The sequence below is a fragment of the Brachionichthys hirsutus genome, chromosome 7 (genome assembly GCF_040956055.1).
Source record: "Brachionichthys hirsutus isolate HB-005 chromosome 7, CSIRO-AGI_Bhir_v1, whole genome shotgun sequence".
Taxonomy (NCBI): Eukaryota; Metazoa; Chordata; class Actinopteri; order Lophiiformes; family Brachionichthyidae; genus Brachionichthys; species Brachionichthys hirsutus.
The window spans coordinates 8,858,257-8,919,204 of NC_090903.1; the positions used below are offsets into that span (position 1 = coordinate 8,858,257).

The 60,948-nt window shown below is 42.6% G+C and overlaps 1 protein-coding gene across 1 annotated transcript; it reads left to right on the top strand.

The window, feature by feature from the left end:
- The first annotated feature begins 25,366 nt into the window (after positions 1-25,366).
- On the top strand, positions 25,367-49,226 carry pax2a (paired box 2a). Its single transcript, XM_068741768.1, has 12 exons — positions 25,367-25,409; positions 26,888-27,053; positions 28,106-28,303; positions 31,261-31,346; positions 31,519-31,638; positions 32,581-32,625; positions 38,922-39,097; positions 41,059-41,179; positions 46,117-46,323; positions 47,476-47,577; positions 48,897-48,983; positions 49,153-49,226. Exons 1-12 carry the CDS (start codon positions 25,367-25,369, stop codon positions 49,224-49,226), a joined length of 1,425 nt encoding a protein of 474 aa, XP_068597869.1.
- Positions 49,227-60,948: the final 11,722 nt, after the last annotated feature.

Here is a 60,948-nt window from a genome sequence, read left to right on the forward strand (position 1 = left end):
CTGAAGAATATTCAGAGTTTTAGAGGAAAGTCAACGGGAAACCAGAAACTTCTAAGATCAAAGAAAGAAAATTGAGAAAACAAATCTCCATAAATTTACAATAAAAACAAATCATAGTTTGTAACATTGATATAGTTTCAAGCAGATGTATTGTCATCAATAAATGTGTCAACATTTAAAAGCAATGTAGCAGATAATGAATGAGTGATTGACTGATCTATCAACAAAAATATAATAATTGTATGGGAATGTCAGGTATGAATTACTTAATGTTTATTTTTGATATTGACAAACACTAAATAATAGGGAATATATTACCTAAGTACAGACAAAATATCTCTATCCAGGAATGTGAGTCACGCATTTCAAAACTCTGAGGTTGAGAGAGATTATTCAAGCTAAACATATCTTTATGAAATTTAAGGACAGTTTTAACAGATAAAATCATCTGTACAGCACATAAACAGTTAATAAACACAGCTTATTTAAAATACAGAATGACTAATAACTCAAATTAACTGTATTTTTCATCATTACATTTGTCCCTCTGTTACATTGTGTTGTCAATATTAAAGGAGGGGTCGGTTTGTTCATTAATAAACACTGTCACTGACAATAATGAACTTAAAAATAGCTGGTTTTCAATCACATAACAAACCAATACATTTTTTGCATTTATGTATTTCGATTGCCAGTTACAATTATCCCATAGTTCCGAGAAAGGAGTTTGGCACACTGCAAAAGTTTACGTGACAAAGTTAAATTCACAGGAGCTGCTCGAGAAAGCCGCGGGCCGCTTCTATGCAACACATCTGATAGTAGATATTTCAAAAGTTTCCACGACAGACTGCCGCATTGTTGCTGAGGCAGTCTGTTTATCAGTTCAATCTGTTAATAACCCCCCCCCCCCCCCTCTTTTATCATCATAAATAATATTGATTTATTAGCAAGTCAAAATCAGTGAGGATAATCCATGTAGAATACATCACTGTCAGGAGAACTGTTGAATACTGCGTTTACACCAGGAGCTTTGTAATTACAGACATCTGAACATATTCAGTGGAACTGAGGAGGAACACGAGAGTTTTAAGAAAAGTCCTAAAAAAAGTTGGCAGAGAGGGCCGTCCAGTGACCAGTAGGTCAACTGTTCGAATCCCGGCTCTGATTGTCCACATGTTGAAGTGTCGTTGGGCGAGACACTGAACCTCAACTTGCTCCCAGCGGGTCTGGCAACGGCTTGCATGGCAGCAGTCGCCCACTGGAGTGTGAATGGGTGAATGTGAGGCCAAATTGTAAAGCGCTATACTGTATAAGTGCTGTCCAATTACCATTCATCCACCATGTGGTTCTATTGTAAGGAAATGTTTTTGTTTCATCACAAAATTAAACTATATATTTGTAAGCACTAAATACTTCTGTCTTCCGTATATTGAGCATGCATGGGAAAGGAGTTTTCTCTAACCCTTGTTTTATTATATCAGGCAACTATTCTGTTAATTGAATCTCCATTTACAATATTCACGTATCATTTTGGCCCCCATCATCCTGCTAGTTCAGAGCTGGACAGCTCTAACCAGCTGTTTCCATGAACGAATTGCCTCACACGTCGCACTGCGGGCTCTCTGCCAGAATTAAAGATGCTTTTGCAACTAAAATGTCTGAGTCACAATGTTTAGAGTCTAAAATAGAGCGATTGTGTTGTAATAGGTCTGAGCTCAGTAATCTCCCCAGGCTCCAGAAAGCATGTTTTACTGCTGCAAGAAGTCATGACACACTCGTATCATCCTTTATGAAGCTAACAACCAGCCCTCTAAAACACAAGCCCATCAGAGCCGATCCCATCAGGATGACGTGGGGCAGAGATGAAATTGAGCTCTTTAACTCCCTGTACCGTAACAAGCTAATGCAGGACAGCGACTCACTCATTGCCTGCTATTACAGAAGGCACTGGAGGCCTAACACGAGCGCTGTGACAGATATGATTGTAAGAGGCATGAATATGCAAACTGAGCCTCGCACAAGAGTGCGGCTTCAAGTTTTACTATCAAACGTGGTGTTGAGGAACAAGGAAGATTGATGTCTTGCATCTGCTGCTATTAACGTATTAATAGGGCCGTCGAAAACATTACAAATAGCATTGTATTTAATCTATATTGATACACTAGCTCAGGTAATTCATTAAAAGCCTTTAAAACTCCTTAATTCTTTTCTTTACACGCTGGGCTGGTTTTCAACCGTCTGCTCCCTTACGAGTCCCCCCCCCTCCCCCGCCCCATGAGTGTGGTCATGATCAGCTGAAAAAATCTTTGCTATTCACAGTCAGGAAAAGAAGTTGAGTTCATCTGGGGAAACTCATGTTCTGAGCAGTAAAAAGAAATATATGCATATTTACAAAAAACATCTTTAATATGAAACCGAACTAGGATTTAAAGTTAATACAGTGAAACAACACAAATTGACACGGTCAGAAGTCACTTCAGTCCCCGTTAAAACTCCATTCTGCCCCGTGAAACACCAGGAGGCTGCACCAGGAGCTCCAGTCACGTTGTCCGCCGATCAAAATCAGCTGTGCCTACTAGTAAAGGTCAAATGTGACTGTAAAAAATAGGATCATTCAGCTATTTACTGTTTGAATTTGGGTCAAAAAATGTCTACGTGAGTGACAAAATTACCCAAATCTGAGGTAGCTTGTCTCACTTGATGCATTTAAAGCTACATAAAATGACTTAATGCATCCTGCTAAAAATGTGTTATCACAACTTACAATCAGTATCGATGAATGTTTTTGCTACTTTTGCACATTTCTCAATTAATTATAATCTTCTTTAAACCTGTGATTTTTTTGTGCTGATGTGCAGTTTAGATGGTCTGCATTCAGACCATTTCTCAAAACCTGTAAGTAAAAAGCAAAAATCATTTGATTTGATGCGTAAAACACCATCAACCGATCCCAGAAGGATATGTTATTGATGGAGATAGGTTGGCATGCATTTGCTTTGTTCATGCCAATATGATCAATATTTCCTGTCTTGCTCGGAGAGGTCTGGCTGGACCGTGATTGGCTGTGGTAATTAGCTCATCATCGAGTCAGCTGCCTCATAGCCTCATTGCAGTTATAGGTGCCAGATGATGATTATTTGTGGCCAGTTAAGGTTACGATGGGCAGTAATTCACTGTTAGTTACTTTACTCCCCACCAGTGTACATCGTAAATGAACCTTGTCACACAACCAAAAACCTATTTCAAAAATCACATCTAATAGCTGATAACAAACACCAAACCTGAATACAACTATATGCTGACACAGAGAGAATAGTTACAATTATATAGTCCCCCAAATTCAACTTTTGCCAACATCTGTAGCCACAGAATTCAGAGATTTCTAACACGGCCGTCTGATCAATCTGGTGAACATAAATTAATGTAAAATCTTTCATTATTTTACATATAGGCTATATATGGTGAATGTGTCTCCAGGTCTGCAAAGTAAAGCCAATGTGGAATTGCCTACATTTGTTCTAATAGCCTGCAGGAGGATCTTTGATTGAACAAAGAAATCTGATAGTATATAGGTTTATGAGAAAATTACCTCACTTTGTACTTGATTTATTATCTCAGTAAACATCTTCTTATGAGTTTATGGTCGCAATTGCTAGTTTGAAGTAAATTATAGTCCCATTTAGAGCACAATAGACAATAAAGCAGGGTATGCTTTAGGGCATGGCTACTTTTCATTAGCAAGTCTCTAACGCAGCAACCTGTCAATCAACAGCTGTGTGTGGGACACACTGATGCTGCTGAATCACAACCTGCAAGACTCTCGCCAAAAGAAATGGGCGTCCAGAGAGAAGACATGTTTCCTTCTGGGGTTAAATGTCTCAAGGTTTTGGTCCATGTTGAGAGGCAGAAACCAGGTAACGATCTTCACGTTGCACATTGATTCAGCTTTGAAATTACAAGTACTGTACTACGAAATACATATTAAATCATTAAGGGATAAGAGAGACTGTATAGTTAGAAGATAGGACATTTAATCTCTCTGTAATCATGATGGGCGTTGATGTGAAATGAACTTTAGCCATTCTCCTTGACCAGTTTGCGGTGGTCAACGGTCCACATCCAGGAAACCAGATTGGATTTATTGCTGCTGGGTCAAAGGTAACAAGCGCATGTGATATAAGGGCGGCGATGGACGCCATTATCTTGTGATGTACTTTGAGCCATTATGGGCAATCGCATGGAATAGATTGATACAATATAGGCATTACTTTAATATTAAGCATATATATCTTAACTGGACAATTCCTATAGGCAAACAGGAAGTGGTTGATCATAGCCACTCAGCAGACAACTTTCATCAGAAACACGAAATCTTTCTTCCCCTGTCCCGTCATGAATTTCATAACTTCTCTTCTTATTCAACATTACATGTAATAATCAGAGAACAAGCAAAAAAAAAAAACATTTTCACACAGAGGTTTCACTTGGCAGAGGTAGAAATATCTTCATCTCATAGGCAGGTTCCTGCGAGTTCCTTGGAGGAATGAGACGAGGTTATGAGGGGTCATGTAGAACAGCTCAGCATGACAGCAAATCAGAAGCAGGCATGGATGGAATCTCACAAACCAAAAGGAAACAAGCAGATGACCATAAACCCAAACCTCTGTGGAGAAGCTCCATATTCTCGGAGCTTTATATAGCGCCAGTCCTCGCTGCATGAATAGAACTGTTAGAATACATAATATAGACATAATAAAGAACATAATATCTCTCTAAGTTTGTTCAAGTTTGTCTGCGCAGGAGCTCTTTTTCAGGAAAATAAGGCGGCTTACATATATATTTTCAAGTGTTTTGGTAATAGATTTTTAATGTTCATTCATCTACGCCCTGAAGGCTTGACTCTTTGACATTTGAAATAATTGTTGTTCGAAGTATCATCACCAGGGGAGGGTTGTGAATAGTGTAGGACCGATTTGAGTAAATGACTGTGTCAGCCTGTTTATTTCTAACATGATTGCCTCGGGCGCTGCCGCAGGACAGCTATTAGAGGGTCTGGTCATAAAGAGATTGAAGGAAAAGCCCAGAAATCACCCAAAAGTTAGCACTTAATGTGACAACTTATCAGACAAGAGCTCCCCACAGAGAATGTGGAAATGAAAGAGAGTGAAGAAGGAAGGGAAAAGGACATCGCAGCCCACAGACAAAATTACCAGATAATATAATAGTGTTATAATCACAATTATCTGAAGTGGCTGCAGTGTCAAAGATCACGTGGCTATTCAGGGTCGAGCATTGTCTCGTATGTTTTAGCATATTGCACAAAGATGTCCAATCCATGTCCGCCTGAGGGGAGGCGGGGAGGAGAGGACATCCAGCCCAATATTTAATTAGATGACTCTAATGCCTCTCGCCTGTGGCAAGGCCTCAAATGCAAGTGTTAATCTTTGTGAGCTGCTAAATAAACACTGCAGGTCCCACGGGGTCTGAGAGGACACATCATTTGCAAGATGTGAACACAACAGGAAGAGCCTGATAGAGTCGGGGGCCTCAGACCAACAGGGAGAAGTCAGGCTGGGTGCGATAAACACAAAGGTTCTCGTGGTTTTGCTCATTGTAGTCGTCATTTAAAGATGTAATCAAAATGTGCTTTTCACTGATTAAATATAAACCTCCCTCATCACTGCATACATGTATTCACATCCATTGGTAAAGAAAAAATGAGGGAAAAAGCACTAAAATGGGAGAATTGCTTTCTTTTTTTTAATTTAAAATCTTACTAAATGTGGACACATTTTAAGACATTTTCTTTTCAAAAATTATCAAAAATGCCTCTGATACATCAAAGAAAAAGAAAACCTAATCATCGGCGCAGGAAGATCAGAAAAGCTTCCTCCTCGCATCCCGCATCCCGCATCTCCACGACAACACAGAACCTGACTGAAGAATGCTTGTAATCTCTTTTTGCGGGGTCGGACCCCGCGGCTCAGGCCGGCTGTGGAGTGGATGGTCCTATTGTTGCCTAAATCCTCAAAGGAGAGGAGGAAGGAGGCGGAAAGAAAGAACTGGGAGGAAAAGTGTTCTGGAAGCTGTTAAATGTGGAGCGGGGATGGACAGATTAATGTTGTGGATCTGTAGGCACAGAGCAGGTAGCATCTTGCTTTAATCCCGCTCATATCCAAGGAAAACTGTGTTGCGTTTGTTTATTTCAAGTGGCGAGAGGGTGATTATTTGTCAAATATTTGGTTCTTGTTTGTTGCAGCGATCAATAAGAAGCTTATGTGAAACGGAAGTGACTGCCTTCTTTGTCATTTCCCTGCACATGATGAGATGGAGATGGAGAGTGTCTGTGCAGAGATAGAAAGCAGGGGGGGGGGGGGGGGGGGGGCTCAAGGTTTTTGGAGATTATGCTAAATCGGGGACAGTTAAAAGAGGGGGCGGAGCAGAAGGCCAGACAAAGACCGAAGAGGATGCTGCCACTGGCATTTAAATGGGCAAGAGAGTGAGGAATGGAGAAAGCAGAGGGGGGAAATAAGAGAGGGAAGAAGCATAGAGTTTCCCCGGAATGGCAGACACTTTTTTCTGACTCCTCAAACAGATGCTGAGGCAGATGGTGGTGAATTAACAGAAGATGGGAGAAGAAGAAATGAGAAATCCTTAAACGGGCCCATGGAGGGCAGGCATTAAAACATTCTGTATGTTTCTCTGTGTGTGTGTGTGTGTGTGTGTGTGTGTGTGTGTGTGTTCGAGATTACAGGTCCAGGACAGAGGCTGTTAAACAGTATCTCAGCTGGGAGGACTAAAGAGGATGGGTGGAGGATTCCCAGTCAGAAATAGAGCTCACGATAATAATCACAGGCGTGAAATTACAATGCTGATATTTGTTGCACCCCAGGGTGCGGTGTGGTCGGGCTACCGCAGCTCGGAGGGCCCACACATCACGAGAGGCCTGCACCGGCTGACGGTCATCAATGATTAGAGGAGCGGACCCTCGCCCACTCCTCTGGCCTTTCATTCAGCGCAGTCGCAACTCCCAGCATTAACGTTTTTAGTGAGCAAACATTTCCTTTTCAGTTCTATGTTAGCAATGCTACATTTACGTTTCTTATCGGCTCTCTCTCGGTTTGTTGAATGAAATATGCTATTGAAGGTGTAAAGTTTACTTTACAGCAACTCCAAACCGTAAATCTGATTCAAACTGTTTACAGCTAATTAATTAAACTGGTTCTTATCCAATCATCAAAGTTTTCTTGTTGTAGTTTCAAATATATTGCAGTTTTCTTTTTTATTTATGACAACCGCCTCTAAAGTGCGGAATAACAAGCATCACTTTCCTGCATTTTCTTACTAGTGCAAGTAGAATCTCATGCGGAGAAGTGGCTGGATGAATATTCTCTTGGCCGTGGGTGAAGCTCTGACAAGAAATGACACCACATTTACCTCCAACTACTCAGTGCAGGCGGAGAAAGAAGCTCATTTTCATGTCCATCATCTCCTGCTCATGCCATTGCCTCTGAGAAGGCCCCCTCTGCCTCCCCAATATCTAGGGTGAAAGTGAAAAGTAGATGTGTTGTCAGGGTAAAACTGATAATGGCAGAGGGACACCGACTGATCCCAATTGCCCTGCTTTCAGCCCCTGCCACCCTCGTGCTTGGCGGTACTAAAAGGTCCATTGACAGATGGGATGTGGCACAGGGGGACAGAGTGCTGAGTTGGCATGAAAAGCCCACCAAAAAGGCTGTTTTGGCCTCAGAGACCTGCACAAATAGTGTACATTTAGGATTGCTACCATCTGCTCATAGCCTTGCATTCATTATGGCAAAGGATCATTGAACCTGAAATTGCAAAGGTCCAATTTTTCATATAAAATGTAAGAAATGTTACATTTACTACTTTTTAAATCCAAATACGGAATTTGAATAAGATTAAAAACATTTTTTTTTATTAGTGAATGTTAGTGAGATAAACCAGTGGCTATGACTGATTGGGCTTGAATTTATTTTGACATGTGACGGCTTTTAGCATTGCCTTTTATTTAATATTTTAAATATTTGGCTTCTTATTAGCTTCAGAATCATTCATAAATGCCGATGTTCTGCTATTAGTAAAGTAGCCGGCCGCTCCCAATGCTCGACGGTTATCGCCTCGCAGGCCCCTTCCATTCAGGTAAGCTAAACCTCTCTCAGCAAAGGGAGATATATCTCCCTCTGTCTATCAACAGAAGAGGCAAAAAGTGAAGGTCATTATGATGTCATCGCAAGTTATCCTGCCCACCCTGAAGTCCCAGAGATTGAATACTGTTTTCTGGAGGGATATGGATCTTGAAAAGAAGGAGGGATAGACATGGGAAAAGAAAGACATGTTGACAGACAGGAAGTGAGAAGAGAAACATTCTTGGAAATGAGAGCATAATATAAAAGCATCTTCATACCAAAGTATGCTGCGCTAGAACAGGTAATGTATAAGCTGTCTGTTAGACTCATTCCAGAGAGAATAGGCTGGTAAAGATGCACTTTATCTTCAGACGTGAAAACGGCCCTTCTGCGCTGGAACAATCCCAGCAGGGATTGGTGGGAAATTGCTATTTTTACATTTCTGTATCATTTTCCCAAAAGGAATATGGATAACAAATGAAATATTCAGCCCTGTTGTCTGATTTATTCCTTTTATTAGCCACAAAAATCAGCCCAGCAGTAGAAGGATGCTTCCCTCATTCACGGGGCTCGACACACTTGGGGAACACCAGCCTATCAAGTCTCATCGCATAAACGGGTCAGTGTCATGTGAGTGGTCCAATATGTTATTTTTCACCATGCATAGTCACTAAACAGAAATCAAACATTTAAAAAAAATAGGGGTGTCCTCTGCACAAACTACACACATGATTTGAAATAAGAAGTCCAATGAAATCATTTAATCCACAGGCATCTAAACAATAAGATGTTGTATCTCATCCATACACATTCCTTGTGCCGTGTGGATTCTGGTGCGTGATCCTGCTCCGATAAAAGACCCCATGTTGTTGTGATGACTGTTTGCAAAGCAGGAGAGACAGATGCCCGGTTGCAGCGCCATCAAGACACAATGGGCCTCTTCAGATATTAGTAATTGGCCATTAATGAACTCCCTATGATAGCCCACTGAGGAATACATGCAAGGGCCCTAGGGACCACGGGGCCGTCGGAAAGAGGGTCTCATGGCATTAACATACTCCCAAGGCTACAAAAGGTTTTTTTTTAATGGCCAATCAATAAAGAGCATTAGTTCATCATGCCCTCTTAGGGATCCTGGAGGTGTCTGTTGAAAGGCAGCACAAAAAAGGGGGAAATCAAGAGCAGTCAAGAGCTCTTTTCTCTGTGAATGAAGAACGCGAGAAAGAACACGTGAACTCAATGTCTTTTTCATGAAGGGAATTTTGCTGCAGTTTTGCATTTAGAAAAAGAATATCTATATACTAAGAATTCATACAGTTCACTTTTAAAAGCAGCATACACACTTTAACTGCTACTCTAAAACCAGGACAAGGGCATCACAAATATCATGTGGCATTTACTGTACAGATACCATTAGATATAGGTATGAATAAAGCCAGAGCCTGTTCTACACCGAGCAATTTTATTCTTAATTTTCTCATTTGTGTTATATGGCACAATGAAATGGATATCATTACATAGAATAGCACTATCGTACAAATACCATGCTGTGTCCTTGAAGGCGGCATAATAAATGTTTCATCGCTGGCAACCAAATGGCAAGACAAATTTATGGCCACTGATCTCCCTCATCATCAGAGCAAAGTACTCAGTAAAATTTCATTGTAACTTCCAGGGGAAATAAATAAATTTGCCCCCTGACCTTGAGGGCAAAATAAATCCCCTCCACCCATTCCAGGTGAGATGATGGACCCCCCACCCGTCTTTCTCTTTCACTCACCTCCATACATCTTACCTTATTTGGCTCTGTGTCCATACATAGATTGTAGGCTAAAGATAAGTGTCCCACCTTCTCTCGCTTTATACCCCTGAGATTCATGGAGCTTGTCTCCTGCTCTCTGTTGAGATCTCAGACCCCCTCCCTTGAGGAGCAACAGAAAAAGGGAGTGAGGATTCAGAAAATAGAATATCTGAAAAGAGGGAAAGAACTAGAAAGAGTGGGAGGGGGGGTTGACAGGAGAAGAATATGTAGAAAGTATCAGTTTAAATCAAGATAAAAGACGAATACATAAAATAACAGTGGGAACAAACCGCTGGACGTCGGCTCTGTCTAATCATGGAAACACATGGCTGAGGCGTAGTCACAAGTCTCCTTGCGCACACTGACATCTCTGCCTGATAATCTGGTCTGCCATAAAATTAGAATAGCAAATACCCCACTGACAGAGATGCATGTCCTCCCTCTCTTGTGCCACCATAAAAAAAACTCCTGCTGGTGTCTCAGAACGCCACAAACTTCAATTTAAATTTACAGCACTGCAAAAGGAGATGTGATATGCATTCGAAAATTTTAATAACCTATTAAGTTACGACTTCAATTTCATTTTATGAATATTTTCCTAGGGGAGTGCTGCCGTCACTGGAGAAAGACAGAAATGTAAAAAAGATAAATAGTGCCATTAATCTATAACATGTCTTTCCCATTATTCTTGAAAATGAGAAGTTATTTTTGCTTGGATCGTCATATAATTAGCTCCTCACACTTGACTCACAAGTCAGAAAAAAACCCCGAAGCCTGTCATTTAAGTGGGAATAAAATCGACATTCTTCTTAATATAATGTCTTTCTGACAAGCTATATTTGAAGTTGATTAGGTTTCAGGAGCTTTATTAATGACAACTGCTGGATCGGATGGAGGTGAGTCTTCCACGCCTGGCAGAGACACGCTGTGAGACGGCGCTGCTGCAGAGGTCAGTAATTCTCCTCTCGTTCAGAAGCATCACTGGAGGGCTTCGGTAAATTCCCACAAGTCGTTTATAACCCAACATTGCATTTTACTGCATAAACTGATTTTAAGCCACAAAACTATTAAACAAGTCATCGCAACTCCACTTTGTAGAGGGTGAATGTGGGAGTGCAAGCAGGGTATAATAGCTTTAATCTGCCTGTTGTTTGTCTCATGGGCATTAAACACCATCTTGATATGAGTGAAACTACAGTGCACACAGGAGGGGGGTCCTCATAATATTTAATAGGTCATCAAAGGGAATGGGGGGTAGACTGCTGACATTTGCCTGGGTAGTTAGGAGAAACCCCGGGAGTTGTCATATGACTCATTACCAGAGCACAGTCGACTTGACAGTCAGTTGCATCATCGTTCAAAGAGACTATCTGGCAGAAAAGTCATCATCCAGCAAATAGAACTGTTCAAGTCACAACAGGCTCATTAGCTGGCATGAGAGTTTGATTCTTGTTTCCACCCTGAAAATAGAGACTAATCAGTTAATAAAACTCCATTATCGCCGCCGTGAAAGAGATAGTGGCTGCCATTAGTGTGAAAGACGCAATACAGCGGTGCTTCCCACTGAAAGATACAGATAACTGTATGCATTGCGGCTCCCTGGAGCATCCAACCGGCTCACCTCGCCGCCGCCTCTGGTCAAGTCTTAAAGACCTGCAGCCCTACAACTGAAAGGAGACGATGCGCCATCATTTAGAGCAGCAAGAGCTTCCTTAACGGACAGGGGGAAAGAAACATGGTGGCAGGGCCAGCTGCTGAGCGCTTGAGGCCTTCCTTTCTGTAAGAATAAGAGAAGGGGAGAATCAAAGACAGCTTCAGTGTCTGTGTTATAGTTCAGACATGTCGACATCGTTGCTAGAAATGGATATCCAGCGTTAATAAAGACAATTATACCGATGGAAAATTACAAGTAAACATGGAGTTAGACGAAATGTCATGACGTCTGGAGGGAATTTCCATACCAGATGGACTTCCGCAACGTGATTACATGCGGACATAACACTAGAAAGACACAACATTTATTTTGGTATTGCTATGACTGATTTCCATTGAACATCTCATTAGTGACTTCACATAACGCTGATCAACAGGGGTTAAGATTGGCCGGGAAGAAGCCCCACCTTCAGGGGATGGACTGAAATGATGACGAAGCAGGAAGAGTCTTCATTCAGGCATGGAGCGGCCACGAGAAACATGCTTGATTCTCAACGCTGATATGTGAATCTCTAAATCTTAATCCACATTCTCCTCATTGAATACGCACCCACGAAGGAGAACAAGAACCGGAAGAGGGCTTAGAAAAACCCTAACAACGTGCAAAACGAAAAGCATGTTTGTAGAAATGATGTAGCCTCAGTAACAGTGACATGTACAGACGCTGCTCACTTAACGGCCGACTCGTTTAATCACAACTTGTTGCTACGATGGGCTTTCTGAAATCGACATCTCAAATCGGTTGTGTTCTCGACCCCCTCATGACTTCGGTCAACCCCCCCGTGCGTGTCAGCGCTCACACACACATTGGCTTGTCTTGTAAACGCCAAAAGCAAAGCCTGAACCTGCAGTCGTCATCGCAGACATCCATCCATCCACCCATCCGCCCAGGACGACTATGACTGATCTCGCCACAAGACAATCTATTGGTTCGCCTTCCCTCTTTCTACGTTCTCCTCTTTCTTTGTTTTCTCCATCACTTCATTCTCTTGCTGTTTTGTTGATGTGTAGAATATGAAGAAAAAGCGAGAGTAGCGATGCCTTTGACGTCGTGGCATGAGAGAGTAACAAGGCAATCTCTATGTGACCTTGGAGAATGGCTAATTTGTACCTCCATTTATCTATATTCTTGACATATGTTGCTTTTTCATTTCCTTGAAAGCCTACAGATCATTCATGCAGACATAGGCTCATAGGTCTTCACTGGCAGGATCTGACTTTGTGGGCTTGTTACTCTTTCACATGCTTAGTCGTCACTGCTTGCTTAGTATATGGAGAAAGGCAAATGCTCTCAAAACTCCACGATGGGCGACTTCAGAGAGGCCTCAGTACGCCCGGATGGCTCCCGCAGTGCACGTCTCTACTTCATTCATTAAGCTGTAATTGGACGTGATTCCCATCCAGGAGTGCGGCGTCCTCAGGTTCCTCCAAGGCATGTGAGGTGATGACGACAGTGTTAGAAAGCGCTGTTAATCCATCTTGTAATTGCACTGAGCAGACGGCAGGGTCGGTCGTGTCTGTGAAAAGGCTGTCGAGAAACATTTGTCACCAGACGTGAACAATAGGAGGCGGCGCGTGTTCTGGTGCATCTGTGTGTGTGGTGGAAGCTTTTGTTTGTGCATATGCGGTAAACCAAAGTGAACGGTGCGATTGTGTGCACTGCCCTGTGTTTTGGTACATAGCTCTGCATGTATGTTGATGCTAATGTTGTTTGTGTATGCATGTGTCTGTGTCTGTGTGCATTGGTTGGGGGGGGGGACTGTTTCCGTTCTATTCACTGACAATTTGTTAGGCCGGCTGTTGAAGCCAGGCCGAAGCTTGTGAACAGCTGGAGCCCCTCCATGATTGATAAACGCAGCGGCGAGAACTTCATCTCCCCCTGAATGAAGACAAAGACCCCACAATGCCGTTAAGTGTGGACTGCAGACCTGCCCCAGTCCTCAGCTGGGGGAGCCTAGGTGCCAAGAAGGGAGGTCAGGACCCAAACGAATTAGCATTTTATGACAAAATGGTTCTTTTGTCGTCATTATATAATTGATTTACCTTTCAGGGGGAGCTCATTATGAAGTGGCTCTGGGAGGATGGGATTTAAAAGAGGGATTAGCTTCAGCTGCACATGATTTCAATGCTAAAAAGGTCGGCACACGTACTGTAGATTATATCGGCAAATAAAAAGAGTCAAACGCAGTTGCAGAAGCAACACACTCTGAAATAAGCTGCTAGTACTGAAATTATTTTTTGTTAGTGGTGTATTTTATTACTTTTTTCTATGTTTCATATTTATTGCATCAACATTTCTAATATGTGTCATATTATATTCAGTCTATCGTCTGAGGTGAGGCTCAGAAACCATTGTTCATCCAACCAGCCAACCAACCAACCAGGATGGCGTTTGGTCATGTGGGAACAAAAGTAAGTGTTTTTAAAGTTAACTTTCAGCTGTAAATTAGAGTCTTGCAGCATAGATTTAAAAAAAAAAGAATCATAATTGTTTTTCATTTCAATATAATCACTGTTTGTAGAAACATATACTAATGACATTTATTCTCATCATTTAGATGCGTGATGAGGAGAATATATCACATGTGAGGACTAGAAAAGGGGTAGATCCTTGAAAATAGTAATTTCTTCCCTCAAACATTTTTTCAGTTCCAAACATATAAAGGTTATAACAGATGTGAATAAAACTGTGGCAGAAAATGACATTTCAGTATTGAAACAGCAGAAATCACTGACCCAATGATTGGACACATATGCAGCTATGTGCATCCACCATTAAAATGACAAACAGGTCGTCATCACTTGTGAATGATTAATAACATATCAGCTTGTTGTATTGATCCTGGCCGATATCAGCACATTTCCCAGAGACAGATTCAAACAGAGACGTGTTCAGAGGCTCGCTGAAGTTTTGCTTCGTTTCTGACCCATGCAGGATCAGGTCAGTGCCTCATATCAGGCCCATGATTTGTCAAAGTCACCATGTGGTGATAATCGTTATATTGTCGGGATGAATCCCACGCAAGGATCTGTATCCTGTGACAACAACCATTAGTAGTAGATTATTCAGTTGTCCTTTCAGGGAAACTGCTTTTATTGCTGCGATTGTTTTGCAGCTTCTATCCGTTATTTGCTTGAGCATTAGTTGCAAGCGTTTCCTCCTGTGTGAAACACAATGTATAATAATAAAGGTGCACCCAGCTTTCTTTGTTTGACTCACAGAGCGATGGAGCATGGCTATATCCATCCTTGACCTATTTAATGGCTGAGTTCTGTCGAAGACCCGCCACACAAATGGAAAGGTTTTCAGTCGCTAAGTGAAATGTATGGCTTCGCCTACAGTCCAAAAAAATTGTGGATTGTTCACTTTTAATTCCAAACTCAATTTGAGACAAAGGTGACAGTCAGGCCCATCCATTGCATCCTGCTTGTCGACGTTTCACCTGCCGGGGCACACGATGAATGAGTGAATATTGATGAACACGAGCAAAGGGCCATTTTTTCCCCCTTTAATATTGCAATGTAGGTGGGGAAAAAAACAGGAGTGAGGAGGCGCGCTTTGGATCCCCTGGGATTGAGGAAGGCTTCTCCTTATTCAGAATATTCCCTATGAAGTTCAGAAAGCGATATCAATCTCACTTTGAGGCTCTGGGCCTTCATTTGTTTGTGAGAGATGCGGCACGCTGCTCAGATGACTGTGCCAATTCTTCAAATCCCACTTACAGTAGGAGTTCTCTCTCACTCACACACACACATCAGTCCTTTCCCAGCCTCTGTGTCCACACACACCCTCAGCTATGGAGTCCAAACTGTGGCACCTGAAGGTCTTGATTGAGTTCAGTTCTGTCTTCAGCTCCGAGTTTCAAATAACAAACGCACGGTGGCTGTTTAGGCAGAAGCAGCACAAGTCGGTATTGGTTAAATGAGCTCTTTTTCTATGTCAAACCCCGTATAGGAATGTGTATGTGTGTGAAACAGAAAATAAGATGTGCTGCTATGGTTTTATCAATTGGATTCATTCATTCAATTGTTTACTAGATAAATAAATTGTTTCAAAAACTGACCTATTAGCATTTTTTATATATATATTATTTTAAACAGGGTATTTCATGTATTTTGTAAGTGTTGTGAAATAAAAGTACTAATCAACTATACAGATCTCACAGTGTCATTAAAATACTTCTGGTCATTTTTCTCGCAATTCCATTATAGATACTGTAAATACACATAAAACATAAAATTAACTAATTTCTGGAAAGCAATATTTGAAAGATTGAAAAAAAGCATAAAATAATAGTGTGTATTATTGATAAGTAAATGGAGTCAAATTGTCCCTGATTCTTTTATTCATTAAAATTGAAATCTTCTCACCCTGTTTTTTTTTCAGGCCTGTTCTATCTTGTTGCCTGGTTGTATAAGGTGGAGGAGGCGCTTGAGCTTATTTGAAGTTCCAGTCTCATAATCATGATCAGAGGTAAGAGAGCAATTTGAAGGAAACACATGTTAGATTGCCAAAGTGGAACGTTACACTGGTGGGTTCTCAGCCACTGACAGTGGAGCAGGCAGGGTCAATAATGACTCTAACAAGTGAAATAATTACACGCACCCCCACAAATATGGCCATTCTTCACTTCAATGAACAACCCTCTTCTGGATCTTGTTCTCTCTTTGCGTACTCAAGGCCCTTTGCAATAAACAGCTCCTCGCCATTACATCTACTGACATTTAAAACACACTTCTTGTTTGTTCACTGTTCTTGCACAATTTCCTCAAAGCCACAATCTTTTTCTCTGGTTGTATTTTCACCTTATTTCCAACTGTTTCTTAAAGACACCAGCTTCCTGGCTGTGGTTTGGTTTTAGCAAAGGCAATGGGCCATGCAGGCCTTTTTTCCCCACAGTGGGCGTCTGAGTGGAGTCTTTGCCCTCACATGTGTTCAGCCGGGCCTGCTTTACCCACACTATCGATTGCAGGTGATGTTCTGGACTCGGCCCAGCTGACCTCGAAGGGGATGGAGATGCATCATTGTCTGTATAGAGAAACCTCCAGAGACCGAACAGAGGCAGCCTGTTGAAGCCATCAACAAACTGCTTTGGACACAAGCATCTGAGCTGCTTAGCATGAAGCCAATGTGGGAGATTCAGTCATTTCTAAAAAATGAAATGGGAAATGCTGACACAGGAATTTCCTGCATGGCAGTCCATCCACTATGTAATCCTACTTTTCCACCTGCTCACTAATCAGAAAGCTTGATATGCAATCATGTTAACACTCAGTCTAATTTGTGCACAGAGCACCTTTTTTTACACACCTGCAAACATTTGATGGATATCCAATGAGACACGGAGTCCCTGCCAAAGGGAGCAGCTCTGCATCTTGTGACACATCACTGAGGCTGGTGGGAAGTACGCCTTAAATTAATTAACATCGGACCTCTTGTAGCTGCTCACTTCTGTAAACAAACATTTTAATATGCAGTAATTAATTAAATCTGCCAAGCTACTCTGCCCATCCCATAGATCTTCCTTCATTCTTACTTCCCTCATCTTGTTAAAGCGTTTATTACACGCTGCATGAGATGAGGAATTAATTCACAACTTTGTCTCATGCCATCTTTTTCCAGGAGGGAGTTTTTGACATTTCTAATTTCTACTCCCACTCCTATCTAAATTGTGTATTTATCATGTGTTGAATAATGGTCAGTATTAAAGTGTACACATGAAACCTGCCCTCTATTAAAGGTTTTAAATTGTCCAGCGGAGTTTAACATTTCTACATAATGTCAAACATTAATTTACAAAGTGAATGAATTAAAAACATAATAACTATAATGTAAATCCCTGTCCTCTCAGTCCCAGATGAAGCATATTTCAAGGACTGCATTCTTTCACCTTCGCAATATTTCAAAAATCAGGCACCTATTAACACAAAAAGATGCAGAAAAGGAAGTCCATGCTTTTTGAACTTCCGGGCTGGTCTTTCCCTGCTGCACCTGTAAAGTGCCTTCAGATAACTTTCTGTTATGATCATGGCACGATATAAATAAAGTTGAATTGAATTGAATTACATATCAATTCATAGTAAATAGCCATGGAGTGGATTCAGTAGCCCGACTACATTAATAGAACTGATAGAAGATTTATTTGGGCAGATTTCTTATTCAAAATAAATACATTTGAACTTTTCAATAAATCCCTCAAATTATCTACAGTGGGTGGTTCTGCCTTTATCAGCGATGAGGGAGGGGGGGCAACAATTGCACAAGTTTATGAAAATCCACATCAGCAGGGAATGGATGCAGACTCCAGGGGCATCACTGCACAGGTAAGCTGCTTTTGGAGGGTTCATGTAAATCCTAAAGTCCAAAAGTCAATTACTGGGGCATCTCAAGCGTGTGTTACTGAAAGACTCTGATGTTTTATTGAAGAGAGGCTTTAATTCATCAGGCTTCTCGGCTCCTTTTCATGCAGCAAGGAGAGGGAGAGTAAAGCACCTCCTAGAGAGAGAGAGAGAGAGAGAGAGAGAGAGAGGAAGAGAGACCCTAACACTAATGCCCCAAAACAACTCTCAGGTGGTCTGCTTCACTCCAGTGACCAGACCATTACCCCTACACACACACACACACACACACACACACTCAAGCCTCTCATTGCAGACCACACAGACTAAACACAAATTCTAACTCGTCCCCATTATACTGTTTCTCTGAACAATAATTAAAACGCCGTCCTTCGTCCACTCGCTGCCTTCCTGGACCTTGAGCTCTAATCAGCGTTTCCTGATGTCATCCGCAGCACGCCACTGTAGCTTATTTGATACTTTGAGGAGTTGGGAGTTAGCACTGCCATTCCTATCTGCTGATCACAGAGCGCCTCTGCTCTCATTCCCACTGGAATATGAAGAATTCTGATTCTGATAAACAAATATGTGTTGCAGCCTGACACAACAGAGCGAGTCCTGCGTCTCTATTGTCTCCACAGCTGGAATGGAGACTCGCGGTGGCGTTGCCCAGAGTGAAGCAAGCAGACAGCTTATTTTTCCACCGTGATTAGCCAAACTGTGCTGCTCATATACAAATGGAAATGGGATGTGCATGAGTGTCCCCCCCCCTCTCCTTACCCTCTCTCTCCCATCTGTCAAGACAATAGATTTTAATCTTTAATCCATGAGCAGCCATTGAATACTCGGGAATTACAAATTACAGATGTTTTACTGTGTGTGTTCTTTTTTTCCCCCTCCCCCACAACACCTCCTGCCCGCTGTCTGTCTCCCTGTTCAGGCCCTTCAGCTACCGACTATCGTGATGTTAACTCACGAAGGTGTTCAGACTCTCACATTCGTCACAAACAAACGTGCGCAACAGACAGAGGGAAGGAGAGAGACACACACGCTCACACACACACACCCACACAACACACACACACCCACACCCTCATTCTGTGCCATCATGGTACCATATGACACTGTCATCATTTGGTAATTAAACCCTTGCTGGCTTTAAATATGAAAAGCTGGCAAGAGTTGATGATGATGATACTGGCTGTCGCTCAGCCCAGATTTCCAACAAACCATCCAGACATCAGGCAGGAAACATATTGTGTTCGTGTTGTCGTAGTTTTGCTGTCTGGTTCTCTCGGCACGAAGAGAAATATAAATGCTATTTCTGACCATTGACATACAGTATATATAAGGATGTATATTATAATGTATTATCACATGTAAGATGTTGAAATTCATCATTTATGCTGGTGCATGATGCGATTAAAGGTGGGTGTGGCCTCCAAGTGAAGAGAAGCAAGGAGGAGACTGAGTGAGGGACGATTATTTCATGTTCAGCACACAAACAAGTGGAACGCTATTTAAGAAAAAAAAAGAATGCAAAAAAAAGAGGTGAGAGGAGAGACGGAGGTGGAGGTAGCAGGGGCGGCGGGGGGGTTGCAGGATCAAGGGTGGAAGTACAGGTGAGAACTATGTCTGTCCATGAGAGGAGACAGGAAGAGAAAGGTTTGTGGATGAATACCTCAACATTAACCTGTCCCCCCCCCCCAAACCCCCCACCACACGCTTCCTCTCTTTTAGCCCCCTGGCAGTCATGGACAGAGATACCATTGACCACTCTAATGGACTATGCCACAAGACACCCCCCCCCCCCCTCCACATGCACACAAGGTCCGACCAAATACACTTCTCTCCCTCAATTTTCAAGCTGCCGCGCCTGCCGACTTTGGTCATAACCCATAAATGTGGAGAACGGCTCTGAGAAGAGAGCAGGTTCCATTACTGACGAGCCCACACAGCTTTATGGCCATTTAAAATGCCAGATTTGGGTTCCTCCCACTCTTGGAGACCCCAGTGTGTCGCCTGAGCAGAGAGAGAGGAAAAAGCACTTATTAAGATCATTAATGTCATGATTCCCCGAGCAGACTCAGCTCTTACTGCAGGAAATGCACCTTAAATACTCACAGATATAAACAAAATCACTATTAAAATAACAGAATTGTGTGTGTGTGGCGGGGGGGGGGGGGGTCTGAAAGTTATACTGTCTTTCATAGGTTATTATTATTATTATAATAATCAATAACCTATGAAAGACAGTATAATTGTCTTTCATAGGTCTTTCATAATAATAATAATAATAATTATTATTATTATTATTATTATTAAGATAATAAAAACGTGTTTTGTTCATATTTATTTTTTACTTGTTGTTGAGGTTAATAAACATTTTGTTTAAATATACCTTTTTCTTACCTGTCATGAAAAGAAAAAACCAGTAGAGTATATTTTAGATATATAAGGAACTGGTCTTTTTTAAGAGAAGCACCTCAGATGAAGTGTTCTATAATATCCATTACTGGTCCTTGGTCCAGTGGTGATCTTATTGCCATTTCAGAACTTCAAGCACTGTAAAGAGACTTATACCACAAAATGTTTGTTAAATAGCCGATAGAGAAGCTATAATCTTTTAATGTTGAATTTTATAGCTTTACCACGCTCTATCATTCTTGTGGATATTGTAATATTGCATTTTTACTGGTTATTCATCTGTTAATGTTCCAGTTACTAAGTTTTATACTCTCGCTTATATACTTTTGTATTCCGTCGCATGGTTTAACACACAGAGAAAGTTTCCTGGATGAACTTTATGTATCATCTGACTGAGCTAAATGTCTTCAGAGGAGAATTTGGAGATGATGAGATCAAGTTTTGGTCAAATTTGAAGCAATAAAATTCTCAAAATAATAATAATTCTTATTAGTTGTTTGTCCTTCAATTGAATTCTGAATTCACATATTGTTATTTGAAGGCGTTATTTTCCATTTGCAACAAAACAAAAGTGTGTGTGTGTGTGCGTGTATCATGCATCATTAATATATCATTTATTGATGTATTTATTTTCACTAAAGCTAGTGTTTATGACATTAGGACATTTTAGTGCATCATTTACACAAAGTTTCATAATACAATTTTAAACGGATAATTTTCCCATCTTTTTAAATTAACAAATCAACCACAACCCAACTCAGGTCAATTGCGTTAACGAACTTTAGAGTATTCAAATTAAATTATACAGAAAAGAAAAACTTACAGGACACCCCCCCCCCCCCCCCCCCCCCCCGGTCCCGGCCCCGCCACCAATACATTTCCAATAGTGCAATACCACGAAGTTTCTAAAATTAATAGTTCCTTTCAATTCAGCGACTAAAATACTGTGTTACGTTGTTTTATTTTTATTTATCAGTTGATTGTTCATTGGCGCAGGATTGCTTCCGGTTTCTGTTGTCGCCTAAACCGTTTAGTTTTGGATGATCAGTCAAAGATTCTGACAAGCAGCGGGGAGAGGCGCGTCGCCCAGCCGGGGAGGGAGCGCAGGAGGCCGGACAGATCTACTGGGCTGCATCGGGGAGACGCACCATTAGACAAGGCAGAGCCATGCCTCACAGCGCTGGTCGATCAGGTAAGGATTTCTCCCTCTGCCTCATACTCATGTCAGGGTTTGTTTGCAGGTGCAACGTTCTGTGTGGAGGCTGGCGCTCAGTGCTCATGTAGCCTTGATTTATTTATTTTATAGCATCTTTAACTTGGAGTTCAGTGGCTTCAAGTAATTCCGTTTTTTTTTTGTCGTTTTTCAATGTAAATAAATTATTATTATTACTATTATTATTATTATTATTATTATTATTGTTATTAATAATATCGTTGATGTTGCAGCATACTATGAGACTATTATTAATAGGACTGTTATTGCTATAGAAGCTTAACAATCTATTTACATCACCTATATGCTTACGGATGTAATTGAAAACATAAATTACAATCTAATTCACCTCTCAATTTTAGAGTTAGATGGGAAGATCGATGGAAAACACTTGTAATGATCTAATTAATTATGGGAAAAATTAAAAGCAAGTACAAAATCAATCTGTGACGCTGTCGAAATATAGAGTCAAATTGATATCCATCTGCTCCCGTTATAAAGGACATGAATAAGCAATCTAAGGACGCAGCTGATATCCTGCTCTTTGGCATAGCCTATCCATATGGCGTTGGTGTCATGAGACCCTGCATCATTACGGGGTATAACAAGTGACTCCTGGTATGATGCGGATGTTTTGGCTAATGGGGGGGGGGGGGGGGGGGGTAGATCGAAATAGAATTACAGTTATACCATCATCTTATACAAATAAATAAACGAGTACGTGAATGCATCACACCTAACCAGGTGAGCCTTCTCGGAGTTAACCTCACTGACTCGGATGCTGCCATTTGCATACGTCGCTGTTACATCCACAGACTCGTTTTTAATTTCGTTATCATATAACTGGAAATTGTTTAAATTAATCTGTCGTGAAAGTGTCACCCGCATAACGGAATGTCTGGTGCTCGAATGTTGGCAGAGGACGAAGCTTATAGGTTAAAAGGCTTTTACGCACAGTAAAAGCTAAAGTTTGAGCTTCCAGGTGACGTCAGGTGATCTAAAACATATCTTACAATTCTAGAATATAAGTAATACCTCCAGATCCAAACACGTATTTGCACTCAGATCATGTAAGTAACTGTTTGTAATAAATGAAAGGAGCGAACGCAGGGACCCTGACGGGATCAACAGGATCGATTGTTAACTTGGACGCACGACAAGCCATATGTTTCAAAAGAAGAAGAAAAGGATTTGTTCTGTCCTCCGTGGAAATGCATCATCCTCGCCCCCTCCCTGTTCTATGTATTCTTGGTCAAATATCAATAAGGATGAGCTTTATATATATATATATATGAATTGTACTGAATGCAACATATTTCTGATATCATTAAAGCGTTTAGAAAGCTGGAACGTTTTTATTATTATTTCTAGTGTCGGAAATATATGAAAATTAACCGTTCGTGCGCGTGGAGGCTGAGATAACTGCACCAAGGCTCTTTAATGTATAAATCAGGTAAAGAAGAAGAAAAATCGAAAACAATAATCGCATTAGGTCCTTGGTGGCTGGGCTTTAAAAAGGGGGTGAAGTCAGAACTAACAGTTTCTTAATTATCACGCCGTTTGTTTTTTTGGACCGCTGTGACACCGGGAACGTCATCGTGGCAGTGCAGAGAGGTACGGGGGGCAAATCGGGGTGTTGTGGGGGAAATAGCAGCAGCTTTAGGGCAAAAGTGCACTGACGTGTGAAATTACAGCCCATGGTGTTACATATTGTACCAGAAGCTCCCGATCCAAAAAAAGAAAAAAGAAAAGAAACGAAGAAAAGAACAGAAACAAAAAGAGGAATCGTCCTCACACTTGTCCAGAGGGCGGCTCCATGGACGCGACACGAAACCCTCAAACATCCTCTATTATTATTATTATTATTATTATTATTATTATTATTATTATTATTATTATTATTATTAATATTATTATTATATCAAAACCATAATTAATTGTAGTTTCATAATAATAATGGACTGGACCATGTTGGCTGCTGTCGCGTCTATATGTGCGAAATTTAAAATGCTAACTTCATAATGTTGCAGTATTAAATTGAGCAGCTATACTTTTAAAACCAATGAATCTGCTTTGACTAACTTTCTCTTTGTTTCCTTTCGGATTGAGTTCGACAGGAAGAGATTAAGGGCGCATAATTAAACTACAGTCGGCTCACGGCCCAACCTTTGACCCGACCAGTCCCAGCGGCAGCAGCAGCGGCAGCAGCAGCGGCAGCGGCCCTTTACCTGCCCGCCCGGCAGCACGAGCACAGCGGGCTCTACCTTCTGTGTCAGCGCCATCTACAGAGCGAGGCTGGGCACGGACAGTGATGATGATGATGGTGATGATGATGATGATGGTGGTGGTGGTCTACTGACTGACTCTCCCTCTGCATGGCTTACCTTGCGGTGCAGCTTCACGTTGAGAGGGCATGCAGTGACTTTGGATGCAGATTGTTTCGATGCTAAGGTCATTTTTTCACAGATAAAATATCAGGAATATCTGGTGGAGGAATGCGACGAGGAGCAGAATGGCATGCTGTTAAACCCATTTTACCAAAAAAAAAACAGACCTTATTTTAGGCCGATGTGTGTTTCATTTTTGGGGGGGGGGGGTACATATCAATATGTGATATCGCGGTTAGATCCAGCAGGCGAGTGAGTCGCCTGCTAAGTTTGTTTTCCAGGCGCACCAAAGGCCAAAGGTTCATCTTCAATATTTAATTCACAAGAATACTTTTAAACATAGTTGCTTGTTTTATAATATATTATTTGGGCTCTTCAATATCATTTATAAGCGGCGTTACAACCCAAATGGTTACTCTGTGAATATTGGGAGTTCTTGTAAGTTAACATCTAAGAAGTGCCGCTTCAAACAGCACCTGCCCCGCAGCGCTTATACCTTCTTACCCCTGCCTTTAATTTCCTTGATTCTTCGAGTCTCATCATTTCCCATTTCGTCCCCCCCCCCCCCCCCCCCCCCCTTCCTGGCTGTCGGATGCAGAGACCTCCTCATTTGTAGCTGCAGGTTTTTACGTGGGCGAATCACAAAGTGTTGGAATCTATTGCCTTTGTCTGACAAGTCATCCATCTCTATGCGAGGGATCTGTGGGATGGAGGGAGGAGGAAGGAGGAGGGAGGAGGAGGAGGAGGAGGGGGGGGGGGGATCTGTATGTGGGACTGCAGCTTTTAGAAACAGGCACACAAGGAGAGGGGTTTCATTCTCAGCCAAAAGCTTCGCTCAGGCACAGCCCATTCTGGAGGAGAGGGGGGACGTGCTCTGCGCTGTACCTCGCCGTGTCCATGTTGTTGTCGTCTCCGCCCACATCTGATTGAACCGCAGAGCCCGCCGGTCCCGCACGCCGACAGAGGAGAGGGATTTTCCGGCTGCAGATCTCCTATAGCGGACGCGTGGACACCCGAGTTCGACTCCAGTTTTTTCCCCTCAATTATGTCCTTCAAACGCAAAGAGTTGACCCAGTTTTAGTCAAATGTTGCTGCGGCTGGTGCGCTCTTCAAATGCGTGGCTCCTGCGCCGCACCTGAGCGCGCTTCTGCAGACTTGTGAGAACAGGAGGAAAACTTAGCATCTCCTCCAAAAGTCTTTCTGCGGACGTCTCCCACACGGACCGTTAAAGATAGATCCTCGTGTTTTTGTTTTTGTTTTTTTTACCCCTGTAAAGCTGCATTACAGAGGCGAAACGGCGACCTCAGCCGATTACCTTTCTTTCCTTTGCTATCCCATGGATATTCATTGCAAAGCAGACCACTTCTCGGCGATGCACCGTGAGTATCCTCGAGGCTGCGTTGTGAATTTATTCCCACAAATTATAGACCGAGCATGATTTTACATTTAATTAGACACCGAAAGATATATGTGGCAATGTTCTTTAATATTTTTTTCACCGTTTATTCAACGTGTTATTTACAGTACAGGACAATGAACACATATCTGAAACATAATAGTTATTATTATATTATATACACACTAAAAACTCATTTTTCATCTTTGAGATGAGCTTTGAATTAGCTTACGTTAATTTTGACAACGAGAAATTTAAAGTTAGCAGAAAAATGCTATTTAGACAGAGTTATGCTTGTTTTTGTTTGTTTTAATTAGAATAAAATAAATAAATTGTTTTAAAAAGAATATTTTTTTTTTTTTACTGTGACACAGAATTTATTTTTGAAACATTTTAATTCTGGATAAATTTAAAGAGCACATGGGCTGCAGAAGACCTTATTCTTTATTTCAATTCTTTATTTTTCGGTAGTTTGTTGTGTAAAGCTTTGGGCTACTTGGAGGTTCATCATATTGAGTATACATATGATCTGGTTTGAGCTACATTTGCTTTTAAGAGGCAATATAGAAACTCCACAATTTAAATACAAAGCTTTTATTACCTGTGAAATGCAGCTACCTTCGAGACACAGGCTCACGCTGTGTGTAAATGAATACAAACGTTTTATAGGAGCTCCCACTTTAGATCTAGGTGGTCCAGAATAAAACTGAGGGTGAAAAAAAATGCATCAGTTTTATTTTCCTCATGCTTTCCTCCATACGATATGAGTAAAAGAAGAGCCGTGTCTAAATTATTTATTCCGGCTCATTCGCAACACCCCAGTCTGTAATATGAGTTATCAAAGCTCATTTTAATTATTTACAATAATTGTGCAAGGAAAATGAAACAGGTTGAAACGTAATATCTGCGACATTTGTTAGGCTGCAGTGGAGAAGATGCTCTCTGAAACAATTCTCTAAGCATCCCAGCGTCACAGGGAGAGAGGAGTTTTATATTTACTGTATGTTATTAAAAGATAATGTTTTTTTAAACTTAATTTTGCCTGTCCGTTTTTGTTTTCTTGATTTAAAAGCAACACATTTTGGAATCTTTCTCTCATTTCACTTCAACATCGATAACAGTAATTATTTATCATTATTATAATTATCATAATAATAATAATTTTTTATTATTATAGTATTATTATTAGTATTATTATTATTATTGTCATTCTAAGATGTCCCACAAATGAAAGGTTTTCAGGATCCATGAAAACATCAGAATTTGAGTGTACTCCTTTGTGCGTGTTTTTCCGCGTATATTATTCAGCGTCTAACGGGGCAGTGATGTAAGCTTTCGGACTGAAAAATAAAATAATTTCCCCGTGAAATAAAGAAATCAAGAAAGAAAACAAAGCGCAGTCGCGTCCTCTGCAGGTGTGTAATGTTACGCTCCCCTGTGCTGCTGTTGTGGCCCACGCAGGGCACGGCGGTGTGAACCAGCTCGGCGGGGTGTTTGTGAACGGCAGACCCCTCCCGGACGTGGTGAGGCAGCGGATCGTGGAGCTGGCCCACCAGGGCGTCCGGCCCTGCGACATTTCCAGACAGCTACGGGTCAGTCACGGCTGTGTCAGCAAAATCCTCGGCAGGTAAAAGGAGGAGATCCACCAGCGTTAGAGCCTTATTTGTGTCAAACATCAATCTTCCAAGCTTTATGCGCATCCAGCTCGATTTCAGCTTTACCATCAGCTATTTAAAGACAGGTCACATTCCCTTCTCTCTGTCTATCCTCTCTCTCTCCCTCCTTATATATATATATCTCTCTCTCTTTGCGTCCGAGATTTTCTTTTTTTTATGACTCCAGCTTTGCAAGAGAAAAGCCTCATAAAATATCAAATTTAGTGGGAGCGTTAAACACTAATTATCCTAGAGGAATATGAGGGTGTAATTAATATTATAAGGGAAGAGGTGTTATATATTAATATTATAAGAGACTTCTGGCTGATGAGGAAAGTGTTTAAAGTTCCACGAGGTCACCTTAAAGATGACTTTTCATGTTTAGAGACGCAAAATAGAATATTACTGGCAGGTAAAACAGCCCAGTCTATACGGTCTCTTTTATCTGACCTTTGAGTATCAAGTCCAGTAGAAAAATAGCATTTATGTTCTTATCGTTCCGTCAGTCCTGATAAATTAGGTCTACAGCATTTATTTCAGAGCACAGATGCTGTGAGGTAATATTTTGAAATATATTTTTTTCAGCTATCAGAAGGCATTTCAGAGGTATTCCATTTCACACACACTGAATGTTTGTCACCAACATTTACCAATAGGTCGTGGTGGCATGTCGTGCATGCTCCTATCAGCTCATGCAGACCGGAAATGAGGTTCGGACTGTGCTTTTTACAGCTAAACTGTCCTTTGTTCTGTCCGTCTCACTGCTTATATTGTGTGGTTTTAATTACACTGCTTTTCGTTGAAGATCCGTTCACCTCTCAGCTGGCACTCATTTAAGTTCACACTTCCAGATCAATTAATAAATTGAATCATCATATCTATAGGTAATTTTTTTTACACAACGTGTACTGCAGAGGGTCGGCGGGCATTTGTTTTCATACCAGGATGTTTTTTTTTTTCTTTTCTTTTTTTATGTCGCATTTCAATCAGTCAGACTTGATGCATTCACTCTGTCCCCATGCAGGTACTATGAAACCGGCAGTATTAAACCCGGAGTCATCGGTGGCTCCAAACCAAAGGTCGCAACTCCGAAAGTGGTGGATAAAATAGCTGACTATAAGCGCCAAAATCCGACCATGTTCGCGTGGGAGATAAGAGACCGACTATTGGCCGAGGCCGTCTGCGACAACGACACCGTCCCCAGCGTTTCATCCATCAACAGGTAGGCGCATTTATCAGTTTGACGTACTTTATTACTCAAAGGAAGAACGGGACAAAGCACTTAATATTTCTGCTATATTTATTTGATTATGCATACTAGAAATAACGAGCTAAGAAAGGATTAAAAATACAGTGCGTAAATGTGGGCCAATCAGCACTTGAACCGATCGCTATATTTCGTCTTTGCACACGAGGCTCGACATTCACTTCCAGTCGAACCTGTCCAGGGTGGTCCCTTACGTGCAATTCAATCCCCTGTGCGGCCCGACCTGAACACAGGCAGCACGGGGGGTGGGGGGGGGGGGGGTGGGCTGAAGCATGGGGCGACGGAGAATCACATCTGTCTCGATAAAAGCCGATCAATACCGCGTAACCAGATCCAGAGGCAAAGGGAAATACCCAACAAAATCGTTCAATACGGAGACCACACTGCGACAGAGGCGGCGTCAGCCTCTTTATGACCAATCAGTTGCTCTTTTTTAAACACCCACGCAAACGTGGAACAAATCTCACATTTAGAGGCTTAATAGATCTAATATATTATTATTATTATTATTTCCAAATAGCCAAATAGTCAGTAAAATTCTGAAAAATGTCAATCCACGACCACCAGTCAAATTCTCATTTAACAAAAGCTCAAAAGCTTATAAACCACAGAACATTATTACATGTTTAAATGTATTAATTTATTATACAAATTATAAATAGGTGGCAATAAATCCAGAAAACTACAGACTGAAACAAATTTCCATTCTAAAACATTTTCTGCATAAATGGACTATAAAAGAGTTTGTGTTCAGAGGAAGCACCCAAAAGAAGAGACATCCTACACCTTCACCTCTCTGCATAAAGCCGGACAGCAGTGCACAAAGTGTCTTCAGACAGAGGACGCTGGTGAAATGGCCCAGTGCATGTGAGCAAAGTGAAAAAAAAAAAGGCCCATAGTGCCTGCGAGTGATGAACTTTGGTTAGGAGGCACTGTTCCAGAGAGCTGGCCATCGGCATTACATTTTAATGAGCTGAAGAGTCTCATAACAGATCCAGCTAAATGCAGGAGTTGGATGAATCTTCAACAGAAAAGAGACGAGAGATCATGATGCCATGGAAATTATGCTTTCGACAAGTCCTTACATGTTAGTCTCTGTTTTCATGTGTTAAGAAAACTAAAGAAAACACTTTTAGATTTATGTGTTATTATTTGAAAACATTTCTGATCACTTGTTTAGTTTGAGACTATTCGAACGAAAGTAGCACATTAATAATAATAATAAAGGTCAGACAGCTAAATTGCATAATATTATGGTGCTTTGTTAATTCTCAGAGCATGACCTCACAAATCACAACATCATTTAAGACAAAAGCACACATTAGTACTGAATAACAATTTATTTATATTTGAATTGCTAATCAACTCTCAAATCCAGAAAAATATCCCTATCCCATTAAAGGTTACTTCAAATGTCCATTGCTGTTTTTGCATCTCAGTGTTAGCCTTAAAAGGAGGATGGGAAAATATTTGGAGGAAGGAGAAAGTGAGCTATAGAGAGCAATAAGCACTGGTTAGGATAGAGAAAGAAAACACTGGACCCCTGGTGGTCTCTGTGGTTAAGGGGCTGACCTCTGCTCTGTTGACTAAAGAGGATGCCCTGGCTTTAAACACATTTTTCCTCCATTAATTATTAAATATTACACAGATACTGGGTTCCTCTTGGTTTTGTGGCTGCTGAAAGGAGCTTCCACTCGCTGCATGTCCAGAGAACAGAGAAGCCACCGCAAGGTCCGAGACGGCTTCCAATAAGGATCACCCACAGTTTCATCTCTCTTATTTAGACAGATTATATTGTTTCTAAATAAAAAAAGAAATATGTATGTATATAAGGGTTTTTTTTTAATCTCTATTTGTCAAGGCGTACTCACCAATCCAAATAAGTCTAATTCAACACCATGCAACATAGACTTGAAACAAAGTCCTTGACTTTGTGAAGCTCCCTGGAGTCATGAGGTCAGAGATAGCTGTTGTGGTGAGATGTTAGAAATTCAAATAACATATTGATGCGTATTTTCTGGGGGAGGCTGGTCTGGCCTTTGTTGGCCTGCCTGAAGGAGAAAGTATGGAGGACACATGAGATAGTGAGAGGAACAGTCTGATGTCCATTTTGAAGTTAACTCCATAGTTGTTTAATTCAGAATTGATAGCTCATTGCTGGACGTTGGACATATATGTGGACACCATTTGTCTAACATGTTTCGAATTTTCACATGTTACGTTGCAAGTGAGTCCTGTGTGTCATTCCAAAAAGCAAAGACTCCAAAAAGCAGATCAATTAATTGGCGAGTGAGTGAAGGAAAGACAATGTTTGAGGGTGTTGTAAAAGCATAGCAAATGACAGCGCCCACTGGGCAGCGGAGTCGAATTGAGAAAAGCGGATGAGGTTGGAGGAGAGAGGAGTGAAATATCGGGCTTGAGAGATGGAGAAAGTGAGTAAGGAGGGGAAAGGAGGCAGTGGGGAGAAGGAGAGGGACGAGTTGGTCAGGTAAAGCCAGTGAAGCTGATCATTCAGGTGAATTGATGTGATTTCATGCTTTGTTTGCAAGATCATTCAGACCAAAGTGCAATGAAGACTTTCCCGCCACATCACATCTTTCTTGTATGGCGACTTTATCATATTTCTAGCCCTCAGAATCCAGCTAGATTGAATCTACACTCTCAGGGGGTAGCTCCTATATCCAGCCTCACATTGCAGCAGAGAGATTGCCCCTAAAGCCCAGAGATTGGCTATTTGTGACAAGAGCCTGAACGCGAGGATGCAAGCGGCCCAAACGACGGAGCACTTGCACGCGTGGTGACCTAAGTGGACCGGATATGCCGTGTTTAAGTGTCCCAGTGAGGCTGAGAGGGTGTGAAATCTCCATGCGGTGTGGAGGCAGTATTGATTGGTATGTTGTTCACTTTACCAGGATTATCCGCACCAAAGTCCAGCAGCCATTTCACCCATCCCCTGACGGATCCGTTACGCCACTCTCCACGCCGGGCCACACCATAGGTGAGTGTGAGTAAAGGCTGCCCGCACATTACAGCACAGCCGTGTGAGCCAATCAGGCCTGGTGAAACAGGAGACTCCAGAATGAAAACTCCTGAACATGAGAGCACGCACACATTTTAGCACACGTGCACTCCATCACACACACACACACTAACTCAGCTGTTTTTATCAGTGCCCAACACAGCCTCGCCCCCTGTGACCAGCGCCTCCACCGATCCAGTCGGATCCTACTCCATCAACGGCATCCTGGGCATCCCTCGCTCCAACGGCGAGAAGAGGAAACGAGATGAAGGTGAGGGAGACAGACGATGACTTTGTTTTCCATCCCTTTAATTCTCTCCTTCACTCGTCGCCTACTTTTTTTTTTCTCTCTGTGTGTTAAGAAGTTGGCATTTATGACAGCGCTGCAGCCGAGTGTGTTTCTGTGTGCCGTCTCCAGTGACTTGTTATGTTGTATATCAGGCAGGAAGAGTGTTGAGAGAGGGTTGCGATTCAATCAGCTTTTTGATGCCCTGTGTTTTACCATTTACCCACAGAGCTCCATCTCAATTTTATTCCATGCTTAAATGTACTGTAGATATCCCATATAGCTGTCACACAACTCTAATCCCCCCCCCCCCCCCCCACGAGGCATCAACTCTGCTGCTCTTTGCTTTCATTCCTCTAACTTAAGATAAGGAAGGGAAGGAAGCTTGATACTGTCAATCACTAAGTTAATGTTCTACTGATGAACAGAAATATATATCTTTTTTTACTGCAGTATACAGTATTTCATTATGTGGTGAGCAGCAGCCTTAAAATAAAGTATTATTTTTTTCTCAGCAGTAACAGGAGACTTGCAAGAAATATACCGAGATATGCTCAAAGATTAAGTGGAAGCCTATTCAGTCCCAGCCAGCATTTTTCATTCCTCGGCAAGGCTAGAGAGTGGACACACACTGCCTGAGGGCTAATAGATTATCGGTTTTACAAACAATTGGCTTTTTTTAATGTCTATGAATTAACATGTCCCTAGTGGAGGCCTGAACAGGTGTAGGAACAGCCCGTTGGAGGCAGGGAGGGGGCTACGCATGTGCCTGTGCGTGTTTCTGATTGTTTGTGTGTGCGTGTGTTGCACTGTGGTGCTGCTTTGGAGGTGGCTGATGGCATGCTATGGTTAAAAAATGATCCCAAAGAGCATTCATCCAAACGGGGCGCTTCCCTGATTTTTTTTTTTTTGTTTCTATCTCTTTAGTTCTCTGGAGTGGCAACCACTTGGATGGAAGGAAAATAGGACACTGTAAGTATAAGTGAGACAGTCTTATCTTTCTCTTTGGTCAATCAGATGAAAAATATTTTCATGCTCAAATGCTGTTTTTTGCTCTTTCAGGGTTTTGGGTTTATGAGAATGAGGTGGGGAATATTTAAAAATATATGTATAATAAAGACACTCTTGTTTTCTAAGGGTTTGCTTTTCACTATACAGGATCACACAGTAGATAGAATTTGTGAAACAGCTGTTTCCTTTTTAACAGCAAGATGAAATGTATGATCAACTAAAATGATGTTTTAGTAATTCTTAATGTGTAGTTTTCCCCTAATTGTGATTTCTCTGTCAAGAAATTCACCACTTGTGTTTGGTTTCAAGTGTTGCTTTATAAAACTACGCTACAGGGATGATCTCAGCTCAGACATTTAACAACCCGAGCTAAATAGTTACCTGCCGTGTTATCTTGTCAGCGTAAAACTATGATTTTGAGATTTTGTGTCTGCATCATCTCTATTTTCTGAACATGAACATTGTCCTGGTGTTGTGATGGTGGCGGCGTGTATTCTGGGTGCTGAAGTCGGCGATTGCCCTTTGAGGGAGACAAAGGTCCCCATTACTGGAGGGCTGTTGAGATAATGTAGTGTGACATGCGTTATGTACACCGGGTCCCCGTAAGACGAGCGTCAGGGACATAGGTGCCATAAGAGCCATTAATCTCTCGTTGTCATGTGTTATTGCAAATTAAAAGTAGCATGTTACGCTGGACAGCTTCAAGTGAAGGGGGGGGGGGGGGGGGGGGAGCGAGGCAAGGGATAAGAGGACATAGAGAAAGGGGTGTGTGAGGAGGAGGAGAAGGAAGAAGCTCCGTGCAGCATCAGTGATAGTTGAGCAAGCGTTAGTTCGTTTTAGGAGCTGAGCATGTTGTATGCACCTCTCTGAACAGCGACGCGTGTGTCAGGTGTGTCTGTAGTTTCAGATACTCCTCACACGGTGGACATAGTGGCATTTAAAAGAATTTGCAATTCTGCAGAGAAAAGCTATTAATTCACAAATTAACACCCTCCCTCCTCCTCCTCCTCCTCCTCCTCCTCTCTATCATGGATGTGCAAGCTATCGAAAAGACAAAAGAAATAGCCTTAAGGGGGGGAAAGAGTCTCAGCCCTATCTGCGGAGAGATTGGTTTGTATGTCTGCAAGCAGAGATACCAATTATGCCAGTGCTAGGAGAATGCGTCTCACTGCGCCGCCTCCTCCGCCTCCTCCTCCTCCTCCTCCTCCTCCTCCCACCACCATTGCCACCCCAAATCTATCCATAGCCAGATTTATTTGTGTATCTCATTACAGGAAATGGAATGTTGTTCCTGCCAAATGCATTAATAGTGAAGTGAGGAAATTACACTGTTGTACAGCATGCTCTCACTCAGACATTTAAAACCTATGGTGGAAGTGGTAGCCAAGAAATGCTCGACAGGATTGGGTGACAACTGCTCTGTGACTGCATAATGCTAGAAGTCTTGTGCACTCATTTGAAAACTCCAGGCCTTCCAGTCATTTCTCAAAAAAAAAGATTTTTAAGCTTGCTGTCATGTGAGACATATCCGCTCTAATTCTCTTTTCCAAAGGAAACATGGCTTGTTATGTAAATCTGGTGTTTTCCCAGTCTTAGCACACAGTGACAGGTTCCTCCTGACCCTGCTGCCGTGTGCAGTCAGGTTGATGTGACCTAAGTGCACGTCTCTCTCATCGTTGACTTACCCACATCCTGGAAGGAGCCCAGTACAGCTCGAGGGAGGACACGCAGTTGGAAGCCACAGTGATAAATTAGATGGAGAAAGCAAAGGTCATAACTTGTGATTGTAGCGTGGGTGTGGGATGAGTGTGGAAGGAGCTGATGAGTGTGTGAGTGTGGGGGGGGGGGGGGGGGGGGGGGAGAGAAAAAAATATGGCCTCGTAGCTTGTTCATTCATGATATGAAAACGCATGCGGGAGCCAGAATCACATCAAGCTTGTTCAATAGCTGCGGTAAAAACGGATTTAGTTTCTGTTTTGCCTTTCTGTTTAGTCCGTGCACAGATTGACTGCTGTGCAATCTGTTAACACGTAGAACCTTTCTGTGGACTTTGAATCAGTCGACGTTTGGATCTAAACCTGGCCCTGCACTGGTTGGCTGGTCAAGCCACTCCATGACAATGAGTCAGTGGAGGATCACTTTAGAAAAGAAATGCATCCTGAGTGAGACAGTAATAAATAGAATCATGAGCACCATGATGGCCCTGATGGGGTGCGTGCGAGAGAGAAAAGCCCGGGTTTGAGAGGGGCCGCCGAGCGTAACAGAGACATGAAGCTGTTAGGGCCCAGACAGTAGAGGAGGACACAAAAGGGTCGACACTGCATTTCTCCCCCTCTCCTCCTCCTCCTCCTCCCCTCTATCTCTGTCGTTCTGTCTCTTCAACTCAATTTCTCCTCTTATCGTCACCCTTTACCCCCCTCACCCCCCCGAGTCTTGCAAGTTAACCATTTGCATTCAGTGACATGACTCAGTAAGACCCCACATATAGTTGTAAACAATATACAACGCGATCCGTGACAAAATGCAATATGGAGTTCACTCAGTGGAGAAGAGTCGTGTCAGGGAGAAGTCAATTACGGGCAGCAATGCTGAGAATTAATGGAGCGCTGCATTACTCATCTTAAGCAGGGAGAAGAGGTAAGAGAAAAGACGCAATCTGTTAATTGCTTTTCCACAAATATTCAACATATTGGATGGAGGAAGCTAAAGACTGGTCCAGAGGAGGGTGGAGATGAAGGCAGAGGAAGACAAATGGAAATTCAGAAACAGGAATGGCGACAAAAACACAGCGTGCTGCAAACATAGTCCTCACATTAGGTCGAAATTATTGATTTTCTTTTTACAAATAAAAAGAAAACATTTTTCAAACTCGTCTTCAACCAATTCTGCTTGGAAATATTTGGCAAAAAAAATATTTAGAACGCATGAGGAACAGTTCACTTCATTCTTGCTCAGGGACACTTTGACACCGGAGCTCCCAATCAAAGGTCGACTCACTTTAATGACTTTATCTGCTCTTACAAATATTATCGACAAAATGTAGCATGGCGATACTTTTGTTTATTACTAACTTCCTGCAGTGATCTACCGAGATCTGAGAATGAAATCAAAACTAAAAGAAATATAAGCTCCAAAATACTACTGAGTGCCAAAAGGGAGCGAAAACATCAAACAGGCATCTGTGCGCCTGCTGACGGTCGGTACACTGGTTGGTGGTGCTAAATCGAATTAATAAAGCTCTTAAACACGACACAACACAACAACCAGGGCGGTGTTGCAGCCTCTCTGCCTCTCTCTCTCTCTCTCTCTCTCGCCCACACCCACCTCTCTCCTTTCTGCTTCAGAGGTTTCATAAATATAGCTAGCTTACAGGGGAGGAGTGTTCACCCTCTGGGTATACCAGTCTGTTTGTACTCTCTCTCTCTGTCTTTCTTTTTTTTTTCATAACTGCATAAAAAAAACATCAACAAATGATCCGCAATTTGTGATAGCATCAATTTAATCTATCAGCTGAGGACTAACTGTCTCCATGCTAGGAAAGCCCCCCCACGGGTCACTGGTATACGGAGAGAACGATGCAGTGTGTGGGAATTCATTTGCCTTTCAAACAAGCCCCCCACCCCTCCCCTCCTCTGAGTTATCTTATCACAGGAACAGGGGAGATGAAAGAAGGACATAAAGTGCCACCATGCCAGCACAGGACATAAACACCCCCCCTTAGAGACAGAGCAAAGCAGAGCAGCTTTTGATACCATTGTGGTTTCGCAGTAGCCGCTGTGGCTGTTTTCCTACGGATGCTCGAGTGCATGGACTCAGTTTTTAATCAGTTCAGTGTCTGTCGCTCGAGTTTGTCTTCGCAGCTTCAAAGCTGCAGGATCCTCCCACAACGTTTAGATACGTTGATGATGAAATGTGCAATCTTTGGACACATCGAGGTCAAACATCATCTGTCTGTTTGAGCTGATCAGCTGAAGCATTTAGTAGAAAGTGTATTGATTGAGGGCTGCTGCAGGATCGTCACTGGTGGAGAGCCTTGTTGTTGTTTTTTTATCTTTGTTTGTCTGCCTTAACACATTGGTGTTAGAACGAAAAAGACGCAGTCGGCAGGTGCTGCAGGACTGATAAGAGTCTACCTGCTGAGACGCTCAAAGGGGGTTGAAGAAACACTGGGAAAATGAAACAAACCAGTCATTGATACACACACACACACACGCATTCTGACAGTCGGGCTTCACACTCCACTTGACACGCTGACTATCAAAGGATGGGTCGGATTTTTTGCAGCTATCTTATGATAGATGTCAAACACGAACCTTTAATGGTAAATTCTGAAAATAAATAGTTTCTATTTGTATTTAAACTCTTGAAACATTTGACAAAGGTTCACAAGATATGAATATAAAAAAAATGCCTTAATTTATTGTACATGATTGAAGGGTCGCTTTGCGTCACATTACAGCATTTAAAGCAAACTAATCTTGTGGTGGTTATATAGATTTAGTTATAACACTCGGCAATTAAACATTGTAGACTATTTGTATGCCTGTCACTTAATGAGGAGCTTCCAAAAATTGGGTTTTAATTTTGCTGGCGATGACTTGGTTTAAATGTGATTTCTTTAAACCCCATAAAGTGCACTAAGAAAGATCTAATGATGAGAATTTCCATTCTGAGAAGGCCTGATCAAGTCTGGGGGGGGGGGGGGGGGGGGTCTCTGAGTGCAAGCATGCTTCTCCAGTGAATAACAAACAGTTGTTATTGATCGAGCTTGACTCTTTTTCTCAGACCAGCTGATGTGGGGTAATTAATGACTCCATTTTCTTGTGTACCAGAGACAGTTTCATACAGCAACACTAACGGTGCTCCACCACTGATCCCCTGAGAGAGCTGCTGGGGAAAAAAAACGAAAGTTAAACATACAAAAACATTCAGTTAACTGACGATGGGGGAAACACGCAGCAGGAGAAAAAACGTATTCCTTCAAAAATCCTGCACAAAAGTAAACTCAATATATTTTAGCTGTGCGCATAACGCCCCATCTGTGCACACCTTTTACACAATTGGAGTCCTCTATTCCGTTCTCTCCGTGGATCCATTTCTCGCTGCGAGTCGGGTTCATCCTCTGGCCTCAGCCATTGAAAAAAGGTCAAGCAGCCGAGCAGAATGGCAATAACGCCCCTGAAATGGTACCATCAGTGGAACATGATTGATCAATTGAATTCCATGGCACAGAAAAATGTGGGATTAAGTAGAGTATTATACGCACAATGAGTTGAGGCATGATGTTCATTCCAAGTTCATTTCGCTTCCCTCCTCTGCTGGCGGATCAGGCAATCAATATCGGCCTTGCATATCATATATCACCACCGGCTCGCCCAGGAGAGAACATAATCTGCCGCAAATTTAGAATGACAGATTTGTATGGGAGCTAAAGCCCTTATCCGCTGTTGGTGGTGGGGTGCAGCGGGGAAGGGAGGGCAGCAGAGCTGAGGTTCCTGAGACGCTGGCTGGAGCTTGAAGCCGCCGATTCATTTTTTCTTCCAGTGTGCCGGAGCTGATGAGTGAGCAATGGGAGAGCCACAGAGGCGGCGGCAGGCTCCCTGGCCGGGTTGATAGGGTCAAAGATCGGGAGAACGTGGGAAGCATAGGCTCATTTGTTTATATAGAGTGTGACCGAGTGGGGAAATGCATACACTTACCCTCGATGCCCCGTCCTCATTCGGCCCCGAGTGCCGTCCTCACTCCATTCTGTTTTCCAGAAGACAGGCAATATGTGTGTGGAGGTGGGGGGTGGAGAGAAAGAGACAGAGAGATAAGGGCAATATGTTCAGGAGGAAATAGTGCAGTTAAATAACGGCTCTCCATTTCCCGCCGGCAGAATGAGAGGCTCTGCATGTAATCGCCAGCCTGACTTTCTCCTCCTGAAACACATGCGCTCGCTTACAAGTATATATTTGCACTGAAGGTAATCCATCAATTACCATGGACCTATCATATCACATGATGACTGTGCTGATGGTGGAGAGGAGAGGAGAGGAAGATGAGTGCTTGAGTGATTGTGTATGTACATGAGAGGAAGAGGCAGTGTAAAACAGAATAGATAAAAGCCACCCTGACTGGTGGGTCCCCCTAAATGTGCTCCTGCTCCTCATGGCGTCACCTTAGCACCCGTTAAGCTCACTCCTCGTAGCTGGCATTGCTGGCCGTCCAGCTACACCCTGATGCCGAATGTTTTCCACCTCTCTCTCTCTCTCTAGATGGCTCTGATGGCTCTGGCCCTGGCAGCGACTCTCAGGGCAGTGTGGAGAGTTTAAGGAAGCACCTGCGAGCGGACGCCTTCACCCAGCAGCAGCTTGAGGCCCTGGACCGTGTGTTTGAGCGTCCTTCATACCCCGATGTCTTCCCCACCTCAGAACACGTCAAACCTGAACAGGTTGGCCTGACAGGTTTTTTGTTTTTTTTCCTGCACGCTGACATTTACATTTCTGCACCGACCTCTCGTCTCTTTCTTCCCGTCTGCCCTTAAGTTGTGTGAAATAGATTTTGCAGTGATTTTTGCCGCTCTACAGCGTAGTGAATTAAATGTTAGACACACTGACACGGGTGATGAAAAGCTCTCTGTAACCTCTTGCTCAAATCAGCCTTAGTCGTCCACAGCCTATTACAGTGGATAACCTTTATTTACATCCATTAGACTGTTAAACAACAAGAGACTATTACGTTTTCCATTGGAACTCTATGTGGCTGCCCAGGCAGCCTTAGTAGTGTCCTAATTGAGTTCATTTTCATCTCTGCGCGATCACGGGGAATTACAGCAGCGATAAATCAGAGGGACAGCCACTCGGCCTGCTATACAGGCCCTAATGCAGCTAATTATCAAAGTGATTTCTACGGCAAGATCAATACCAAAACGAATTAGAAATGACTTGCAATCACAAAGAGTTGAGGAGAAGGTATTAAAAAGGCGAGAAGAAGGTGGAGGAGGAGGGGGGGGGGGAAAACGGCATCAGAATGGTCCAGAAAAATCTGTTTTAATTTAATGTAATATTAATCAGGCCTCTTTCGGTGTGCCCCATTTGTCCCTGTTTCCAACACCCCCTCCTTTTCTTAAACTGGTGAAAAGGTGGGCTATTAGGCTATTAGGGGATTGTCTGGTGTCTGCATCGGGGTATTAAAAAGCCATTTTGAAGAGGCCAGGCTGAATAGGCCTCATCCCTCCCACACTTCTGGCAGCCATGTGGTCAGGTCATTCAGGCCCCTCCATGCTTGCCACTCGCCCTCCGCCCAACCCTGCCCCGGCCCTGCCCGGAGCCCATCTGCATGACAAAATGGCTCTTGTGCTGCCGAGGCCCAGTGGAATAGAGAAGAACACCAGCCTAGTGCCAGGGAACAGTTGTAAGCAGACAATTAGAGTTTATCTGGGATAGAGGCAGACAAGACTGGGGTCACCAGCTTGCCCCCGTGGGACCCTCGGCCCGCTGAGACAAACAGATGCACACTCTGATACAAGCACTCGGAGACACAGACGTGTCCACACACACACACTTGTCCTTTCAAAGAGGAGGAGGCAGGTCAGGAAATGTTATCTCATTAACAAACAGGATTCTTCAGTAAAAAGTGAATAAACACTAAAGAATTTGGTCATTGATCTAGTACTTTATCTTTCTGGCCACAGCAGAGTACTGCATTTATGTGTGTATTTTTTTGAATGATAAATTCTAAAGCATTTGCCGTAGCTGCACGTTGATCTTTACACATTTGGAAATCCAGTTGTATATGTTCATCCTTGAGGCCGAGCACAAAGGTTGATTTTGAGGATGTACTCCCCTTTAAAAAAAACACACACACACGCACACACACCACATGTCTCTCCTGTAACAAAGCCCTGAATGTCTCCTCCCTTGACTGGTCACAGGGATGACTGCAGTGGAGCACAAAGAGCCAGCTGACACCCCGTCCTTTCACTCCTCTCCCAATCCCTCGCTCATCCCTCTCTCCTGTTCTGTTCTTTCCTCAGACAAGCCCTTATGCATGCATACATCATAGTTCTTGGTAAAGCAGGGACGGGACAGGTTGGTGAGCTATTCGGGGGGGGGGGGACTGCTGGTGCTCAGATAATTCACAGGAAGTATTCAGATGGAAACAGTGAGCGGATCAGCGAGCGTCCTTCTTCAGATCCATCAGTGGTTTCCTTCAGACGTATCTTCTTTTATAATGGGAAACCTGCTCTATGTCTGGCCCACAGCGGGGCACGAGTCACGAGTCATATTAACCCCTCGCACATCCATTGAAAAGTACAATTATTAATTTGTTAAAGCGTGGACGACCACCCCTTACTTGAGTGTGCATTTCTTCACCGACACCTTTGTGTATTTGTTGTGCACTTGTCTGCAGGCGAATGAATACTCTCTCCCATCCCTGAACGGCGGCCTGGAAGACGTGAAGCCGAGCCTCTCCGCCAGCGCCAGCGCCGACCTCGCCTCCAGCGTCTCCCAGAGCTACTCTGTTGTGACAGGTACAATCTGACTCACGCTAGATTGATCCCTAGAAGAGCGCGCGCAGCTTGCAGCAAGACCGCCAAAGGACTGACACACAGACGCAACGTGTTTAGCACCGCTTCTGCTACGCATTTCCATGCAGTAAGGAGTTGTGTGCCTTCTTGTTCTTTAAAATGAAAACCTAGGACATCAGAGACATGATCACAGAACACTTAAATTCAATTTCCCTTCACAACCGTGAATCTGGTTATTCAAATTGTTCACCATCGTCAATGCCTTAATCAACACAAGCTGCATGTGAGTGTTATCGCAGCGAGACAACACCCTTTACCCTTCTTAAGTATTCAAATCTATACGTCTCCTGATATCAATAAACTTTTAAACAAATCTCTTGCCGGAAAACAATAAACTTTAGATTTCACCATCATTGACTGGTCAAAATTTTTACTGCAGATTTTTTATTTATTTTTTTACAGCGCGCACACATTTTCCCAAAGATGTATAAAATTCCTTCAAATCTTGAAACGCTCTTAAAAGCCCGTTTCTGAGTCGTCTGCGCCGGTTAAATCCTGCAGGCCTTTCACACGCCACTCTTAACTGGCGTTTGCGTTTGCCTGGATTGGCCCGCTAACAGATTGACTGGGAGCACTTCTCATAAGAGACAGCTGCTGTTCTCGCCATGACACGACGTTGTCATCAAAGGCTATGATAGCCTGCTGATTGACAGAGGCTGGACTCGTACGTTGGCTGGCTGGCTGCCTCACGCTGTGGAGGAAAAGAGAGACCCAGAGACAGAGGAGAGGCAGACAGTGAAAGGATAGAGGCAGTTTTGCGTGCGTGATGTATGATATCAACTTTAGATATAGGTGGGAACAGGTGTATTTAATATGTTGTAGTATTTACTATCTGTATCGTGCATCCCTCCCTTTATTACATGGTCTGATGTTGCGTTCGATGACCCCCCCGCAGGAGAGGTTAACATTATTGTCACACAGACTCAAAAATAATATACTTTTAAAGAAAAAACAACCAGAATAATTATGCAACGGTAATCAAATTCAATAAGTCCACTGTGTGCAAGAGAGAAAGCGTAAGTGGAGAGCAGGACGTTCTTGAATGATCCTTATTGTTTAGCCCAGGACTTAGGAATAGAGCCGTGAGAAGAAAGACTCCTTTTTCCTTGATATGTGGGAGGTAAATTTGCCCCAGACATTTTTGGGAGTCAAAAGAATAAAGGTGTGTTTTTTGTCTTTTAAGGCTATAGGCTGTCGGTCTCGCTTGGGAGAGCACCCCCATAGCAGGTGGCCTTAAAGTCACCTGGGGGCCTTTGGCCTCCTAAAGTGAAACATGTAAGGGCCACAGATTGCTTAATGAAGCAACTTATAAAAAGAAAATGTCCATGAGTGGAATATGACAACATTTATTCACACAAGTATTGGACAACTATGTGATTATTTTTAAGAACAAATTCAGGCCTGGAGTAGCAGCTAGTAAGATTTCATTATTTAATTTTAATGACTATGCAGAGTAATGCAGGATGCATGTGATTGTGTGTAGGTTATCAGTGCATTTGTTTCTCTGCCATTAGCAAACCTTGTAAATAGGAAAGAATGCCAAGGCTGAAAAAAATACTAAATTACCTTCTTCATTTAGGCTGGTATCCAATTATCACTAAATTATGCTCTCATACTGGAGCTACAAGATTATATTCACTCCTTAAATGTTTTCTGCTCCCAATTAAAATGCATGCAGTTATTGATCTTGTTGATTTTTATGTCCTGAAATTTGCATAATCTATTAAAGATGAGTGATTAATGTAGTGCTCGGTTTCACATTCCAAGGGCGCTAATGAAGGCAATGCCGACCATCTTTTGTCTCTTCTGTTTGCTGCAACGTACGAAGGAGGCTGCAGCACAACCAGAGAGACCTGCCTCCCAGCAATGTCCCGCTGCTCACGATTATTTGCAAATGATTTCCACTTCTGCACAATAACTACATTTAGCGTTTTATATGGAAATGAATTTTAACGCTGCCATCATGTAGAAATAGACAAGCATCACATCCAGCTTTTAGAGAACCATAACAAATCTGGCAAGTTTTGGCAAGTTGGGTTTAGTAACAGGAAATTACATCATACATGTTACCATATTCATATTCACCACACTTTGAACGTGAAACATTTGATGTTGTAATATTGTAGAAACCCGTCCGCAGTAAAAAAAAAAAAAAAAAAAGAGTAAAGACGTTCAGTCGTCTCTGTTGGTTGGGCTTGATTATTGCTCATCCAGTGGGACGGCTGGGAGTAAATGGGAAGCCCTCTGGGCTGCAAGTCTCTCGACACACCCTTCAGTCCTCTTAGCTATATTTCTCTCTTCCTGTGAGTGAGAAGCCTTCCTGGAGTCCAGCTCATGACTTGGTGCCAGCTAGTCTCTGCTGTGTGACAAACCACACCTAGATTGTGGCCTTCCCTTAATGCTCACAGCACAGAGCTCGAAAATTAATGTTTATACCCCCCCCACCACCACCACCACCACAATTGTACAGTAACCTTTGGCCATGTTTGAAAATGAGTTACTATAAGTCTATGGCTCAAGAATTCAAAGTATTCCATCCTGCAAAAAATCTTTGCTTACTCCCAGCTGGATGCCCTTTTCGTATTTTCTCATTTAAAAAAAAGAGACTGAAAGTTTACTCATCTGAGGTCAATGGAAAAATGAGTGCATACGTGCACAAGGAGAGTGGGATCTACGCGTTTGGAAGTTCTCTGTTGATTTAATGTCAGCCTTCAAAATCAGGCCTTCTGCCAGTAAGCAGTTTGTGTGCACAAAGTTTCAAGATGAAACGCTCACATGAGAGAAGGCATCGCCCCAGCAAATGTTGTGGGCTCTTAACAGTTCATGTCTATGGTTGATGGGGTCTGCAGGCGTGCAGTCGAGACAGATGCTGGAGAACTCTATAGCTTCTCTGCTCTTCTTCTTGGAGATGTGGGAGAAGCGTCCCCAAGGGCCCATGAGCTTATCTTCCATCTCCATCATCAGGGCCTGTGATTTGACAGGGATCCCTTTACTCTACTCTACTGCAGGACAATAAGCAACACCCTGTCTGATTAGTTTCAGAGTTCAGTGGTCTTGAACGCAGCATTTGTAGCCGTTCGTGTTGCTTCGTAACCTCCGTCTGTTTGGACCACGGTTGCTCGGATGCTGAGATAACAGAATCCTGCAGTGGTATCCAGGAAGCCTCAGATACAGACTAATGTCTCAAATGTTTCGTGGGCCGTGCAGTGCGATGGACAATAGAAGTATACAAGTGCTCCTTAGAATTATAATATAGTGCACTCTTATTGCCAAGGTTCATTTCAAATGCACACAGCCGGCTTTTCCAAGTGGGGAAACACAAGTTGAACTATGTTCATTAAGGCCAATCCTCGTAGAGTTTAGGCTTGGCATGATGAAAACTGCACAGAAATACTACTGATCATGATTTATGTTCAATTCCGGTGTTTTTCTGGTCTTCCTACATTATAGTCTTGTACCTGTGAGTGGGAGTCGATGGTCGCTGCAAGGAACCCAAACCAATCTCAGAGTAACTAGACCCTCAAGAGCTTTTATTGTTTTAAGTTTAACAGGCGACATGACAGATCTAATTAACTGAAGACCAGAACTTTAGCTTGGTCATTTGCTCTCGTTCCTCGTTTCTGTCCCCGTTTCCAGTAAATTTATGACACAGTTGTATGGTACATGTGTCAAATATTAAGTCCATCCAATTACCGTAAAAACAAAACCCGCTTGTTAGAGTATTTCTGTTCCTGTCAAAAAGTCACATCAACCGTTTTCTTTAATGATTCGATCATAATTAAAAGACATTGTTTAAAACTGCGCTCTTTTTTCTCCCCTCTTTGAGAAAAATGCTGTTTTGTCCACATAAAATGTCCAAATGCAGCCCCCCCCCCCTCCCCCCCCCCCCTAACTTTATCCAGCCATAACAGCGCACAAGCGCTTTGGAGAACCTGCTGTATGTTTCTATGGGAAAGCAGTTAGTTAGGTCACATGACTTTAGGCTCATAGGGCTGACAGGGTTGCGTCCCACTTCCATAGAGTTAATGAGGAATCGCAACACACAGTCCTGTTGTAAAATAACAATGATGGGGGGCAGGGGGGGTGGGACAGCTAATGAGGCTATCATGGTGTCGGGAAAGAGCCATCCCTCCCTGCAGGCCCCAGCGAACAGAACAGGCTCTGGGACAGGCGTTCGGTGGCCGGAGACAGAGCTCACATTGATCGTATAGGTTCAAGAGGAAGAGCCGGTCGAAATGAAAGAGGCCAAGACTCATCAGCCAAATTAGAGCAAACTGTAGCGTTTTGAACCGTCTGCCAGGTGATTGTTGGATTATCTGTGGGAGTGATTCTGTTGTGAGAAAGAAAACCATTAGAAGATGATGTTGTTTGTTTTCCCAAAAACCTCAGGGAAATATTTCCCGCATTTGAGCTTGATTGATCAGGCACGGTGCGTTGTTGCAATATTTCACTGGTGTATGGCTCCACTTAGTTGAATGAATTGCTGCCTGATACATGAGAGGTTATTATTACAAGCTATGTAAATGAAATAAAGCTCTAAAGACTGCTTCTCAATTCAGAATTCACATGAAGTGTTTGGATCCTGAAAGGGTAGAAAGATGAGTTCATGCATAGTCGGTTCCTCAGCTTTCAGTTCCCCTTTCATTTACAGCACAACTTTGGAAAAGCATTTGACAATCTGTGTCTCCTGTAGTCGTGTTACCCTGAGCTGCCCCTGCACGGGGCTGTTGTTTGTTTCTTTCCTTTGGTTATAAAGCTGAGCATCCATTCTTCCATACATTTGAATGACTGATATGGATGCATGTAAAGTATTCCTGGAGCTGTATGACTGCATTACATGGAGTTTCTTTTTTTTTTCTTCCTTATTTCCAACCTGGCAGACTCTCACACATCATATCCCTCCATGTGTGTAAAGCGGGAGCCCCATGAGGCATCCTTTGCGCCCTTCACCCCCTCCTCTGTTGGGGACACTGCTCTAGCTGATATCTTGCCCCACCAGTACAGCCTCTCTGTAGATGCCTCTACTCCCAGCTACCATGCTCATGCCCACAGCTACAACCAGTATGCCAGCCAGCCCTTTATAGCAGGTACCACTTCACCCAGTAGGCCGCGTGACCACATCAAAAGCCCAATTCATTTACCTTTGTACTTTTCTACAAATTGGTGATTTTGAGCCCTACCCCAAACTGAACCATCTACCGCTGGCATTAAAATCCACCAATCCCGTCCCACATCAACTGTTTACCCCTCATTAACTGTGACTGCTCTCTCTCTCTTCCCACCCTGCGGTTCACCAGCTCTGACCCCTCGCCTGTCTCACAGCTTAACAATAGGCCTCAAGGTCTTTCCAGCTATGTGACAGGCCCATGGTCTGAGGGGCCAGAGGAGGCCAAAGGGGGTGCGGTGGAGAGGGCAGAGATGGAGGGCTGATGCTGGGGCCTGCTTTGGACCTGTGTCTGTCCTGTCCTGTGCGCCCCTTCATCCCGCCAGGCCCCATATTGTCCTTGTTAATTACTGGAGTGAATGTAGAGCAAAGAGCACAGAGAGCACGTAATGCTCCTCTCGTATTTAATTTGTTTGGAATGTTGGCATATTAATGCCACAGCAGTTACATTCTCTGATTAGATGATTGCATTAAAAAAAATGTTTTTTAAATGAAGACGATATATAAATAGCATGCATATTTCCATTGGCCGGAGTGTACCCAGGTTTCACCCTTTATATAAGATAATGGGTATGCAGGTTCATGAAACATGCTGCGGCGTTTTAGATAGGTGTCAGTTTCAGCACATTCTCTTCTGTGTCAGCGCACGTAAAAGCAACAGCTCCCCTTCTAGTCAGTTTCATCAGACTGCTTTAGGTCGTTTATGTGTAATCGACAGAAATGTTGTCAAAATGCCAGCAAGAGGCAAAAGTATTTTCAGTGAAACTATGAATCACTTTACTTTTTTTTTTAATTGATCTTTGTTTATGAAACTATTTAACTTCAGGATTTGTGTTGCAGACAATTAAAAACAAATTAAATGGAAAAATTACATTTTCCAAAGAACTATGTTCGGCAATCCTGGTGACTCAGCCATCACATTTGAAAGTGACTACTTACAACAGCAAATATATTTTGAAGGAAATCGAATGCTACCCGTATTATATTTTTTAATCATGTTAACGAGGAAACGCTGTTCATATGTGTATTTGGGCATTTATTAAAAGGCTTGTGCATTTTCCTCCTTTGTGTCCAGGTCGAGACATGGCAAGCACCACCTTACCTGGCTACCCTCCTCATGTCCCCCCCACAGGACAAGGCAGCTACCCCGCCTCCACACTCGCTGGAATGGTTCCTGGTAAGGGGCAATTATTCAATGATGCCATTCATTGACATTATTTGCACTAGTCAGCAGGCTTCAGTTGAAAAAGTTGGTCACTTCACAACAACGTTTACACAATTCCTTTTCATTATGTGATATTTAACAGCATACATGCAACCTACTCACCGTTGAAAGACTGAGGAATCATTAAAGCGTTGCTCTTGACTCATAGGATTGAAGCGAGCTTGTTATTGCTTTGTTTAGAATGTGGTTAGCTTGTGGTTAGCGTCTGCACAGGAGGACATTAGCTGAACTCGATAGGCCATCGCCACAATCAGTGGCCGTGAGATAGGACAGTTCCTCTCAGTTACACTCCAGCTCCCAGCACTCATTACCCTCACCGTGTCCACACGGCGCACTCGCACAGCCCCGTCGATAAACACTGCTTTTTGCGCGTCTCTTCCTCGTCTCCGCGGACGCCCAGGGCTGCAGAGCATATCTCTTTCCCCTCTACTTAACCTGCGGTTCAGGTTCACAGCAAACAGTTAAGGGTCAAAACACAGAGGCGTGGAGGGCCTGTAAATATTTAAATCACTATCTCTCTCAGGGATGAGCTTGACTTACACGGCCAGCGGTGAGGATGCTTCAGCTGCCAGCGCGTACAGATCTCCCCTCCCAACAACTGCAAACACGATTCCCTTTATTGTTCAGAGACACGCACCTCTCACACTGAGCAGTAATCAAAGCAGCCGTGCAGTGATCTCAAGTGAGCTCAGTGTGCATGAAGGTAACGTTTTAATGTAAATTGGGATTAATTCATTCAAATTAAGACAGTGTTATAATGCCACTAGAGAGTGTGCATGAATAACAGCCACCTACATCATTCTAGAGATCATCTAGAGATTGTAGTTGATGTTTTTTTGTTTTTTTTTAATCTGGTGAAGAATGACTAAGATTTAGTGACTGGTCTCAAACACTGTTAAAAGCAAAGGCCATTCTTCAGCAGCTTCATATAAAAGCAATCCTTTATGACATCATAAAAGAAGGAACTCTGTGGGCCCACTCTGACGACCCCCCCAACCTGCCGTCCTTTCCACCACAACCTGGGAGAGACTCAGAGTGAAGGGTATTTGAAGTAAAGCATCATTGTTTAAAAGCAAGAATAAAAGCATCAGAAGTCTGAACAGTTACTTCACCTGAAGGGACAGTGGAGGCAAGTTATCCTGTATTTAAACCTAATTGCTTGCTGCAATGTAAGGCCGTTTTACAACATAATATTTTACAGAAGCTGTCAGTCATTTCATTGTGTTAGCTTTTTGCTAATTTTTGTTTTTTCTTATTGATTTGTTCTCCAGGAGGGGACTTTTCAGGAAACCCTTACTCGCATCCACAATACACAACTTACAACGAAGCATGGCGGTTCAGCAATCCAGCGTTATTAAGTAAGTGACTTTCTTTCATAAGACAAAAACAATTACATTCATATTTTAAAATTTGAATTATATACATGTCACCAGTAAACAATTGCCAGGCTACATCTTTTCTTGCCATTTTTTTTACACACGTCTTAAATGATAATTGACTTCACGGTGTCCTTCTGTTACCTTTCAGGTTCCCCTTATTATTATGCCGCATCCCGTGGCTCTGCACCGCCCACTGCTGCCACTGCCTACGACCGCCACTAGTTACCATGGAGACCAGTTCAAACCGCAGGGCCAGGGCATTGGTTTCCATATTGTCCCCGTCTGAGAAATAGTGAGGTCAAAGGAAAGCGAGGTGGAATCCTGAGGGGGGCATCCTGTCATGTTACACGATGTGGAAGAAGGAACAGGGAGGCTGACGCTCGTCCAGCTTAAACGCTCCACACTTTTGGGTCAAAAGGGTCTACGGGTGCTGAGGACCCCGCCCTTTATGCCCTCAGCCTCTCACAGAACCGAATGTTTCCACAATGACTTTAAGAGATTCTATAAATATAAATATAAATATATATATATATATTATAAAATGTAAATGGAAGAAAAACTGTGTGAATACTACAATGTGGAAAATGTTGTGGGTTATTATTTTTGTTTCTTTCTTGCCGTTGTTGTTGTTGTTGTTGTTGTTATTTTATTAATTGATCCTCACATTCGTTTTATGATGAACTGAAGTATTTTCTGCTCTTAAGAGAAAAGTCCAGGAGGGGGGGGGGGGCAGCCACCCCGTAGCCTGATGGTGCAGCAACTTAAACCAGTCCTGTTACGCTGCTGCTTTGACTACATCTTCTGTTCCCACATCTCCGGTCCCACCTACATCATCAGATAAACATCGGACAACATCGACCGACCCCCACAGACACCAATGGCAACATCACTTTCCCAATCGGGTGTAAAAGTGTCGATCATTTTGCTAAGTATTCAAAAACATCGTGGACACTAAAATTGGCTAACCAGAATATTTTAAATCCTTTTAAATTATTCTCTTCTCTCATGATCTTTAAAAGTTATATATATATATATATATATATATATATATAAATTCAAGATTTCTTCCCAGTGGTCCGTCACACTTTCCAGTCGTGCCCAATCATGATCACCCTTCGCTCTTTCTTGCACTATAACCTCAACATCTTTAATTTATTTGGTACATTCACCAAAAATTAAGTTTAAGCAACTGAGCAATTCAACACATGGATCAGAATTTATTCATGTTGTGTAACGTAAATACAGCAAGCCGTAGTCCTGTGGCTACATGAGCAAATTGTCCCGGGTTGTACGTCATGCAGCTACTAGTCACTAGATGCCTGCACAGTTTAGAGAGCTGCACGCAGTTTGAGCGAACCAACTCTACCGGTAAATTAGATTCAACAATTGCCTTACAAACCGGTTTTCCAACATCAGTTTATGCCTGTTTAATGGAACAAATTGCCTTTGCGAATACATCACAGCACCCCTAGAGGATTCTGCATTCTGCTCCTCATCGGGACTGAAAGAAAACATTGATTCCGTTTGCTTTTTTTGGACAATATTTTGTGAATGTACTTTAAACTACATTTGCCAAAGACTTAGTTTGATATTTAATATTTTATTTACAGTATATGTATGCGTAAGTAAAGCAGTATTATCTTTGAAGTAGTCGACACTGTACATTTGCGACCTTTAAACAGAAGATCAACATAATCCATGTGACTGTAATGAAAAAGGTGGCTGAATATTCCACCCGTTGCAACAAGCGGCTGCTTTGTAGAATGATTTGTGAATAATGTGAAGACAATTCTTCTCTGTAAATAATATTACACTCACCATTTCAGTATCATACCAAGGTACTGGCTCCCTTTGTAGATATACATACAAGAAAAAAAAACACGCATTACATTCGTGTCTTAATGAAATGTTGTGCTCTGAGGAAAGGCACCGTGACTGTATAGCCTGCGGCTACGCTTCCCGTAGGGGCAGGTGTCCGATGCTAACACCGCATAGACTGCTTTTGTCTTTGTTTTTTGCTTTGTTTTCATGATAATGTCACAATAATGTTTATGTCACTATGCAATGAGTTAAATGGCTTTCTGTATCATCTCTTGTTGTCGGAGCTCAGAACAAATAATCCCAGTGGAAACAGCATAACAGTGAAAAATTACAGAGCCTCTCCAGCGTGAAATGGTTTCCCTCCGGTTCCACATGTAGAAGCTCAAACTGGAGACCGTGGCAACAATCAAAGAAATTGTCCTCTTTAGATGTTGTGAAAATTCTGTCAATCCAAATTACACTTATCAGTGCCTCCATAGAAACACATCCACAGTGACTCACAATCACGGCCTCTCCTGCTTACACTCTTTCCCACAGGCAGCTCTTTGTTTAAGGCATCCGAGATTCATTTTCACTTTAAGCAAATACATCATCTGCCTCCGGGGTTAACTGTCACTGCAGGGTACCAGGTTGCAGAGAAGCAAACTGCGGTCATGCTCTCTAGGAGAATTTGCAATGGGATTTGCCTATTTCTGTGTATATGTAGTTCAGCACATCTGAAAATGAAACAGTGAGCCACCATCATCCAGGCTGAGTCTTTGTTTTAAGAAGCGGCGCACCTCCGAAGGAATTGTAGTAAAGATGAAACAGCATATGTGTCATGGACATAAAGAGGATTTCTGGCGAAAATCTATACGGAAAGCCTTGTGGCCTCAATCATTGCTCTCTTTCTGTTCCAATTCTTTTTGTGCACATGAGAAATAAATTCTTTTATATGTCAGTCGTTGACTCAGTGTCCCCCTCATTATTAACCCCATAAGAAAATGATTCACGAGTTCAAGGTTCCTGGAGAGTGCTCCCGCTGCCGGTGTATTGACGTTTGGTTTTATGAATGTCGGGATTACAGGAGACACTCATACGGGCCGCAGCTCTCTCAAAAATGGAAAGGCTGCAGAGCGTGTTGCTTGTTTTCTGTAGAAAAGACATATATTGTTATTATTATTGCTTTTAAAAGTGGCCTAAGCCTACAATAAAATAAAATACAAATGCATGATGGTAAAATGTGTGTGTTTGCGTTAAGAAGATAAAAAGGAAAGGAGGGAGAAGAAGGTCAAAAAAAGAAGCAGAAGAGTTGGGCTGGAGAGCGTTAGCCCCAGATTCTGACTCCAGTTTATTTAATGATGCACCCATCTCATCCTGCTGCCACACCTAAACGCTGCACAATCTATTCTGACATACACACAAGCCCAGCCAGTTGTAATTCAATTGCCCCGCTTCCTTTGCCTATTGTTTATTTCATGGATCCCCTGTGAAGCATCAAAATCTGCCGTTTCTGTCAGCCCCCCCAACAGTCCTATGTGTAAATGTCATTCAGGCCTTGTTAAAAGATTTTTAAAAAATACACACACACTTGTACTCCTTCCTCTCCCAGCTGAGAATTCCCAGTGGTGAAATTATTCCATTTAGATGGGAACTTTTTTGTCACTACCCTGTCTAAATTGGCATATCTGGCTCTCTCGTAGAAACCAATAAACTGTGAACCCGAATGCATCTGTCAGTCTAGCTCATCTTTACTTTAGCAGGCCAGATGACAAAAACAGGAGAAGAGACACACACTAGCAGAATGGGATGCACTGATTGGCTCTCATCAGCTCGGCATTACGAAAAGCACCTGTCATCCTCGGGGCTTCTCAAACCCACACAGAGAGGCCCTGCCACAGGGGCCAACAGGCCTCGCACAAAGATTTACTCAAACACTTGGCCCACGATGTCAACTTGGCTTGCTGATGCCCGCCAGTGAGGCCTCTTTGGCCTGACTCATGTCTGTCACTGACAATATATACGGGGTAATAAGGCCATTTAAAGGTGAAGCAAAGTGGTTTCCTTCAAACATTGTCATATCGCATCAAAGCACTTTTTTACTTTTGGGTTTTATAATTCTGATCACTTAAGTGCATCGATTAAGTTTGAGTGGTAGCAAATTATTTTTTTTATGCTGTACTTCCAGTCTAATATATGTCAAAATGAAATATTGATATATTGTTTATACACTGCTTATACAATGTTTATTAAAAACAAATAGGAAATATTCCAGTTCCCCATTTCATTCCAGACAGACAATTAGATAATTCATGTAAGTTGTCTCTGTTAATTGTAAGTCTTATTAATTGCATAACAGAGAAAAAGCGTAATTTTCAAAAGAAAACAAAATAATAACGAGTTTAAAACTTGAAAAATATCAAAAGGCATCGATCCGGTCCGGAGTAGATCACAAAGCATCACAACGAGAGATTGATCAGTGCTTGGGTTGCGCTCCGCAAACCTTCGTCTTGGAAAAGTCCCACAATGAGATATGCCTAAATTTAGCTTAAAATCATGGAAAAATAAAAATACATTTAATGAAAATTAAATAAATATTATTATTTCCCTTCTGTATGGAACTTCTGCTTGTAATGTACTATAGTTGCTGCTGTTGCATTCACCCTTTTGCTTGAGCAACGGCTTTAAGTAGTTAAAGTACACCACAATAAACACTGACAGTCAGACCTACAACTCCATGTGTGATCATTTCGCTTTGTGTAACCCTCCACCGAAGGGCCAGAGCACCAGGCTGGACGAGTCTCGCTCTGGTATTGTTCAGGGACAGCGAGCGGCGGTGGTCCAACGCTGACGTCCTGTCATCTGCCTGCATGGGAGACTGTCATCAGCCTCATCTTGTGTCTGTCAGAGTTGATGCTGGTGAGGGGAGAGGCCAACCCCGCTGTGTCAATCAACGAGCCTTCATTAGAAGCAGCGTTAATTAGAGGCTGGGTGGGTGCAGGACTGTTCACAGCAGCGCCTTCGTTAACGCTGTTAATTCCAAATGGATTTGCGTTGAGAAGAAGCAACGCTTCTGCAGTTCAGAGGAATAATGAGAAACGGGGCTATGTGTTGCTGGCTGAACGTGGTCATGTCCAATGGTCTTTGTCAAGAATAGATTATATAAGTTTTAAATAGTTATGAAAGAGAGGTATTCGGTGCGAGCTCGGCTATGAGCTGACAGGGAAGACAGCGAGACAACATGCCAGATTATCATCTCATTTTTGGATTATTTCAGAGTAGCATGAGACAGCACAGATCATTCCCAGTTTCTGACGATCCCGATCCTGACAGGACAACGATTCAGAGGTTCTGTTCACTGTTGGTGGCCGAGACCATCCCGGCGACAGGAACACGACTTTGTGATGTTTATAATGAGCGAGTATTGATTGACCCACCACTACCTAAAGAGGTTTCCTCAATGATCAAGCCCGAAGGATGCTCTGGCTCTTGTGCACATGTAGTGTAACGTAGTTCACAATTAGAGGAACGAGCAGTCTCAGAGCTGTCTGCAGAAACGCAACTGCTGTTTCTAAATCCCAGACTTTGACTGCAAACTAGGAGCCATTATATCGTTTCCCATCCAAGTCAGCGGCGCCTAGTGATTTCCCTTCAGGAGATAAATGATCCTTCTGAATGGCCACTGTGCAACACAATGTGTAATTAAGCACTAAATATGCCTCGCTACCTGATTATGTCACCCTGCAAAAGGGGAAGAGGATCAATGGGGTGAGCGCATGGTGCTCCTGAGCACATCAAATGCTGGGGAGGGATTGGAGGCTTAGCAGGAAGTGTGCAGGGGCATTTCAAAAGGCCAAAACGTGCTAAATATAATGGAGTGGCGCTGACCTGCATGCTCCCTTCAAGCTTAGAGAGGGTCTTCCGTATGAAAGAAGCTTAACTAAGGGAGGGGTCAGTTTGTCTTAGTCCAAAGTGTTTTTCATGAAGCATCGCAACAAGAGCGTCTCGTCCTTTGCAGCTCCAGGAGAACGGGGGACGAAGAATAGACGAGGCAAAGAGGGGAGAAAGAAAAGTGAGAGGCCACAATCGCCAACCCCCACCACCTCTGACTGGCTCCCCACTCTGCTTAGTCCCCCCCCACCTCACATACACACACACACACACATGCAGTCCTGACGCCTCCACACCCTCCCCTACCCAACACCCAGTCACTGTCAGGCCAAACACATGATGAATTGCCCTGTCAACAGAATTCATTCAGGGACCAATTAATTCAGCAAAAATGAACTAGAGCCATCACTCGCTGAAAAACTCAGTGCAAAGAGAGCAAAGAAGGCCCTCTTCAGGAAACGAGGGAGGGAACGATGGAGAGAGGGAAAGAGGGGTGAGTGTAGTGGAGACGAGAGGGCAGGCAAGAGAGAGAGAGCGAGAGAGAGAGAGAGAAAGGAAGGGAAGGGAAAGGGTGAGAGCATGGTGGAAGTTAGTCTGACAGAAATTGGTCATTTAATGCTTTAGCGCACTGGAGACAGCCCCTGTCATAGTCGAAGGCATGGCAGGGGCTCCCCTGGTATTTTATTTATTAATTATCCTATGCAGCAAGGAGCCTTTAACCGTCTCCGTCCGGCCCCGTCAGCCCGACTCCCTGTCATTTTCTCTCCATAAACAGATCCTTTAACACGGCGCTCCAGGTTAATAGAGACAAAGCCAATATCCAATCAGCCTCGCCTTCTCGCCCAAGTACAGCATTCATCTGTACCTTATCCAGGTAATTACGTCTCAGACGATCTTCTGAATATGTTGTCGGGATACTAATAAAACACTTTGGAGCTGGCGTGCAGAACACGGCTGACCTTTTCAACTCGCTGGCCTCACGCTGGCTCCGCCTCCCATAGTCGGCGGCAATTATTTACACTTCATTGGGAGCTGCATGTCATTGGGAATAAACACAGCCCCACATAATCTAATGGCGGCCCCAAATAACGAAGGCGAAGTCATGCTTATTCCGTCATAAGTGACTGTCGGTGTGTAACATGATTCAGTGTGAAATCTCCGTTAGTGGGTCTACCTGTCAGGGCACGTGGGGGGGTCACTCCCACAATTCAAATATCTGTCACCTTAAATGCTCCATCTCGGTTTTTGTATGAGTGTTGACAAAATGCAAAAACATGCTTGCCAGGAGCTGTTTTGTCGGTGGTGAGAAATGAGCGCTGTGAGGGGCGATATCAACACCAGCTAATTAAGGTGTCGAGAGATTTTTGGGCTCCAGATCAAGAATCTGCTGATTCATTCCACTGGTGATGATGATGTCCATATGGTCAACGTACAGAGCGCGCGACACAGGGAAACACTATCAGACCGCTGCGTTCTGGCTCTGCCAAGACTTTGCTCTTGCCTTTTGTGACGGTGTTGGGTGGTGTTCATCAAGGTTCTGAATTATTCACAGCATCTTTTCTTTAAGACCAAGATCCCCAGGTGGAAAGCAGAGGATGAGGGGCAGCTGGGAGGCTGCCTGCCACTGGCTGCCCCTCATCCCTGACATCAGGAAGTGAAACCCAACGCTCTTTCCACTGTCGTTCATTGATGGGCTCGTGTACCTTGGATGCACCCTTCTTAATGTCACTTGGTTTTAAGGATTTATCACACCTCACGCTGCACAAAGGCGATGTTAGGACAGACGCTGGGTGGGTTTCAGTGTCCGGTATTTAGATATTGACATTCAATCTATCCCTTATGTTCCAAATGATGAATAAATACTCCAATGAGGGCGAACTGACTCATTTTGGTTTGCTTTCTCTCTTTGCCATTCCTGGACATTCAGTCCTTTACTGTAGCGGTGAAAACAGTAAAAATAGACAATACTGGCATACAAGACAAGTCAACCTGACAAATGGAACAGAAAAGCTAAAGAGCTGCTCAGGCCAACTGTCGCAGGTAAAGTGCTTTACTGATTCCCGCTTACTCGCCACGCTTGAAACTTGACTTGTTTTCCTGCAGCTTAGCGAAGAGCTTCCGTCCGAGAGTCAGCCGATTGTCAGCGTCGCTTAAGAGCAAAAACGCACATTTAGCATCAAATTCAAGAGAGGAAAGTGCAACTTTTGAGAAGTATGATCACAGGGTTAACAAAAGGAGATGTGCTTTCCATTCAAAATATTTTATTTAACTGCAAAGGCTATAATTCTTCGTATTTGACGAGCCACAGTATAGCCTCGTCTGTCTCTGGAACTAACAGTCGTCCTACTGAAGTTGAATAGTGGAAGGACAGTCTGGATATAAAGTGTACAGAATTTAAAAAGTAGAAGGATGTGAATGAAACCTACCTAAAAAAAAACCTGCATATGAACAGAGAGGAGATGTGCTGTAGAATATAATTAATTAAATGAGACTAATTAGGAACATGAGAGCAGGTGCCAGGCTATGAGCTGACAGGGAAGACAGCGAGACAACATGCCAGCACAATAAGAGGGGGGGGCACAGTAACACACATTCATTTGTGAAAGTGCACAACCAAACGCGCACACATATGCACACAAACACACAGCTGCAGTTATGAGGGTGTATTGTGACAGGCAAGGGGACAAAACAACTTTCTGCGTTTTGTCATGTGAAAGCCCCGCAGGAATACTCATGACAGGAAGCAGAGACCCAGGCACCGTGGGGGTCTCTTGCTTTTGTCTCACACACACACACACACACTCTCTTTATTATTTTGTTCTGCAATAGTGGAAAGAAGTTTGCACAAGCCAAAGATTTCTCTCCCCTAATTATTTCAACACTTGCTCAAGATTGCAGGAAGTACAAATTCACCAACTGCTTTTCGCTGCTCTCAGACCTTTTAAAATGCTTCTGATCCCAGAGCTGCTTCAACAGGGCGCCGTGAGAAGAATGGATTTTAATTGGCTATGGTAGAAATGGATTAGAGAAGTGTTATTAAATATTCTCATCTACGTGGCATCAATTCCTATGAAATTATTTGATATCAAATTATATTGCTAATGATGCAGACACATAGGGCATCGGTGAGATAAGTTAAATAATCTCCATTACTCTGATGATCCGAGCATATTTTGCGTGAGCAAACACTGAATAAATCCTCACACAGTTTTAATTGTAGCTTTGACCGCAAAAATGAAATGGATGCATCAGAAAGTCAATGCTGTACTGTAAGCAATAATAATTATTATTGTTTTGTAAAGCAGAGCCAATTTAGGATAAAAAAAAAAAGTAGAGCTGAAATAATTAGTTGATTTTAAAAAAGCTATTTTTTTGGGCATGCCATTTTTTTTTTTAAGTCAAAAAATAATAATCGGTTTTCTGGCTCTACTGTACAATATATCAGCAATTTTAAATTTGGTCTCTATGAATTGGGTTTTGTTCTTCTGATTGTACCGATCATGGCACTATTTATAAATTGTGATTTGGATATTATTGATAATTCTTTAGGATAAATTGTGAAAATGATTACCAGTTAAAAGCAAACAAAATTATACAGCTTTATCAAGAATATAAATAAACTTTACTTGCATGCTTAAAGTGATAATAAAAAGGCTAAGTAGGTCTTTGCACAATTAAATTAAAAAAAATAAAAAACATTTCCATGTCTGTGTGTGAGTTTCTGTACAGCACTGCAAGAAAAGCAACACAGAAGCACTTTTGACCCAGTTGAATGCTGAGCTACTCTTTCTAATCCCGAAGAGTCGATCACAGCCAGGAAATGGAAAATTCGACTCATCAAACACACTTTAAAATATTTAAGAATACATCATTTCTGAAATATTTCAAACCAAATATCAAACAGATCCTAAGTAGTAGGGAAAATCAACTCAGATGTTAGTAATCATAATAGCAAAAAATATAATTTGTTTTATCTTAAAGTAGACAAATGGGTAGAACCACGATGTCAGGAAGAACATGATGAACCCTCCCTCCCTTTTATGGCATCAATCAGACCCGAACATCAAGCGTCTCTCTCTGGAAGCATAACACAGCACCATTTAGAAGGTTGCATGGTCCATGCGGCCAAGGCTCTGTGAAGCGGACAGCTCAATATCTAGCCTTAATGCAGCTTGTCAATGCAACACCAAACTCCAAAGACAGGGTTGGGGGGGGGGAGTTTTTTTTTAATTATCTGTGGTTGGGTCGGACTGTGCATCATCATTAGAGAGCCTAAATAGCAGCGGTCACTGACTTAGGTAGTGGTAAACGGCACAATTAACAAGCTGAGGAGGGAGAACTGTATTCAATTTGAAAGCCTTCTTTCCTAATCCATCTCCAGTGATCAGCAGTGCTGCTGAGCTACGCCCTTTTAAATTCAATTACATTATTCAGGTTATTCCTCAGTAAAAAGTCAACATTTTAATCAAGAACTTGCAAAGCAGGGCAGGACATTCCACCTAGACAAAGGTAAGTGACAGTGAAAAGCAGAGTGGGGGTATTACTAGAGATAATCTTTTACTCATGGACAACGGCACCACGTGGAAAGCTTTGTGAGGCCTGGATGCGCACATGTTGTTATTCCTCCCATTTCAAAATGTTCCCGTATGTCCGCATTGGCCAGAATGAATCTGTGCTCAAATCTTCATTCATTCAAGTCTGGACCCGTCTCATCCTTTACATGTCAAGAATTCAGGCACTAATTCGAGCTGCAAGTAGTTCTGGACGTAATCCTGAAACGAGTGACGCGAGAAATGTCAAAACGCCCCTGCAGAGTTCACATCCCAATGCCCATCCTGATTGTACTCAAATCCATTCTGTTTTGTTTTTTTAATCACAATTCTGAAAATGCATTCTGTAACGCAAGCCGTTATTCATGTATGGATGAAACAACTTGTTTAAATGTGTGTAGAGCTAAGCAATGGGTAAGGTGGGGTGGGGGGGGGGGGTTATTCCATTCATAGCAGAGAGAAAAAAGCCCATTTATATGACTATGTGCTTACGTCACAACCAGTTCAGGTTGACTTTGCTGACTGACTGCTGACTGCACACACACAAAGTGCATCTAATTTAGTAGAACCTCTGGCTACTAAGCAGTAGTTTCTTGCCCATTCTCTCCAACTAACATCAATGATGTTCAAGAGATGCTCGTCTCATATGATATGTTTGATTTTGTTTTAATTATTAATCCCATACTCCCATTTGCATGTTTGGCTTGTTTGGAGTCGTGTGTGACGGCTGACCCAGGAATTGGGCTCCGATTAATGGAGGGGAATTCTTGTTGTCAGTCTCATAATGAGAGAAGACAGAGGTGAGAGCAGCTCAATAGGAGAGATAACCACTCTTTGATCCAAACAGTCATGCAGAACCTGGACTCGCTGCATCGCCACAAAGTGCACAGCGAAGCTCCTCACTTTTAAAGTCTCACCGTTGTTGTGAGGGACACACGTTTTCTGAGACTGAAATGTATTTGATATACTATAATAATTAATTAGCACATTTTAGTTGAAGTTTCTCTATCGTGCTTTTTATTTTTTTTTAGATATAATATTTCGTTTGCAAAGGACTGCAGACCGTCAGCGGCTACTGTTTGTAGGCAGCATCCTGCAGGCGGTTGAAATACAACTGGCAATTTATGTTTCGTTAAACACAAACAGGAATGCAGAGATGTGAAACGTTTTGAAAATATGAATCCGTCTAAATGCCATTTCTGAATCCCTGCTTAACAACACCCATCGCGACTCGAGACGTGGCGTAAAATTGAGACCTTTTTCCCCCGGTGGACTTAAATGTAAAACATATCTGTACCTTTGACAAGCGATGCTAATCCATTTAGTGTAACGAACTAACATGTCCCTAATTAAAATATGCCTTTTAATGATACACACTGACATCCTGGAAAACACTGTCACGCTTCCTTCCTTTAATGCAGGAATATGCTAATTGCTTCAGTAACACTGGTGTGCAAATCCCAAAGATGCTGCCACATCCTGAGGGAGTTAGCGCGGCGAGATTTTTTCAAACCTCTGCTTGAAAATAAAAAAGGTCGCTTTCGGTCCCTGTTTGATGAAGACTGTTACGGCCGGGAGAGAACGTTGCGGAGGCCGACGGACTGACAGCTTAGATTGCCATTATTTCATAGGAACCTCTTGGCCTTGCTACCCAACCCCTCCATACACAGTGGCACAAATCGGAGCTGGAGGGAATCAAGCTT

Excerpts from the sequence above, each read along its gene's own strand:
- pax2a (XM_068741768.1), top strand. The coding sequence starts at position 25,367 with ATGGATATTCATTGCAAAGCAGACCACTTCTCGGCGATGCACC. Across the intron at positions 41,180-46,116 it reads GAGCTACTCTGTTGTGACAG|ACTCTCACACATCATATCCC; the intron begins GTACAATCTGAC and ends CCAACCTGGCAG. Across the intron at positions 47,578-48,896 it reads ACTCGCTGGAATGGTTCCTG|GAGGGGACTTTTCAGGAAAC; the intron begins GTAAGGGGCAAT and ends TTTGTTCTCCAG.